This window comes from Dermochelys coriacea, chromosome 2 (genome assembly GCF_009764565.3).
Source record: "Dermochelys coriacea isolate rDerCor1 chromosome 2, rDerCor1.pri.v4, whole genome shotgun sequence".
Classification (NCBI taxonomy): Eukaryota; Metazoa; Chordata; order Testudines; family Dermochelyidae; genus Dermochelys; species Dermochelys coriacea.
The window spans coordinates 151,797,895-151,869,983 of NC_050069.1; the positions used below are offsets into that span (position 1 = coordinate 151,797,895).

Here is a 72,089-nt window from a genome sequence, read left to right on the forward strand (position 1 = left end):
CTCTCTGAGCATAGCAGTTGTCAAGATATATTGTAATGAAGCTAACCTGAAATATAAAACTGAATAATGCAGGGTCCTGGGGAAAAAATATAAGGTGATCATGTAATTAAAGACTGTGGATATGTGTACACAGCAGTTAGGAATGTGCTTCCTAGCATGGGTAGACATACATGCTAGCTTTGCTCTAACTAGTATGCTAAAAATAGCAGTGTGGCCATGGCAGCACAGGCAGTGGCTCAGGCTTACCACCCGAGTACAATCTCACCTGACTCCGGGTACGTGCTAGGGAGGCTAGCTCCATGCCCATGCCACTGCAGCCACACTGCAGAGCTGGCACCTATCTCTTTACCCACACTGGGAAGCACCTCACAGATGCTGGGTAGACATACTCTGTATCATAATACATACCCACATGGCGACTGAATTAAAATTGCATTGACTATCTTAATTCTAGCATTTCTTAACTTTACAGTAATTGACTTTGCATCTTTAATATTCTTTAACATAGTTTTGTGTGATACGTAGTATAAATAAAAACAGGTGAGTCCTCTGTTGAGCACAGTGCTGCAGTCACATACTTTGTTCTGCTGCCAGTTATATTATGATATCAGAACAACTTGTGAGCGAATTGCTGCCTTTAGTCATGCTGGGACCATCTACTATCTTATATAGATCACCTGTTAAATAAAATTTAATTAGGACAGTTTAGGCACAATTTTTGGTTTGGGATATAAAATATACAATTTTCTGTTTATTGCATCAGATATCTTACATCCTTATGATCTTTCATTGCGCTTTAATATCTGAAATAATGTACAGTAACAGTCCTGTATAACAAGAACACGTGCATAAACATGGTGTATTAAATGCTATAGTGTATGTTTTTCTTTAGCTTTAGAATAAGTTTATGCTATCATGACCAATTTCTTAGGTAATGTATTGTACAGTCATCTTATTGTGTCAAAGTCATGTCTTGGACCCCATGGAAAGTGTCAGTTTAAACTGCCCAAGAGATATATAGCAGTGGGAAAAAATCTAAAAGCAGCATGAGATTTGACATGGACTGGGATTATCTTTTGTAGAAATAAAACATGTACAAATAAATATGACACCGTTTCCCTCTTCCTTTTCATATTAGCCAAACCCTCGTTCATAATAAACATTGCCTTTATAACATGCACTATGCAAATTCCCATGCTCCCTCAGAACTATCTATTAGAAAGGATGCTGTGCCTTGTCTTTCTTTCCATATGGTGATTATCAGGCTTTATGTCCTGTGACATTTGCCTTTCATTCTTTCTAGGTTCTCTGCAGTAGAGAATTCTCTAACAGGATTTTCAGCTGCTAGCAGGGAATCCTGATGTATTTTGTGTGATTAAGAAGTGAACTACAAAAAGGTCTCTCACAAAGCTTGCGAAAGAAAAAAAAAGACTAATCGCTGAAGAAAAAATAAAAGGAGTACTTGTGGCACCTTAGAGACTAACAAATTTATTGTTAGTCTCTAAGGTGCCACAAGTACTCCTTTTCTTTTTGCGAATACAGACTAACACGGCTGCTACTCTGAAACCTGAAGAAAAAATATTGCTTTTGATTTTGAGAACAGAAAATTCAGTTTCTGTGAAGAACATGTATTATTTTGTACTGTTGTTATTTTACCCCATCATTTAAATCCAGCAAGTACTGGACATAGAGCAACAAGTAGCATGAGAAAATATCCACATGCTCTTTCTAAGTAGGGCTTATTTCCCCCTCCAGTTTAGAACTTGGTGCCCAGAAAACAAGGGTGCCAGGAATGTTTTTCTTAAAAATCTCCCACTTAGTGAAAGAATTGTCAAAAATGATAGAGAAATTAGAGGTAAATCCCAGTTTTCTGATGGTCATGTTGGGTGGAATGGAGAAGATGCCTGAAACATTTATAAAATTTGGGATTTGAAAATATAGATTTAACTTTCTTACATAATTTTGGATAAAGGAACAGATACAAATTTCAGATAATCCAGAATGTGGATGTCTGAGGTCTCTAGTGCAATATAAACCTGATTTAAAATTAGAAATATTAAAGTACAATATAACTTGAAGTAGACATCTAGAGAGAATATGTCTATGAGCTCAATAGAAATAAAAATGACTTTTTTTCTGCTTGGGCTTCTGATCTGAGACCTCAGGGTTTTTCTGCCAACAGAAGCTTATTTTATTTAGGCAAAACAAGAGGCTTATTCTAATTTTAGTCACACTGACGTAAATCCAGATTAACTCCAATGGTGTGATTCTGAATTAACACTGGTGTAACAAAACCGAATTTTTCATGTATGGCAAACGCAGATATGATAATATTCTCCTCAAAGAAACAAAGTTACTTTTTCTGAAAATCATCTGTCGAGAAGGATCACAATCTAATATTGGAGACTCACTGTGACACCAAGTGGTACTTGTTCAAATCTGAGAGTCTTCAACAAACCTGGAAGAATGCAGTCCTGGTGCTCTGCAGAGGGGTCATTTCACTGTTTGTGAATTATTATTTTCAAGAATACTAATGGAAAGCAAATGCTTAATAAATACCTCTGGAAATGAGCTATGCAAGTACTAACTTGCTATATAACTGCTAAATACTATTAGCATAAATACTTGTGACAGTATAGGCATCTAAACAAGTGACATTTAATAGTACTCATCAGGTAATAAAATGTTATCAATTAAATCAGAATAGGAACTTCACTCTTCCAAAGTCAGTCCCTTCCATTTTCATATTAATGGAACTAATTAAACAATTCAGCTCATATCCAGGATTTGAATTAATTTCATCCAACCAGAAGGTTTACTTTGTAGAGGACTTTAATACAGCATGTCTTCATAATTCCCCTTTCAGACTTCTTCTGATTGGATGAAATATCTTGGAATTAAAGTTTCTTCTAAAGTTTCTCATCCCTCCTGGGATGAGATATTTACCCCTGAAACTCTTCTGCCAGCAACAAGGTATGTGTTCAATGTCTAGGGGTTTCTTTTAACAACACAAAATAGAACCGGTTTAAACTGTAACCCAGTAATCTGGGAAAACTAAACACCACCCATAGTGCCTCTCAGAGACAATACTTCCCCTCTTGCAAGCACTGAGTCTATGTAAAACAAAATAAAACTTTTATTAAAAGGAAAAGGGGGACCAAGCATTACTTTGGGGAAATCCCACAACCATAATTCAAAAGCATATGATCATAGGCAAACACCCACCCCACAGTTCATTGGGCAGTGTCCTTAGTCTCAGTTTCTCACCTTGCAGTGTGAAAATCCAACAAATGACTGTCCCTTAACATACCACGCCCCTCTCCCTCCACTGCACACCACTCACAGTTGGTAGTCCTTGGCTAACAAAGACATAAGAACATAAGAATGGCTTTACTGGGTCAGACCAAAGGTCCATCTAGCCCAGTATCCTGTCTTCCGACAGTGGCGAGTGCCAGGATCCCCAGAGGGAATGAACAGAACAGGTAATCATCAAGTGATTCATTGCTTTATCCCAGCTCCTGGCAAACAGAGGGACACCATTCCTGCCCATCCTGGCTAATAGCTATTAATGGACCTATCCTCCATGAATTTATCTAGTTCTTTTTTGAACCCTGTTATGGTCTTGGCCTTCACAACATCCTCTGGCAAGGAGTTCCGCAGGTTGACTGTGTGTTGTGTGAAGAAATACTTCCTTTTATTTGTTTTAAACCTGCTGCTTATTAAGTTCATTTGGTGACCCCTAGTTCTTGTGAGAAGTAGTAAACAACACTTCCTTATCTACTTTCTGTACACCAGTCATGATTTTATAGACCTCAATCATATCTCGCCTTAGCCATCTCTTTTCCAAGCTGAAAAGTCCAAGTCTTATTAATCTCTCCTCATACGGAAGACGTTCCCTACCCCTAAAAATTTTTGTTGCCATTTTCTAAACCTTTTCCAATTCCAATATATCTTTTTTGAGATGGGACAACCACATCTGCACACAGTATTCAAGATGAGAGCGTACCATGGATTTATATAGAGGCAACATGCTATTTTCTGTCCTATTATCTATTCCTTTCTTAATTATTCCCAGCATTCTGTTAGCTTTTTTGACTGCTGCTGCACATTGAGTGGATGTTTTCAGAGAACTATCCACAATGACTCCAAGATCTCTTTCTTGAGTGGTAATTGCTAATTTAGACCCCATCCTTTTATATGTATATTTGGGATTATGTTTTCCAATGTGCATTACTTTGTATTTATCAACATTACATTTCATCTGTCATTTTGTTGCCCAGCCACCCAGTTTTGAGAGAGCCTTTTGTAGCTCTTCACCGTCTGCCTGGGTCTGAACTATCTTTCGTAATTTTGTATCTTCTGCACATTTTTCCACCTCATCCAGACTCAGAGTTGAGAGGTACATTCACAGGAGGTTCACCTCCCATCCCAGGGAAGGGGGGAGAAGGCATCGAGCAATGCCTCAGCTAGTGTAGTAGCTGCTGTAATTTGTTGTCACTGTTCACTCGGCCACTGGCTGTTCCACCATCGTTTACTCTGCCATCACTGCTGGCTCTGCCTCTCTACTGCAGTATCAGATTCTGAGCTCCCTCCACTTCACCCGGTGCTCAGTTGGTGGTGGCATATCTCACTGCAGGCAGTGCAGTCTCTTTCACTGCAGCTCTGCCCATGCCGGGATTAAGGCTCATTACCTGGTTATCAGTGATTTCAGCTGTAGTGATCACTGAACAAAATAATAACTCCCAATAGAGTATAATCAGTTCTGTCTTTAAATAGTTGGGAGGGGAGAGTCAAATTTGCAGTGTCTAGGACTCCTTAGGAAGAGTCCACACCATGAGGCATGAACACTTGTCCCCATCTTCTCTCTTCTTCACTGGGTGTTGGCATCCCTATCACCTGCTTAGTGAGTGAGGTTCAGTTCAGGGTGACCCCCTCAATCAGGGCTGGCTAGATACAGTTCTGCTTCTCTTTATTCAGACAAGAAGGATAACAATATTTAATTACCTCTGTGACTTGTAACCCAAGATCAGCCCAAAGTGATCATTTTGGCAAATCACTCCATCATGCTGCACACTTAGTCAAAATAGGCATAACTATGCAAACATGGTCTGTTCCTGAAGTCTTTTACATCAGACCATCATTAGATGTCTGGGAGATCTCATTCAAACCCTGCTTACTCCGCTGCTCTAACAATTATGGGAAGAATCACCTGAATAAATATGAATAATTCTTCCATAATTTTTAAACCAAGCAGAAAGGTTCCCAAATATAACCCATATTTCTTATTCAATAAAATAAAATGCTAAGTCATTTCTTATGACAAGAGGAAATCCAGGCTAATTATCAAAATTAAGCGCTAGATAGCAAGCTATATCCGAGCTTTGCTAATCACAACTCAGGAGGAGTAGGAAAGGTGGCTTTAAGACCCCTTTACAACAACTGGCCTTGCAACCTAGGACTTGCTGGCCACCATTCTAGTCTCCAGAATAAAGAGGAGCATGCTGAGAATTGCTTTACTTTACATCAGCTGCCAGTGACCCCCAAGTATTTTTAAGGCATAGGGATGCCTACACACTGAGTACTGGGAGAGAATGGCATAGGATTCACAATGTGGGGTCTAGTTACCTGGAGATGCTTTAAGAAGTGAAAAAAAAATACATCTAGAACCTTTGCATCAATGTTGTTCTTTCATAATGTACATGTTTCTCCCTTTACTTCTGGAAAACATGCTTGTTATTAGAGATGAACAAGGTATGCAGAATGAACAACTCATTCACTAACTTTGCCCTGATTCTTGTTCCCAAACCATACCCAAACTAACAATTTTCCCAAACTAAGCCACATGGATATTCATTATTCGCAAAGTGTTATGTGTGATCAGTCACTTAAATCACATGGGTTATATTTCTGTCCTGATTGGATGGCTGATTTTTTTTTGAGAAGGAGAATTAATGCTGAATAGCAAACAGTGAATAACAAATATAATGTCCTAGAGATAGCCGTTAGACCTACAGTGTGGCTAAAGACCAGACAACTCTTCTTTTTTGAAAAATGTCATTATTCATTTTTCTCCAATCTTTGGTACCCCCAGTTATCCAAAAAATAACTGTCAGTGGTATAGTAAGTTTCTGCCAGTCTATAGCCTAGCTGCATGGCTGCATAGAGGGCCCTATACCCGACATTGTCTCCGTGGATCTTGAGCTGCTACTCTTCCACCCTAGGGAGATGGGTGAGGTGTTAGTGGCTTTGACTCTTCCCCTGGGCTCCTTTCCCCATGTGTCGGTAAGGACAGCAGCTGATTATTAACCCCCGGAGGAACTGGGGTGCAGAGAAGTATTTGTGTGTCTCTAAGACAAAATGAATGTCCGGTAATGCTCCTGAGACAGGACAGTTGTGCATTGTCCATTCATAGGGCAAACAGTTAACCAAGGACTAGATCATGCTTTTAAAATTTCCTTTAGATCAAGTTTGTCCCTAATGAAGATTGTGCCTAGTGATTTTAGTCACTAGGTTCAGTGGCCTCATTTTTTGAGTGCCCAACTTGAGATACCTTAAAGGGGCCTGGTTTTAGCAGGCTGGCTGCTGAGCACTGTCTAAAAACAAGTCCCTTTAAGCTGTATCAAGATGGGCACCCAAAAATGAGGCACCCAGAATCACTAGTTACTTTTAACCAAATAAATTGCTTTAATTCTCTAGGATTTATCTGATCCAAATTGGCTATGTCATTCATATGATCCAATTTTTCATGTATTCCCTTTTTCTTTGTCCATAAGTAGTTCTACAGGTCTCTCTTTATTACCTTATGCCCAGTCTAAGTCACAGTGGAAGTCTTTCCATTGACTTCAAATGGGAGTTAAACCAAATCCTCATCATTTCAAATTGTGGAGTAACTGTAGGATTTTTTGTTCAAATACTCCAATTACAAACTAACCAATCCCCCACAGCAGACAGCCAACAGAATGCCTGCACATATCTCAGAATGCTTGAGGGACAGCAAAAGTTAAATAGATTTTTGGTTTATCATTTTACAGCACAGGATTACCTGCAATTGGACTGATTCAGATTTTTCTTCCAAACATCCTGATTCACTTTGAGTTTTAATATGCTCATCAGAATCATTGAAGCTTAATCTGCTTGATTGCTGCAGTAGCAGCTCTTGGCTTGAAGTCTGCTTGGTTTCACACTTAGTATTCAACAGGCTGTCTTGTTGCCCTAGCATCATGACTCGCATAGAATACAAGACAAATGCCAAGGTGCTGCCAGTCTCGGGAAACTGATAGAAATGGAAGTGAAGTATTTTGAGGTTTCTTTTTCTGACCACAGGGTGCTGATGGAAAGAAACAAGGCAGGACAATCATGCTGCTTTCACATTTTGCTTAAGTGCCAAGAGGCAGTTCTTTCTCAGTCACCACAATTGTTCCTGTTTAACATGGAAGCCTGAAGCCAGACATAATTAGACTTTTTCTTGACAAATCTTGACTTGTGCAAAGTCTTGACAGGTTGGAAACTGAAATGGTTGTGCTGCATTCTTTAGAGTCTGAAACAGACAGGATTACAGTAAAATGAAAGCACGTCCTGTGAAAGCTATAACTTACAGAAATATATGTCTACTATGAGTACAAAGTCCATGTCATGTTTGATCAAAACAATTAGACAGAATATTGTTTCTTTTTTTGCTGATTTTATACTATACTATATTAGTAATATATAAAGTGTATTTTCAGTAACTAAATCCCGCACCAATTTAGAAGCAGCACAATATAACAAACATGAAAAAGAGAAAAATAATGAACAAAATAATATTCACACATTTTATATTAGTATTTAGAAGTGTGATTGTATATGTGCTACAATTTTAGTTCATTTAACAATCGTAATTTCTTGTCAATGGGATGATCCATTGAGGTGCGGTAACTAAAAGCAAACAATTTAACTTCATGTACCGTAGCTGCTGTTTGTGACTTTATCACATCTGACCTGTTTTTAACTTTCGCTCTTGAAATACATCAAGACCAAAGTTATTTCTGCAGCTGATACAAGACTTATGCTAAATGCATAACCCATAAATCATTATTTCCCTTGGATACATTTAAAACCGATGTACTAAATCGAACTAATTCCTGATAAAGTTATTTTCTCTCCAACCTAACAAATAATATAACCCCATAAAAATGCAACTATATAATGTTCTTACATCACTGGAGATAATTTGCTGCAGCTATGTCATTCACATACCTCCTTCCAAATCTACTACCTCCAGGAATAACATCACAAAATGCTTGTTTAGCAGAGCCCTGATGAAAATTTATAGGTATCCATGATTAGCGATATTTGCCAAATGATTCAATGATTATACAGTAAAAATATAGAGGAAGTTTGCAAATTTTCACTGTTAACCTGCAAGCTCTGTGTGGGGTAGGGTCTTTTTGTCTGTATTTGAACAGTGCCTAACAGAATGGGGTCCTGGTCCAGGAATGGGACTCTGAAGCACTATGATAATACAAATAAATAATAACAATAAATATATCTGATGATTTTCATTCAAATAGGCAGCCTCAGCAAGGATTTAACAGCAGAATGCTATAGTGAAGACTCGTCTTGCCACTTTTATAAAATATGCTATACTAGTACATTATGAAGTTTTCTAAGTAAAATTAAACTAAACTTGTCAAAATAAATATGCCAAGATTGTTGTGTGATGCAGTATACTTGATTATTTAATCTTGGGGTTTTTTTGCATGTTAATTCACGAAATACAGTGACCTGTGATGAATCTTCTGGGAAGCAGAAGCATTGTATATAACATAAGGTCTCTTCCGTTGAGCTTATTTTGGGGCATTTAACAAGAAACCTGCATAACATAAATGCTAGAAAAACATACCCCAGAATCACAGCTGGTTTTTCTGCTTTTCTAAGGATGAGCAAAATTCCCTTTAGAGGCTATTGAATTTTACAGTAAAGTTCTGTACTGTGCAACAAGGATGGAGGAGAGCACACCATTTGTAGTGAAGAAATAGTAATAATAATAATAATTAATAATAGATCAATTTTTAGAGTTTGGCATAATCTTTGCACCTCTATAATATATACACATCTGTTGTGCCTACAAAAGCATGAACAAAACGATATTTGCACATGCAAACTTGGTATGTACCTGATCAAATGCAATTTGTATGTACAAATGGTTTGTGCACAAAAAAAGATTTTTGCACACTTTTTCTTGCAGATGTAAAACTGCACACAGAAATTCCCAACTTCCAGCAATATTCATGTTCTCTGTTCTGTGCATTGTAGTTAGCAAGTATGGAATGGGAGAAGGGTGATATGATTAGTTGGCATGTGTCACTAGATTACATGTCTCTGATCCTTGATGGCTATCCATAGTGCACAATGGTTATTACTTCAAACATCAGTTTAAGTAACTTCTCAGGATTGCTGGATGTCACATTTGGTGCAGTACAGAAAAGGGAATAACTTCTCTGTGTCCTGACTCATCCCTATGCCTTTCCTAACATATCCACTTTTCTAAACAGCCTGCAGTGGACTAGGTATTTAAGGAACTACACAAACCAGTACCTCTGTAAACTTTTTTTCACAGAATAAGCTCTTTGCATGTTGGAAGTACAGTACATTTAACTTGCTCTTAGGGATCTGCGCTACTTAAACGCATGCCAAATTGGTTCCCAAAAGATCAAAGTTAAAAGAAACGTAGTTAGCAACCCAGGCAAATATAGCTACATTGTTTTTATGATTCAAAACCCACAAATATGATCAAAGTTTCACGGGCCAAATCCTAGTCCTGCCTAAAGCAATGGGAGTACAGTATTATTATCCGCAATGGTACCAGGAATTGATATGTACATTTCTGTTTCATTTTACAGTTTGGTGCACTGGAAATATATTTTTATTAGTGTGGGTACTTCAGCAAGAATGCATTTAAAAGATTAAGACCATTTTTCTATATAGTTTTTTTAATAGCCAGAAAATGTATTCTAATATGTTTATTTCTCTCACAGGTGTGTGCGTTTGTTATGCAGTAAAAGGAAATAAACCATAAGTCTGTGTGACATATATTGTAGATTTACTTAGAAACCTGCATTAGTTAGAATAATCTCTGTTTTATTATTATTGTTTTTTTTAATTCCTTTGATTATATGTATTAACATTTCATCTTCAGCTGAGTTCTTATTATTGCATAACAAATCCCTGTGAATACCCTCCTGTGTTTCTGTTCTGAGTACCTTTCTCTCTCGGCTGAAGTACGTCTGTAGTTCAGTCCCATAGAGTTTCACTTCCCACTCATCTTTCTAATGTTTGTTAGCATGACTGTTTTTAAACATATTGAATTATGGAAACAATGAAAGCAAGGGAGCCTATAGGCAGCTCAGTCATGTGTGTCCATGTGAAAGTTGCCAGCACACCGCCTGGGGGGAAGCAACTTCTCTGCCTTGAGACACCAAGATACGCTGTCAGCATTTTCTAGGAGAAAATGTGTTTCTGTTTTAAGTGTAAGAATGGAAAGAATAAAACAAAAATACTGAGCCCTGAGACTAGCATAGGTGTGTATTTATAAGCAAAGCCTCTGGTAAGTCATTAGATCTCTATCCTTTGAGCCTATGACAAATACTGTTGCTTTAAAATAGCTGAAATATTTTGCCATCTAATGACTGACAATATGCCTCAGAGCACAGGACTAAGTGGGGCAAGGGTAAAGGTTGTGAGAATGTTTCTTGAAATGAACAATCAGAATAAAACCAAAATGAATTTGGCTGGGGTGGAATTCATGGACAAGTATGTATGTCAAAGGGCAATAGCAAAACAGCACTGAAAAAATAAGAGTAGAGTGAATCCTACATTGAAAGATGTAAATCCTGTTGGCAGATTTTAATAGCTATAATTTTCTTTACCAATGTAGTAGCAACTGAAAACAAACTGCTGTGATTTAGTACAAAAAATCAGTGACAAAGCTACAGTATCTCTGTAACTCTCAAAAGGTTTTTAACCAAAGTCCACTACATCTCAGAGACTGACAGTCATGGTTCAAAACACCAAAACAAACAAACAAACAAACAAAAAAACCCACACATCTGATAGTGATCACTGCTGGAGACAAAGTACTGGACCACTCTCATGTTCATGCCATGGCAACACCAACTGCCTCTGCTTCCTGCTGCTGAAGTTTGCACACCTGTGGATACCTTCCTTAGCAAAACAGTGCACAGGTATAGGCTGAACCCCAGTGCATGTGGCTCTCCATCCACTTCATGTGACACATCAAATTTATCACAAAGCTGGTTTGCTACTGACCTGCTGGCCACTTTCTGCAGCCACCACAGCATGTAAAGGTAACTTTCATGCCCTAGAAATGTCTTTGCTGACTCATTATGTGGTGTTGTTCCACCTTCTACCATAACCCACCCTGGGTGGCTAGAATTTCCATTATAACTGAGCTGAGGAAAAATTGGCACTCTTAGTGTTATTTATTCATTTATTTTACTTTATAGTGCCAAAAAGGTATGCTAGGGGCTAGAGTCAGATTGGTTTGGGGTGGAGTTATACCATTATATACCAGCTGGCATCTGGCCTTGGTTCAGATAAGTAAGGATGAATGAATCTATACAGAGGACTTTGAAGAGAAGTAGTTTACTTTGATAATGTAGTAGAGAAGCAGGAGCCAGCAAACAGTTTTTAAAAGGGGATCACCTGGGCAAGTCAATGTACTAAAAAAGATTGCTCCTTTATCTTATACAAAATACAGCCATTAAAGTTATGTGGCACCAGGAGGACAGAATGGCAGTAATCAAGCAGGGCATAGGACACAGGTAAGTATTTTAGCTGCCAGGAATGAGGAAGGGCACATGAAATGGAAAGGAATGGAATGAAGTAATTGTAATAATTTGTATAAATATTTTTCATTAACAAAATGCATGTAGTTATTAAAAAGTATACGTAGAAAATTTGAAAGAAAAAACGTAGTTCCTCAACCTTAAAATAATAACAAAAAAAACAGATCTTCCATGGAAGTGAAAACATGAAAACAAGTTACAGACAATCAAAATGCCTTTCAGCCCCACCCCTTTTCATATAAGGGACTGAGAGAACAAATGGGACTTGCACTATACTCTAAAGGTCTATAGACTTTAGCATAAGGAGAAGCAAATTCCAAGGCTGAGGTCCCCTCATTGAGAACACTGTGCTACTAGCACCAGACCTTCAAACACAGGGTCTATCATTGCGAGTGCCTCAACTGTGCATGATACATAGGGAGGAGAGGTAGAGAGAGTAGAGCTTAGTCCATCAAGTTCCTAGGACCCCATCCGGAAAAGGCTTTACAGATCTAAATCAACACTGTGAATTGTACCTGGAATCAAATAAACCTATGCAATTTTTGTAGAACTGTGATAATATGTTCATGTTTCTTGTAGCTAACACCATTCCACAGGCAGGCAGCCACATACTGCACCAGCTGTTACTTCTGATTGGTCCTGAGTATAGAGCATATTTCAGTAATTCAATCTAGAAGTTACAAAGGCATGAATGAACCTGGCAAGATCTAGATTGCAGAAGCACAGGAATTGCCATGGATCAGACCATGGGACCACCTAGTCCAGTATCCTGTCTATCACAATAGTCAGTGCCAAATATTTCAGAGGAAGGTGTAGGAGCCCCACAATGGATAACTGTGAAATAAAATGAACATAAGAGAAGTTTCTTCCTATTCTTGCCAAAAGGTGAGTGGCTTATGTTCAAAAACATAAAGGTTTATATGCTTTATATATTTTTAATCCCACCTAATAAAGTTCTGGATGATATCCATTTAACTGTGCAATCCTCATTTGAAATCTATTAAACTCGTAGTCTGAATGATAGTGGCAGTGATTTGCACAGGTTAATTATATGCTGTATAAAAAGTATGTGTTTTTATTAATTTTCATTTTAAGATGTAGGAGGCGATGGCCTCCTAGCCAGACAGATTTTGGCCACCAATGCCATATGAGATTCCTGGAGAAATCAGGGTTCCAAAAGCTCCCCTGCTTGTGAACACCTTGAGCAAAGGATGGTAAATCCCCCTCAACAGTGGTTATAGGAAAAAATCACTGCTATATATCCCTGTACTGTCATTTTATCTGGATAAGCTCCTAGAATCATATAATCATAGAAGATTAGGGTTGGAAGATATCTCAGGAGGTCATCTAGTCCAATCCCCTGCTCAAAGCAGGACCATCCCCAACTAAATCAGCCCAGCCAGGGCTTTGGGAAGCCGGGCCTTAAAAACCTCAAAGGATAGAGATTCCACCACCTCCCTATGTAAAACAGCCTAGCTCTTAGCCAGGCTGTTCTCATCCAAGTCCCAAACCTAGCAAGACACAAGGAACGTAAAGACCGTACACTATATGATCTAATTGAAACGATATAGAATTGTGCATCGTTTATATACTGAATATGCCTTATCACCGTCTCCTCCAATGGCTTACATACCTGTTGTACTGGAGGATTGCAGAATACCACATGAGATATCTCGTGAGACTGAAGAGTGATTGCCAAAAGTCACTCTCTAAAATCTCTTGGGGAAAAAAGAACTATTCAAAAGTATTATCACCTACCCAAAGTAGAGTCTGCAGGTAGGTCAACAAAATATTGTGGGTAAAAGAAAGGCTGGTGATGGATCTAAAAGAATTAGTATGGACAACCTATCATTATTCATTGGTAGCTGATCAAACAGCAACAAAATCAATGCAATCTCCATGCCATTCTCAGGCTTAAAAACAAGACTGGAAAGGATCCGCAACTCATACAAGAAATCAGGATTTTGCTCTGAATTAATACCTGTGGAGTAACATAAATATATTTGTTAGACAGTTTTATTTAAGGTCAGCATTTATGCATATCTGTTAGTCTGACTAATAATGATGCAAGGAATCACCAATCCACTAGTGAATGGGTTTCATTAAAACCTCTGGGTATTCTTGCATAATCAGCTTGATTAGTCTTTGATGAGAAGCTTTAGCTCTCCAGTATGCTAGTCAATGACTTATACATCCTATAGACTGTCTCCTATAAACACTTCAACCTGAAACAATTTCAGGAAAAATATTATTCCCAGGGTACCATCTAAGCTTGCATTGCTTCTACCAAACAGTTCTCTGAAACATCTCCCCTGAGTTTAAGCCAGTCTGCTTGCAACATTTCAATTGTTTTATTTCTCCTTTTTTCCTTCTTTGTTGTTCCTCTAAATTAAACTCTACTGGAGACTGAAGCATTTCATATTATAACCATGCCTGTCAGGATTTCTTTACTATGCATGATAAAATGTAAACTCTTTAATTAACTTTTTTGTAACAAACACTGGAAACTACTTTAGCATCTTAATCAATACACAGTTTCAAAGTTATGTTCCCTTTTATTTGCCTCTGCTACTCTTTTCTGCTTCCTTGGCTCTATTACCATGTCAAAGCCTATCATTTAGAGTAAGCCCTATTATTAATGAGCATTTGTTCCATTGTTATTTTTAGCTGAAACAGTGACAAACCAAATACATTTAAATTTTTTCTTAACATCATATCTGAAGCACTTTGAAGCAAACTATTGTAAGGTGATGTAGCTGGATACAAGTCCTTTTAGCTTCTTTAATCTATTAGTGGCAGACTGATGTAATAGAATACCTTTAAATGGATTTCAAAGAGGTATTTCAAAATTATGTTTAAAAACAGTGTTCTACCCTGACAGATTGATAGTATCGTGCATGGTTCTCTTGCACACAGTTTATCTTAAACTGGTCTAGTTTTAAAGGGAACAAAATTTGTAGCATATCTACATTAGTCTCCCAGGCTAAACAGCCCAACATGAGGAAGGTGCTTCCTGAGAAGCCATAGGTGTAATTATAAAGAGGGTTTGGGGAAGATCTCCCAACTTTGAGCCTGGGAAGGACAATAGCGTTTTTGCTGGGACTTTTTTTTTCTCCAGGAGAGGAAAGAAAGACAGATGGAAATAAGAGGCTACTTGGGCTCAGTGAGCAGACTGTCTCCCTCTGCTGATCAATTGTTAGCTTCTCAGCTCTCAGTCACAGCTGAAGCCTTTCAACTCTAGGGGTTCCTATGCCCCGCTGTTAAGCAAACAGGAAACTATAACTATGATTCCCACCTGTTGTTTCTGAGAGCTAGATCCATAAAGGAACAGAGGCATTACAATCCCTAAATTTTAGGTGCCTTGCAACCTAGGGGAATTCACAGCCCCAAGTTAGGCATGCAGGCTACAATGCATATGGAGTGTTAGTCACCTAAGAATTGGATTCACAAAAGCCAGCAAGCTGAGTGAGAAGCTGTCTAAGGTAGCCAATAGGAAATGCAGAGGAGATGGGTTTAACCTAAGCCCCACCCCTCAAAGGGATTTAGGCACCAGCTGGGAGGCAGATGCCTAGACATCTGCTTGGGATTTACAGCCATGAACTTCTCCTGGAGTTCGTCCTCTAAGTTTCTTTTTTGGCATAAAAGTAGGAGGTGGGGATTAGAGCACTCACCCAGGACGTGGGAGACCCAGGCTCAATTCCTTCCCCTTCCTGCTGTAAAGAAGGAAGGTGAACTTGTGTCTCCCTCTCTCAGGAAAGTGCCCTAAATACTGGGCTATAGCTCTCTCAGTCTTCCCTATTGAAGTTGTTCCACTCTGGGTACATAAGTAAATATTCATAGGGGCAAGGGGACTGCATAATGGGTCTCCCACTTCTTACATGGGTATCTTAACTCCAGGGCTATAGAATCATTCTCTCGCTCTCTCTCTGGACCAATTAATATTTAAGTATTTATACGGTAAGACAAATATTAGCATAACATCCAAACTCACTTTTAAAGACAGTGTTTTACAATGTTCCTAAAAGTTATTTCAGGGTATGTTTATACATCTTACGTGCAAAAAATGTTCTTAAAAGAACATTAGTAAGGCTGCAAAGTCAAGAAATCAAAAATTAGGAAATGCCAGAATTAATGACGCCTGTGGAAGCTTAATTCAGCCTCCTTTTTTTGATCTGAGGGACTTTTTAACCCTTTACAGGTAAAGCAAGTAGAGAACAGCTACCAAGAAGGATTTTACAGCTAACAGGCTGGCTGGGTGTCCATGAGAGAAGGCTACGACTCACTTAATTTTATCACATGGTGTACACTGAGATTTTTCAAAGTCTTATTTTTCAAATTTGCATTGATTTTTGGAGGAACATTAAAAGGTTCATTGCTGACACTAATGTCACATTTCAAGACCCTTCTCCAAAGCATGGGGCCACTGGAATTTTTTAACATGGTCAAAACAACATATTTTCTCAGTCTCATTTTTGGAAATGGATGAATTGCTTGATTGAAACTTAAAAAAAAAATCTGAAGAGACATCCAGCATAGACAATTTCAGTGCATGTAGTTAGAGTTTGACAAAGTTACAAGGGAGACAGTCATATATCCTTAATAATAGGCGGTGCTATCTGTCATTCTTCTAATGTTTTTAACTCCTCACAGCTCATCTGCAGGATTTGAAACCTTCAGATTCACAGCACCTCTTCCACATCAGTAATGTGTGGAGAAACATTCTATTATTCTCTGTGTGAACCAGCCTATACGCTGACACACAACACAGACATTGCCAGTGGGTTACGTTTGCGAGGCAGCAATGGAATGCTGAGCATCAGGGTTATTTCTTCCCTTCACCTGCCTCCCCGATTGTGCAGATTGTGGTCTTGTGGTTCCAGCAAGCATAACCAGCTATAACAATGTTCCTGTTTCTGACATTGGGTGGGGGGACTGAACCTGGGATCTCTGGTTTTATAGCTTTAGCCATCACTCTTTAAGATAAAAAGCCAGCTATCTTAATGAAGAAGTAGTAGCACAGTCATAAAACTCTACCTGTGGTCTAGCTGCCGGAGGGTGACACAAAGTCACATTATGTTAGTGTGTGGGGTATGCAGCACCTAGCATGACACCCTCTGTTTGAAAGACTGTAAGGCAAAGTGATCGAGCTGTGTCTCTGTTATATTAAAGACCAGGGTTCTATTCCCAGCTCAGCTTTCAGCCATCTTATGAGTGACAGCTAGTTACACCCTTCTTCACTCAGGTATCAAACCTACACTAATTACCAGACTTATGAAATATATCAGAGAAAGACCTGGAAATAAAACTCATCCTCTCCAGTCCTGCAGTTCAATACAACTTGCAGTAGGCCATAGGGAACTATATGGACCCTTCAAAAATCATGTGGAAACTGTACCTTTTCATGTAATTGAGGGACTGCCTTCATCTAAGGCCAGATTTTCAATTAGGCACTGTAAGCACATGCCTACAGTCGCCTAAAAGTTAAAAGTGAGTTAAAAAGTTAATACATACAGCTGCCCTGTGGGTGGCTGGGCTCCTGGCATGGGTTGGTGGCTGCTTAGTGTGTGGAGCTGGAGCAGGGTGAGTGTCTGAGTCAGCCCGCCTGGGGATGCTGTGAACTGTGGTCGGCTGCTGAAGGTCCTGGGAGCGTCCCAGCCTCTTCCGAATTTCAGCCACCCCGCTGCCTCTACCCCATGCAGGGGAGAGAGACGGAGGGGCATGGTTGGTGTCCTATTCATTTGCACGAGGACAGCCAGAGCGCATCTGCCATGCTGGGCTAGGGGAGGGATGGAAGATACCCGAGGACTGCTCACCAGGAGGAGAGGTACAGTATCCCCCTTGTGCCTTGCCTGGGGTGGGTGGGCTGAGCCCCAGCTCAGACTGGGAGCACTGTGCATGGCAGAGGGTCTCATGCCTTTCTGGGGAGGCTGTGTTTACATTTCTTTTTGTTTAATTTTTTATGGAAAACACAAAGGTCAGCTGTAGGAGGGGGGGCACTGAAGATGCTGTGCCTAGGGGCACATAAGGTATAAATCTGGCCCTGCCTGCAACTAGGGCCACAATTAGATAACCTGTGATGAATTAATGAGGGTTGGCAACACTGCTTTCCACTTCTCCCATTCGTGTGTGTGTGTGATACAAAGTACAGGAAGGGGCCAAAATAAGTGCTTTGGGGGTCTTTTTTAAATGGGGTAAAGTGGTTGTTGTCAAGACTGGATGGTCTTGCAACAGTGAAGGGGACTGTCTCTGTCCCCACCTCCCAGCGTTGGGGCCAAAACTATCTTAGTGTGAGTGGCTACTTCTAAATTAGGAAGTAAAAGAAAATGGTATAAATTCTCCATAAATCTTCACCTGCACTGAACTATCACACAGTTATTGATATACACAAGTATAAGTGGATATAACTGGTCTATCACATATAAGTAAGTGTAACTGTTCTTATTTGAAAGTGTGGCTGTTTGGGGGAAACCTGCCCACAATGCAATGCAAGTCCATATATGCAGCTTCAGGAATAAAGGGCTAGTTTTGTACCCTAAGTAGTCAGGGCTGGATTGCAGCATTGCCAACCTCAAGTGTTAGAAAATGATGAGTCAGAACTCAGGTACCCAAAAAAATATGATAGCAGTTTAAAAATCATGAGATTTTATTTTATATATATGTACTTGAGTCATGCAGTCAAGCTTTTCTCAGCACAATAAGGATTAGAATCTTACTTTTTACAAAATAAAAACTGACATTTTCATGTAATCACAAGTTTCTATGAGATGGGGCTTAAAATAATCACAAAATATCAAGAGAATTTGCAATACTGTGATAGTGTAGATGGGGAGAGAGATATAAGCAGCAGGGCCCAGCACAAAGGCCAGGGCAGAGAACAAGCCTCTGTGCAGGGTTATGCACAGTTTAGTGTCTGTGCCTCTGGATGTAGAAGAGTGCAGAGACTGCTGCCTGGTAGCATCCCAAGGGTATAAACAATCTAACAAGAGCAAGCTGAAGAGAGGCGAGCATTCGGTGCTATCATAAGTATAACTGGGCAACTAGATGAGGATGAAGTGAGCTGTAGCTCACGAAAGCTTATGCTCTAATAAATTTGTTAGTCTCTAAGGTGCCACCGGTACTCCTTTTCTTTTAGATGAGGGATGATTATTGCTGGTGCATCATGGTCTCGCCCTGAGGCCCAGCACAACTCAGTATAGCACAACTCAGGCACAGGCCTGAATTGGGAGGAGGAAGGGGTGATCAGGTCATTAATAAATTCAGCACTTTATAATAATAACAACTGGAAAATGTATGCCCCACTAATCCCATTTGACCTGGTATCTGGAAGGGCAGAGTGGTTGTTTTATCATAGCTATAGGGTTTAAACTATCTTAGATTTAACACACTTTTGAGAATAGTTATACCTTATACTTGTTATCATAATATTGATACTACAATACAATCAATTGTATGTATTTCCCTCTAGCATCTGTGTATATGCAAATATGTACACACTAGGGCTGTCAATTAATCACAGTTAACTCATGAGATTACCTCAAAAAAATTTACTGTGATTAAAAAACTTAATTGTGATTAATTGCACTGTGAAACAAAATTTGTTAGTCTCTAAGGTGCCACAAGTACTCCTTTTCTTTGTGAAACAATAGAATACCAATTGAAATTTATTAAACATTTTTGGATGTTTTTCTACATTTTCAAATATATTGATTTCTATTTCAATACAGAATACAAAGTTGTACAGTGCTCACTTTATATTATTTTTATTACAAATATTTGCACTGTAAAAATGATAAACAAAAGAAATAGTATTTTTCAATTCACTTCATACAAGTACTGTAGTGGAATCTCTTTATCATGAAAGTGCATCTTACAAATGCAGATTTTTTTTTGTTACATAACTGTACTCTAAACCAAAACAATGTAGAACTTTAGTGCCTACAAGCCCACTCAGTCCTACTTCTTGTTCAGCCACTTGTGACGCAAACAAGTTTGTTTACATTTATGGGAGATAATGCTGTCTGCTACTTATTTACAATGTCACCTGAAAGTGAGAACAGGCATTCACATGGGACTTTTGTAGCCGGCACTGCAAGGTATGTACATGCCAGATATGCTAAACATTCGTATGACCTTCATGCTTCAGCCACCATTCAGGAGGACATGCTTTCATGTCAATGATGTTCATTAAAAAAATAGTGAGTGAATTAAATTTGTGACTGAACTCCTTGGGGGAGAATTGTATGTCCCCTGCTCTGTTTTACCCACATTCTGCCATATATTTCATTTTACAGCAGTCTCGGATGATGACCCAGTACCTGTTGTTTGATTTACTAACACTGTCACCACAGATTTGACAAAATGCAAAGTAGGTACCCATATGAGATTTCTAAAAATAGCTACAGCACTTGACCCCACATTTAAGAATCTGAAGTGCTGTCCAAAATCTGAGAGGGATGAGGTGTGGAGCATGCTTTCAGAAGTCGTAAAAGAGCAACACTCAGATGCGGAAACTACAGAACCCGAAAAAAAGGAAAATCAGCCTTCTGCTGGTGGCACCTGACTCAGATGATGAAAATGAACATGCATCAGTCCATTCTGCTTTGGATCATTATCGAGCAGAACCCATCATCAGAATGGATGCATATCCGCTGGAATGGTAGGTGAAGCATGAAGGGACATATGAATCTTTAGCGCATCTGGCACATAAATATCTTGCGACGCGGTTACAACAGTGCCATGCAAACACCTGTTCTCAGTTTCAGGTGACATTCCAAACAAGAAGTGGGCAGCATTATCTCCTGCAAATGTAACCAAACTTGTTTGTCTGAGTGATTGGCTGAAGTAGGACTGAGTGGACTTGTAGGCTCTAAAGTTTTACATTGTTTTATTTTTGAATGCAGTTTTTTTTGTACATAATTCAACATTTGTAAGTTCAACTTTCATGATAAAAAGCTTGCACTACAGTACTTATATTAGGTGAATTGAAAATACTATTTCTTTTGTTTTTTACAGTGCAAATATTTGTAATAAAAATAAATATAAAGAGAGCACTGTACACTTTGTATTCTGTATTGTAATTGAAATGAATATATTTGAAAATGTAAAAAACATTCAAAATATTTAAATAAATGGTATTCTATTATTGTTTAACAGTGCAATTAATCACGATTAATTTTTTTAAATAATCATTAATTTTTTAATTGCTTGACAGTACACACATATATGTATAAAACAATGCCTTCTATATATCAAAAGCTTCAAATTCATAATACAGGCAGAGGGAGATTGTGTATTATACAGTCATTTAGTATGACATATTCCATTTATATCACTTTTGAAAAGGAAAACAAAAAAGAGAAACAACAGTATTATTGTACTGTAACGTCAACAAGGGACTCTGTACTTGGCTACAGTTTGTTGGCATTTCTTCTTTGTGCAGGCATAGCTACAGGCATACTTGAAGCTATAAATATAGCTTTTGGTTATTCATATTATTTCAAAGATAAAACATATATGCATAGAGCCAACACTTAGGATAATTTTTATAGTTGTAACAGAAGAGAAAGCCCATAAGCCTAAATTCTCTAAAGCTCATTATTAATTATTACTATGAAATATGGACACACCACCAACCTAAATCCCCTAAAAGTTCATGAAAAATGCAAGCTCCCATGATAAGTATGCACAACACTTTTCTTTCCTCCTTTAAAGAATAATCAAAAATTTGTGTTTGGAATGTGATCAAGAATATTACAATTAAAACAAACAAACAAACAAAACCCCCAAGTATTATTCCTGGAAAGAATGTTTCATTTTCTTGCTTCCTTCTGGCGGTTTCCTAGGCTGCTGCAGATTGAAGAAAATAGGAATAAGCATCTTTCGACCACAAACAGATGTGCTTGATAAAGAAAATGTCAGCAAAAATACTAAAGCAATGTGTCACAGCAGCTTTCTGACAGATAGAGGGAAAAGGTAAAAAATGTTCTATCATGTCCGACAAGGTGTTCTTTTTGAGATTTAAAGATCACTGTGCAACTTTAAACATGTTTGTCACTTTGGCTCTGACTGGAGCTATCTGGAGCTTCACAAGAACTTTATCAGCTCAGCATAGGGGGAAAAAAAGAAGCCCATTCCCATTTATCTCAGCCAGGTTCCCTTCAAAGCCAACAAATAAATTACAGTGTACATTTGATACAAATTGATTTCTTAACTCAAATAACAATGTTGTCCTCCCAGTCAGGCCATGTGTCACTCATTCGCAAGCCTGAGTGAAAGGCTCAATCCGTCTGTGTGACAGAAATAGGCCTGACACATCTCACCAAGGAATGCTAATAATCCAGGCCTGGCCTAGGCCTTTGTGGGCAAGCCATGATAAGGAAAATCAGCCCATCCTGTCAAACAGTGTGAAGGCCTGATCAGTGTTTGTTCCAACAAGCTATATAGACCTTGCAGTTGCCATCCTATTTCATGTAGTAAATGAGAGGAAAATAAGATCCGGCCACTATGGTTAAGATGCTAGTGACTATGATGAAGCTGAAGTGAAAGGAAACCCCATTGAATATCTTGAACTGATCTTATCAGCTGCTGGAGAAATGAAATATTGGCAGGGGCTGTTGAGTTTCTCACAGCTGAGCAGGTTAATAAGGTTGGGAGGCAGGCCACAGGCTAATTGGATTTGCCTTGGCTTGATAAACAGTGGCAGGCCTATTGCCAGAAAAACATATACAATGTGGCTTTTTTTCTTTGTTTCTCTTTAAGCCATAGGGGGAAAAAATACTGCTGCCTTTTTGAAGCTAAAGGTGTCTTCCTGAATTCCCAGATGAAGAGACCAACAAAGTCAAACAGTGAAACAGTAGTTGTTGGGTGATCTGATTTTAATCAAACAGCATTTAACCTGCCTGACCTCTTAAAATCAGTTCACATCAAAACAGCACAACTATAAGAAGCAGAAGAAAATAAGAGCCAGCTGAAACTTCAGAAGCCATAGAATATTCCAGGGTAACCAATTTAATAGCTCTGCCCTGCAGTCTTTACTCATTTATTGTCACATTGACTTTTGTGGGATCAGTAACATCTCTGATTTTACTGAATCAGGCCCCAGCTTTGCAAGGTTGAGAAATATTTTAGCTTTTATGTCTTGTAAAATCTCCTATTTCAGGCAATATGTACTGTATTCCTGTTACATATATGTTTCCTCTGCAATATATATTGTTTAAAGAACGCTTCATTCTGCACTGTAGAAATAAACTGATTCTGCACGCCAAGGTGCTAGGACTCTTGGTTTGCATGGAATTGTAAGGCTTTGAAAACTTTAAAAATCACTTTCATTGTACTACCTCTAAAAAATTGTCTCACTAAATATTCTCCCATATAGGTAATGTTGGCCTTACTCCAGATGTTCTGCATTTCAGCATTTGACACAATGAACTATATAATTCATTATAATTTGTTAGCTCCATAACAAATAAAGGTCTTAGGTATAATGCAGTCCCTCATAAACAGCTACTATTGTCTTGTTCTCAGCTCTATTGAAATCCAGTTGTATAACTTATTTTATGTATTATTTTATAATAACAGTACTTTATCCTATACATGCCTTGCATCAAAATATCTCCGAGCACCTTGTCAAAATGATCTAAAACTGCATAAGACCCTGCTTGTGAAGTAGGTGAGAGTCACTTTATGCTTTAGAGAAGGTGAGGCAAAAAGGTGTTCAGTGACTTGATCAAAGTGACACAGTGAGTCAGTATCAGAGCTAGAAATAGAGCACAAGGATCCTGGCTCTCAGTTGCCTGTTCCAATCACTAGACCATACTGCCTCCCACTCATTAGACATTCCTAATTTATAATTTGCTATATAAAAGATCGAATGCTTGGCTTCCTTATAAAGACGGAGTACTATATGTCAACAGAAAAAGCCTCTTTTTCAGTCACCAAATAGCCTACTAAGGATGGTATAAATGTGGTCTCTTTGGTCTTAATCCTGGAAGGTGCTGAGCATTCTGAGCCCAATCCAGAAAAGCAATTAAGTATATGCTTCACTTCAAGCATATGAGTAGTCCCTGTCAAGTTGATGGGGCTAGGCATGTGTTTTAAGTAAACTGTGTGCTTATGCGTTTTGCCGAATCAGGGCCAGCATGCTCATCACCTTCCAGGATATAGCCCTTTGTACACATGCTTTTTCCAAACTGCCATTGGTGATGGTTACCGAGTTTTCAAAATACGAGACTAGAGTGAAAATGATAAAAGTATGAACAAATTAGTGCTTTTTGTTAGAGAATTCTTCAAAAAAGCAACCAAGATATTCAGATTAAAGTTTTGGTTTAGAACTAGAAATATTTAAATGACATTTTGCCTTTTGGAGTAAGAAAGAAGCCTGTAAATGGCATTGTTACTATAAAAGAGTTCTGCAGCACAACGGTGGTGAAACCATACAGGAAAAATAAAGAAAAGAAAATAAATTTCAACTAAACATTGCTTAAATTAAGATTCAGGTTTGTTTTTAGAGAAAGAAATCTCTTTCCTCACTTTGAGTATGTTTCTGGATACCATCCTACAATACAAAATTGGCTTTGTACTTACAATGACTTATGTATAATAGTTTCTTCCTTTCACATTTTGAATGTTTTATTATTGTTGGGTGCACATCAAGACAGCATGTGGCACATACACAAAGCAGACTCGGATTATGGAAGTACATTTTCTGTAATACAATTACTGACTAAAGGTAAGCTGACTAGCACCTCCTTTTGAACTATTCTCCAGGTGCAAAGCAAGAACCTGATTCTGATTCCAATGAAGTTATATCAGGATCAGACATCAGTTTTGTAGGAATTTCTCAGAACATTTCCTGTATAGTTTAAAAAAGTACTAAACATTTTCCACTATCTTAATCCTTGATTTGGTATGATTTGCATTTGATAGAATTAATTGATCTGACTCTATAATATTTCAAAACAGCAGTAAACATCCATATCTGCCATAGTACCATCCTAAAAATATGGGCTTTTCTATGTAGAGAATTAGTGCATGGCATGTGAATCTACAGTGCACTTGCCTGCCGTGTACTAACTAGATGTGTGACTGCTACTACAATGCATTACAAGATCCATAGAATGCTTTTACCTACTGCTGTTTTAGTGTACAGTAAGAGGGTTCACTCAGTGACCGAGTGCATGGCTGACTGGAATGCTGTAGATTTACTTCCCCACTTGCTGCCCACTAACTTGTGGGACTGAACAACTTATTTAGTTTTAAGAGCGAGTTGGACAAATTTATGAGCGTAATTGTATGACAGAGTTGCTTGTGATGCAGAGGGCACAGCTCAACAGCCCTAAGCCTCCCCTGTTTATGCCTTATGTTCCTAAAAGCTTCAGGGTTTCTTGCTCACATGCCACCTCCAAGCATAAGAAAGGGATTTTCCACCCAATGTATTTTCGGAGGTTTTTTATCACCTTCTTTTGAAGCTTTAGGGATGGTCCTGGCTGGAGATGGGCCTTACAATTCTGAGAATCCACTGAGCATTCTCTTTCTCACGTGTTTGGCTACCTGGCTCTTAATCATATGCTCAGGGTCTAAGTGATCACCATATATGGGATCAGGAAGGAATTTTCCCCATGTTACATTAGCAGTGACCATGATGGGTATTTGACTTCCTTTGCAACATGTTGGTGTGGGTCACTAGCCAGGATTATCTGGATAAATCTCATTTAATCATTTCCCTACTATTGCTGGGGCTTCAGGCACTGATGCACCTCGGTCCATCCTATTTTCTGCCTATGGCATAAAATAATATAGTCTCTTGCGTGCTGTGATACTTTGACCTAATTTTAGTTCTTGGCTTTAGTGTGTGGATACAAGGAGGTCGGACTAAATGATCTGGTGGTCACTTCTGGCCTTAAAAATCTATGACACTATAACTCTTTGTGTAGCCAATCTGTATGAAAAACATAAAACAGAGAAAGTGTGATTTAGTGAAATCTATTGCCAGTCGTTTCATAAGTATACCAAAATACAAAATAGATACTTAACTAGTAGAGCTGTTTGGAGAAACTTCAATGGAACATATTCCATTGGAAATATATGGTCCCTGTGAAACTGATAATAGTAATAAAAAGATTAAATAAGATTGGTCCCAAAACTGATCCTTGAGGAACTCCATTGGTAACCTCCCTCCAGCCTGACACTTCACCTTTCAGTAGGACCCATTGTAGTCTCCCCTTTAACCAATTCCTTATCCACCTTTCAATTTTCATATTGATCCCCATCTTTTCCAATTTAACTAATAATTCCCCATGTGGCACGGTATCAAACACCTTAATGAAATCTACGTAAATTAGATCCACTGCGTTTCCTTTGTCTAAAAAATATGTTACTTTCTGAAAGAAGGAGATCAGGTTGGTTTGGCATGATCTACCTTTTGTAAAACCATGTTGTATTTTGTCCCATTTACCATTGACTTCAATGTCCTTAACTACTTTCTCCTTCAAAATTTTTCCAAGACCTTGCATACTATCGATGTCAAACTAACAGGCCTGTAGTTACCCGGATCACATTTTTTCCCTTTCTTAAAAATGGGAACTAGGTTAGCAATTCTCCAATCATACGGTACAATCCCTGATTTTACAGATTCATTAAAAATTCTTGCTAATGGGCTTGCAATTTCAGGTTCCAATTCCTTTAATATTCTTGGATGAAGATTATCTGGGCCCCCCGATTTAGTCCCATTAAGCTGTTTGAGTTTTGCTTCTACCTCAAATATGGTAATATCTACTTCCATATCCTCATTCCCATTTGTCATGCTACCATTATCCCTAAGATCCTCTTTAGCCTTATTAAAGACTGAGGCAAAGTATTTGTTTAGATATTGGGCCATGCCTAGATTATCCTTGACCTCCACTCCATCCTCAGTGTTTAGCGCTCCCACTTCATCTTTCTTTGTTTTCTTCTTATTTATATGGCTATAGAACCTTTTACTATTGGTTTTAATTCGCTTTGCAAGGTCCAACTCTACTTGACTTTTAGCCTTTCTCACTTTATCCCTACATATTCTGACCTCAATAAGGTAGCTTTCCTTGCTGATCCCTCCCATCTTCCACTCCCTGTATGCTTTCTGCTTTTTCTTAATCACCTCTCTGAGATGCTTGCTCATCCAGCTTGGTCTACAACTCCTGCCTATGATTTTTTTCCCCTTTCTTGGGTTGCAAACTTTTGATAGTTTCTGCAACTTTGACTTGAAGTAATCCCAGGCCTCCTCTGCCTTTAGATCCATAAATTCTTCAATCCAATCCACTTCCCTAACTAATTTCCTTAATTTTTGAAAGTCAGCCCTTTTGAAATCAAAAACCCTAGTTGCAGATTTATTTTTGTTTATCCTTCCATTCAGTTTGAACTGAATTAACTCATGATCACTTGAACCAAGATTGTCCCATACAACTATTTCTTCTATGAGGTCCTCACTACTCACCAAAACCAAATCTAAAATGACATCCCCTCTATTCGGTTCAGCAACTACTTAATGAAGGAATCCGTCAGCTATCTCATCGAGGAAAATCTGAGCCCTATTATTATTACTAGCATTCGTCCTCCAGTCTATATCTGGGAAGTTAAAGTCTCCCATGATCACGCAGTTTCCATTAGTATTTACTTTATTAAAAACATTAAAAAGGGCTCTATCCATATCCAAATTAGATCCCGGAGGTCTATAGCACACCCCACGTACTATCCCAGGGGAGGCTCTAATAGTTTTCTTCCCCAATGTAATTTTTGCCCACATGGACTCTGTCTTATCCATTGCATCACTTCTTATTTCTTTACATTCTACCTCATCATTGATATACAATGCTACTCCACCACCTTTACCTTTATTTCTGTCTTTCCTAAACAGCACATACCCTTCAATACCTGTAGTCCAGTCATGACTACTATTCCACCATGTTTCTGTTATCCTTATAATATCTGGTTTCACTTCCTGCATCAGTAGCTCTAGTTCCTCCATTTTGTTACCTAGACTCCTCGCATTGGTGTACAAACATCTTAATTTTTGCTGTTTGGCCTCGCTCACATTCTGTACCCTATTAGGCACGGTCATTCTACAGCCAGTATAACTTATTAGACTGGTATCCACACTGTCCTTCCTCCTTATATACATTCTCCTACCCACGGTTGTATTCTTTCTTACTTCGTTTTCTTCCCTCTCAATGCTAAAATCCGGCATGGAGATTACCTGGACATCTCCCAACCATCTCCCCCAAATTCCTAGTTTAAAGCTCTCCTAATCAGTTGTGCCAGCCTCCATCCTAGAAGTCTATTTCCTTCCCTACTCAGATGAAGTCCATCCCGAGAGAATCTAGCCATATAATTTGTTCCCACATGAAGGATAATTAGGGGATTCTTTCCCGCTCCCTTTAGGATCCTTTTTAACCTCACGTCTACATCACATATCTTAGCACCTGGAAGACAGCATACCCTTCTATTCTCTTGATCAGCTCTGGTTAAAGTCTTGTCTATTCTTCTCAGTAAAGAGTCCCCGATCACATAGAGCTTCCTTTTCCTGGTGACAATGCTATTCTCCAGTCTATCCCTTGTTCCCTCTGGCTGCAAGTTCTTTCCATTCCTATTCTCCCTTGTAATCCTCTTCAACCCATCCTGTATCCTCCGGGGATCATATTTGGTGTAGTCTCCATTGACTCTTCCCCTTTTCCTATAGGACTAGCTGCTCTTCTCTTCTTCCTTGCTCTTCCACCTTCAGTGACTATCTGCTGAGCCCCTTCTTCATTTTCCAACTCTGCAAACCTGTTCTCGAGCTCTATTTCTCCTTCACTAGCCCATCCTTTCCTCTACCTGGTTCTTTTAGTCACATGCTTCCACTGACCACTTTCCTCACCCAGTCTCCCCTCAGAATTCCTCAGTCCTGCTTCCATCTGCAAGTCTGAGCTTTTCCCTTCAGATACCTCATGTCTTTTCTCCATAATCTGCTCGAACCCCTTCCTAAACTCAACCAGACTTTCCACCTGCATCTCCAAACCTCGGATCTTTTCCTCCATCAGCTCTATCAGATGGCATTTCATGCAGACAAAACTCTTACCGGGTACCCCCTCCAGGATCATGTACATACTGCAGCTTCCACATCCAGTCATCTTCATTGTGTCTTCCACTATATGAGTCACTCCCATTGCTGCCTCTGTATCTGTCATAGCCGTCCCACATACATCCTGTTAATCTGGGAAACACAAACCACACCAAAAGACCACCCCCCACAGCAAAAGCAAACCCCAAACAAGCACCACAATACAAACTCCTCCAACAGAATTCCCACTCAAACTCCCCTGTTTACAACTCTATTTGCTGGCTCCTGTGCTGCTGCAAAGACAAAGAGAGGAAGTCAGAGCAGTTCAATACCTACTTTGCTTCAATCTTATGACAAAAAATAACATGTAACCAGATGACTAGCAAAGTTACCATACACAATAAAGGGGAAGGGATGCAGATCAAAATAAGGAAAGAACACATCAGCGATCTTCTGACTAATTTGAATGAATTCAAGTTAGCAGGGCCTGATGCTATTCATATCAGTGTACTGAAGGAATTCACTGAAGAAATCACAGCCACTGACAATAATATTTGCAAACTCATGGATGACAAGAGAGGTCCTGGAAGACTGGAGAAGGGCTAACATAGTACCCATCTTTGAAAAGGAGAAAAAGGAGGAGTGGGAGAACTATAGACCAGCCAGCCTAACCTTGATACCTAAGAAGCTACTAGAGCAATGTACAAAACATTCAGTTTGTTTACAAATACCTGCAGGATGAAGGGGTAATCGCTAGCAGCCATCATGGATTTACTAAGAACACATCATGCCAAACCAGCTTGATTTCCTTCTTTGACAGAGTAACTGGATGGGGGAATGCGGTAGACATAATATACCTGGACTTGAGCAAGGCTTTTGACACAATTATTAAAATGTCATTTGAGACTATGTGGAGAAATGTGGACCCAGTAGAATTACCATTAAGGTAGAATTACCATTAAGTGGATTCATGATTGGTTAAACAGCCTCAAACAAAATAACTATTAATGGAATTATGGCAGATTGGAGGGAGGTTTCAAGTGGGGTTCCACAGGGATCTCTTCTGGGTACAGTGTTGTTTAATATCTTTATTAATTACTTTGATGTAGTAATAAAGAGCATACGGATCAAGTCTGCAGATGGCACAAAACTGGTGGGGGTTGCCAACACTTTGAAGGACAGAGGTAAAATTCGAAGGCACTTTGATAAATTGGAGAACTGAATAACAAATCAAATGAAATTCAACAAAGGGAAATGTAAGGAGCTACATTTAGGGAAGGAAAAACAAATGCACAAATACAGAATGGGGGGAAACTGCTGAGAAAGATCTGGCAACTGTGATGGATCTCAACGCAATATCAATCAGTGTTGCGATGCTGTTGCAAATGCAATTTTAGGTTGCATTAACAGAGGCATGGCATGCAAGTCATGGGAGGTGATGTTACCACTCTACTCAAACTGGTTAGGCCTCAGGTGGAGTACTCTGTCCAATTTTGGTCACCAATGTGTAGAAAGACTGTAGAGAAACTTGCCTTTGAGGACAGAACAAGAAGAAATGTATTGAAACTGCAGCATAGCAGATTTAGATTAAATCCCAGAAGCTAACTGTAAGAACAGTAAGACAATGGAACAGAGTGTCTAGGGAAATTGTGGAATCCTTCTCTGGACATTTTCAAAAGGATGCTGGATAGCCATCTTTCTTGGATGGTTCAGACTCAACAAATCCTGCATCTTGGCAGGGGTTAGACTAGATCAGAGATTCTCAAACTGGGGGATGCACCTTCCTGGGAGAGTGCAGAATGTATTCAGGGGGACCATGAGAAGCTGATCTGCCTTCAAAGCTGGGTGACTGGAGAGCAGCAGCTGCTGGCCTTACTTACTACTCATCCTTACTTCTCCAGGGTTGCTGGCAGTGGCACTCTTCAGACTGGGCCTCTGGCCAGCAGCCGTCGCTGTATACTCTGACTTCAGGGCTGGGCAGCTGTATATGTACTTGTGTAGTCAGAGCAGTTGGAGGGGAGGTGTATAGGACTACATACACAAAGAAGGGTGGCATGATCATGTAAGTTTGAGACCACTGGACTAGATGACCCTTGCAGATCTTTTTAACCCTATGGTTCTATCATTCTAACCGTTAGCTGTGTCACTCCTGGAGGAGGATGAGAAAGAACAGTTCTTCCCTTACTCCAGGGGGAGTTATTTGCTGAAGCTTTTTACTAAGCATCTTTCCTGGAGGGTGCCAATGTGGGGAGAACAGAAGCTGCACAGAACATGCTTTCCCCACCCCCCATATCTGGACCCAATGTCTGGGAAAGGCCACAAGGGAGTAGGAGGGGGGGTTCTTATTCCCCTTTGCATCTCCATGTGGCTACATAAAGGGGCAACCACAATCTTGTCCTTTGAGATTTCTATAGTTTGGGGCCAAAATCCCATGAGAACAAGTCACAAGTTTTTATTGCTGTGGAATCCAAATCTAAACTTAAATCCTGATTCAGTGTCAAACAAACCCCAAATCCTAGCCTTCCACTAATTTTCATCAGAATCTAAACACCACTTTCTGATCCCATCCCTGATATTTATACTTTTGCTACCTTTGAGAAAGCCTGGCAAATAGTAAAGGTTTAAAACAAAAGTTCACACAACTTAACCTTTTTTTTTGAATGACTACAGCTAAATAGAGAAAGGGAGGATCTAGCATCATGATATTGTGTCTCAGTTTATCCAGATGTCCATATATTGTATGAGGAAGGATAGAAAATCATATATAATAAGGCATTAAGATATAATTTGACACTCTCACTACTTTTTCCATCTATTTTGATAGATATCAGATGAGAGAATTGATAAATTCCAATCCCTTGATTCCAACAGATGCAGAGCTGCTATTCCTAAAGAATTCTATAATGATTCATGTACGTTTAATTTTTTAAAAGATATGAATTTCATATGTTTTTATTATTATGTCAAAGGAATATATGATCATGTCTGAAAACCAGACACGTCTCAGGATGGTGTTTTATCCTGCTAAAAATATATTTCCTAATACAAATAAATGTAATGATACATTTTAAATTTAAAGACAACACTGAGCAACATTTCAAAAGAACTGATTTTGAGTGCCCAACTTGAGATACCATAAAATGGCCTGATTTTTAGAAAGTGTAAAACACTGAGCCTTTGTAAATCAAACTTTTTAAAAATAATCTCCAGCTGGATACTAAAAAATGCAGACACCCATTATCACTTCTCACTTTTGAAAATCTTGGCCTTTAGAATTGAAGGTCAATATATATTTATTTAGGAACTACACCAGTGGCCTGGTTTTTAGAGGTAATGTTCATCCACAGCCCCTAGTTCAGTCTCTGCTTCTCATTCTTCACTCATTCTCTTGTTTAATTCTGTAAAATATTATGATATTTGGAAAAGTTGTTGTATAAAAGTCCTTCACAACCAGAAATTTAGCTAATTAGTTTTTTACAATTAGCCACTCTACATATTAAGCAATGGGCTTAAGTTGCAGCAAGGATGGTTTAGGCTGGATATTAGGAAAAACTTTCTAACTGTCAGGGTGATTAAGCACTGGAATAAATTGCCCAGGGAGGTTGTGGAATCTCCATCATTGGGGATTTTTAAGAGCAGGCTGGACAAAAATCTGTCAGGGATGGTCTAGATAATACTTTGTCCTGGAGTGCAGGGGACTGGATTAGATAACCTCTCAAGGTCCCGTCCAGTCCTATGATACTGAGTGATATTTACATTATTGTTCAGTTCTTTATTGTCCTTTACTGTCAGTTGTGTTTGCAACAATAGTAGCTGAGAGTCAGGAGGAGTGTATGATAATACCTAAATTTAATAATAGCTTTATTGATCTGCATGTGATTGAAGGCATGTTTGGGGATACAACAGAGCTCCACCACCAAAACTATCCAGCAGGATATCAAGTGACTGAACAATCAAGCAATGAAACACCAAGGTATAACATTACATCAAAAACACAAACTCTCATTGGATGATCCTACCATGAGGGAATGACACTATTTCCAGAAACTTCTGAGAGCTGCCTTTTCCCTATTGACACTAATTAATTAACATTAATGGATGGGATCAGTGCATTCACGTTGGTTTGAAAATATATTCACCCACATGTGTCACTGGAAACCAATGAAAACAAAATCAACTAAACCTGCTGTATAACACACTTATTCACTGTAAAAATAAAGCAAACATCATATAAATATAGAAATAATACTTCTGAAAATTAGTTTAATTTTAAATAAACAGAAACAAAATTGATTAAAACAACAGTGTCTGTCTCATAACCTGGAACCAACATTTCTACAATGACAAAGTGGGTGAGATAATATCCTCTATTGGACCAACCACTATTGGTGGAAGGACATGCTTTTGAACTTCACAATGCTCTTCCTCAGTCCTGGAGAAGGTAACCAGATTGTTCATGCTAAATATAAGATGGGGAAAATTGTTAAGCATAAGGGGGTCACACATGTTGTAGAAAACGACTTACAATGAAGTGGGCAATTAACACTGCTGCTTTCGTAGGACAAAGAAGGGTAGTAGGCAGCATGGTGTGTTACAAACAGTTGTAAAAAGCCATACAATCAGTTAAGTTTTTAGTGTCTAGTAGAGTTTTATGAATTTAAGTTCCCAGGCTCATCTTTTGAACATGTTATGTAAGTCTCCTTTCAGGATGAGGACTGAGAGGTCACATTTGATGTGATCACTCTGTGAAAACTGTTCACCCACAGGTGACAAGGTGTTTTTGTCTTTTATCATTTTTCTGTGGGAGTGCTTGTCTGGTTTCATCACATAGTTATTATTAGAGCATTTGATACATTCGATGAGATACACCACATCTGACTGGACACCCTCCAGAGGACAAAACAACACACTTGATAATTACATTGATTGCTTCAAGAAAAAATCGACTCTGAAATCCTTAATAAACATTACATCTACCATAATCTTTCCACCAGTGAGAGGATAAGTATACAATCCCTGAAATCTAGCCACCAGATAGTGATCAGACCAGCAGACAAACGTAATGATTATGTCACAAGGCCAGCTGACAGTTCTCTGACAACACCTACTGTAAAGATCTCAGAGAAAACCCCACACCACAATTCACACAACAATTTAAAGATATAATGAAATCTTTACCCCAAACAACTCCTAGAGAAATGCTACAACCTCATCCTCCATGAACCCACCTCAGGGACCTTCTATATGCTTAGCCAGATACACAAACAAGGGAACCCAGTCAGACCCATCATCACTGGCCACAGCAATTTTACTGGAGGATCATAGGGATTCATAAAAGACATCTTCAAACTACTCCGCACATAAAGGGCCAACTTCCTTTAGGACAGTGGTTCTCAAAGCTGGTCCACCGCTTGTTCAGGGAAAGCCCCTGGTGGGCCGGACTGGTTTGTTTACCTGCCACGTCCGCAGGTTCGGCTGATCGCGGCTCTCATTGGCTGTGGTTCGCTGGTCCAGGCCAAAGGGGACTGCGGGAAGGGTGTCCAGAATATCCCTTGGCCTTTGCTGCTTCCCGCAGCCCCATTGGCCTGGAGCAGTGAATGGCGGCCAGTGGGAGCCACGATCGGCCAAACCTGCGGATGCGGCAGGTAAACAAACCAGTCCAATCCACCAGGGCTTTCCCTGAACAAGCGGCAGACCACTTTGAGAACCACTGCTCTAGGACACAACCATCTTCCAGAAACTTGGCAACATTAACAACCTCCATCAGAACACCATCCTTTCCATTGGGGATGTCAACTCCCTATATTCCAACATCCCTCATGGCAGCATCACTGCCTGCCTCAAATATTTACAAGACAATGGACAACAGTCAGAAATCCACCCAAACACATTGCCAGACTCATTCATTTCATTCTTGCCAATATCTACTTTACATTTAAGAACAAACACTTTGTCCAAGCCATGGGTACTGGGATGGCTCCCCAATATGCCAACCTCTTCATGGGCCAATTTGAAGAATTATTTCTTAAAAAATGCACCACAAAACAAGTGATATACATGAAATACATCAATTATATTTTTATTCTCTTGACAGACAATCTAAACTCCCTCAGATTTCCACCATAATGTCAAAAACCACCATCCATCCTTTAAATTCTTTCTTGAACTCTCTTATACCAGAATCAACTTCCAGAACACCACAATCTGCTTCAGGAATGGAACCCCATAGACAACTATATAAAAGATCTCCACACCTACCTTCACAAATCCAGTAACCACTCCAAACACCCCAAGAAATCTGTTATCTATAGCCAGACACTAAGATAACACAGAATATGCTCTGAGGAGAAAGTCCAGGATACACACCTTACCAGACTTAAAACCACCTTCACCAAACAAGGACACTCCATTAGAGAAGTAGTTCACATCATGGAATGGGTCACCAATATACCCTGAAAGAATCTGCTTCAATACAGAAAAAAAAAACACTGTGCGCACAGCCCTAGTTGTCACCTACCACCTCACACTGGAATCCATGCATGGTATCATTAAACAGACACAGATCATACTTGATAAGGGACACATCCTGAAAGAAATCTTTCCTGAACCCCCTCTTCTGGCCTTCAAACAAATCCACAATCTTGCCAAACTCATCTTCAGAAGCAAACTCCTCCTCAGGCCAGCACACATCAACTCAAATTGGCACCTGACCCTACCAGAACAACAGTTTCAAAACCTGCAGTCATATCTCCACTGCTACAGTGATTAGCACCCCCCAAAACTCACCTTTCCAGATTTATGGATCTTACACATGCCTATCACAACATGTAATATATCTCATCCAGTGCAGCAATATCCCAAAAACAAATATGTGGGTGAAACCAGACAAGCACTATACTCTTGAATGAACTCACACAGAAAAATTTTAAAAGACAAAAATACCTTGTTACTCATGGATAAACATTTTTTACAAAGCAATAATTCCATGTTACCTTTTAGTTCTCCTCCTCAAAGGACACCTTCACAACACATTCAAAAGACAAGCCTGGCAACTTAAATTCATAACTCTGCAGGACACTGAAAACCATGGTCTTAACAGAGACACTGGTTTTATGGCTCATTACAACAATTTGAAATACACCACACTGCCTACTACCTTCCTTTGTTTTATTACAGTAGTGGTGGTAATTGTCCACTTCATTTTAAGTGGCCTCCTAGAACATGTGTGATCCTCCCCCCCACCACTTATGCTTAACAATCTATCTCATCTTATATTTAGCTTAAACACTCTGGTTACTTTCCCAGACCCGAGGAAAATCTCAATGAAGCTTGAAAGCTTATCCCTTTCACCAAACAAAGTTGGTCCAATAAAAGATATTACCTCACCCACCTTATCTCTAAAATAGCCATAGATTTTTTGAGTCTGTCGTTTCTTCCACTGCTTTTATCACTCTCAATTATGCTTGGTGTGGAAGAGGGACACCAGTTTATTAAAGGTTTCAGAGTAGCAGCCATGTTAGTCTGTATTCGCAAAAAGAAAAGGAGTACTTGTGGCACCTTAGAGACTAACAAATTTATTTGAGCATAAGCTTTCGTGAGCTACAGCTCACTTCATCGGATGAAACATCCCCAACTTGAAATAGTGGGCCCCAAGCTCTTGTTCCCTTCTACAACCTTTGGAGAGCCAGGAATTTCCCCCAAAATAAGTGCATTTGAATATAATACCAATGACTTTATCTGGGCAGTAATAAAAGGTTCAGGGACCATTAAAGGGCCCCTACAACTGGTCACACATATAATGGCAGCAGATATACAGTACATTGAGTCTCCAATCTTTCAATAACAGAGTAATATATTTTACACAAGGAACAGCCCAAATTGCACTCCAGCCTCAGACCCTTAGTTCAAAATAGGATACTTTCTTCTCTGTGCAGTACTCGCTAATACTTGTGTATTAGCACAGAGTGGTGAATGCTGCTCTTTGCTTTGTTGCCAGGTTTCTGTTCACATGGTTAGGGCTCCTCTGCTGGGTCTGGACCACTCTTCCAGCCTGACTGTGGCTGCATAGAATCATAAAAGATTAGGGTTGGAAGAGACCTTAGGAGGTCATCTAATCCAACCCCTTGCTCAAAGCAAGACCAATCCCAACTAAATCATCCCAGCCAGGACTTTGTCAAGCCAGGCCTTAAAAACCTCTAAGGATGGAGATCCCACCACCACCCTAGGTAACCCATTTCAGTTCTTCACCACCCTCCTAGTGAAAAAGTTTTTCCTAATATCCAACCTAGACCTCCCCCACTGCAACATTAGACATTGCTCCTTGTTCTGTCATCTGCCACCACTGAGAACAACTGAGCTCCATCCTCTTTGGAACCCTCCTTCAGGTAGTTGAAGGTTGCTATCAAATCCCACCTGGGGCACTCCACTTGATACCAGCTACCAACTAGACCTCTAGCCGTTGATCACTACCTGCTGAGCCAGATGATCTAGCCAGCTTTCTATCCACCTTATAGTCCATTCATCCAGTCCATACTTCTTTAACTTGCTGGCAAGCTACTGTGGAAGACCGTGTCAAAAGCTTTGCTAAAGTCAAGGAACAACACGTCCACTGCTTTTCCCTCATCCACAGAGCCAGTTATTTTGTCATAGAAGGCAATTAGTTTAGTCAGGCATGACTTGACCTTGGTGAATCCATGTTGACTGTTCCTGATCATCTTCCTCTCCTCCAAGTGCTTCAAAATGAATTCCTTGAGGACGTGCTCCGCAATTTTTATCTGGACTGCTCCATGTGTTAATCTCTCAGTCCTGTGTTCAGGTTCTGTTTGGGCCTATTCTCTCCAGCAGCAGCAGCAATATGTGGCCAAGCTGTGGGGGTTCTCTCAACACTGGCTCTATTTTGAAACCACACAAAGCTAAAGTGAACTGAAGAACAGTTAGTGAACACCTGCAATGTTTACACAGACCAATTAATGTGCAAAACTTTAGTGTGCTTTAGAAATCACACCTTGATACAGTGAATTGTAAACAAGCTCTTAGTCTGGTTTATCATCAGTTCAGTCATTCAGTAACAGATCTGACAAACTCTATTCAAAATTACATAGTTACAAATAAAGGGCAATATCTTCAGCTGACATAAAGAAGCTGAATATAGCTCTGTTGAAATCAGTGTAGCTACACTGATTTACAGAACCTGGGAACCTCACCCCAGATCTATAATTTAACAAAACAAGAGAGAAGGAAGATTCCTTAAAAACAAGAGAAGAAACAACAGAAGAAAATATAATCCAGTGACAAACTAAAGAAGAAAGTATGATAGGGGTTCTTATAAAGGGTAATAGATTATCTCATAAAAAATGGCAATTTTATAAAATCTTTCCAAAGCAGAACAATGTTAGAATCCTTTGATTTCCTGAGTCCAAAGATACAACAAATTTAGGCATCTTTATTTCTTCATTTTTAAATTTTATACTTTTTTCAGGTAAATTTGTCTATTAAAATTTGTCAGATATTTATGGATTTCTAACAAAATTAGGTTCTCTCACTCTCTGACTTGATTTGTTGTTGTAATCTTTTGAGAATTCTTTACTTTGGGCAAGACCGATGTCAGTAGTTGATAAATGATGGTAAACAAACCCATATTTACAAATCTTTGTCTTATTGGGTAACCACATCGTCTCAATGTTCTTATGCTTGCCCTTCTTGCCCCCCTTTTGTGTCTGTGCCTTTACTTGGTTTTTAGGACACTTCAGTCAGTTTGGGGTATTTGATAAACAATGAATAATAATAATTACCCTGTCATAACTAGACCCAGGCAGGCTAGAAATAAAAGAAAAACCTATGTTGAGAGAGGTTTCAGAGTAGCAGCCGTGTTAGTCTGTATTCGCAAAAAGAAAAGGAGTACTTGTGGCACCTTAGAGACTAACAAATTTATTAGAGCATAAGCTTTGGTGAGCTACAGCTCACTTCAAAATGCATCCGATGAAGTGAGCTGTAGCTCACGAAAGCTTATGCTCTAATAAATTTGTTAGTCTCTAAGGTGCCACAAGTACTCCTTTTCTATGTTGAGAGAAGAATTTTTGCTACTAGGGTTTAATGGCTGTTTCTGTTCTTTTTTTCAGAACTAATCTTCAACTTACTAAATGCTAAAGATTACTACTAAAGAGTACTAAAACTGATCTTTTTAATGGCTATGATGAAGTGAAATTCACGAATAGTTATATTAAGCAAAAAAAAGATGGAAAAATAATCTGTTGATGTAAAGTTGAATGATTCAAATGAGGGTCAGTTACTTGATTCATTAGCACAAGTAGTTTTGAAGTTTGCTTATTTACTGGTTATAACATTGTGATATAGAAAAGTTCCCAGATATTTAGACTTATATTCACCTTATTGCCCAATAGAAACTAAGGAATGGGGCTTATGAAATGAAAGAAAATGGAATAGGACCCTGACAGAGATTTTCCCTGATTAGTCCATTAGTTGGAAGTGCAAGGTTTGTTCACCTATAGAATGAGTTGAGAGAACAAAATATTAAATTGTGACATCCTCAGGGACTGCATGGACCTGAAGGGCCATCCACATTGAGGCCTTCTGCCTCTGCACCAGACTGTGACCCTCCTCCTCCCCTTCCCCTTCTGTGAAAAATGTTTTGGCTTAGCTGTCTCTTCCCTCACAACAACTCTTGGCTTTTCCTAGGCAGCTGGGCTCTCTTCTTCTGAAACCTCTCACTGCTCCCTTATGGAGAAGGGAGTAAGAGAGAGTAGCCAGGGTCCAAAAATTATGGAGAAGAATCTATCCCTCTTCCCCAGCCATCTGGCAGATGTTGCTCCCTGTCTCAGAACATTGCCTGAGCCAGTACAGTGTGACAGGGATCCTGGATCTGCTGCATCACAGTACATATTGCACAATGCAATACATTTGATAGCATTGCCTCTCAGACCCTCTTCCAGGAGAGTACAACCACAAAGTGTATTACTTTTCTAAAAGAGTATCTCCTTGTTGCAGCAGGGAAGGATTGCCCCCTGTTGTGGCTTAGTTATAGATTATGAGTTGAATTTTTATACTGAAATTAAAAATCTTAGTACTTATTCTTTCTTATAGATAACTGAAGACTCAGAGAAGTGCTTATTTTTATTTCAGTGTGCATTATTGCTTCATCAATGTATGGAATGTGTTTGTAAACATGTTGCCACCTTACCTATCTTGGAAATGAATCTTTCAGCACTGACTACTCATGAACTGGAAACTTTGTTAATCAAATCCCATCAGAATGAGGCTCATCAGCCTAGTCACGCACTATGACAGACTGCAGCCCTGGCCCACCTAGCAATAATGGCATTAGCCATAGCCAAATTCATTGGATAAAATTGGAAATGCTGACCTTATCAAAGTGCTTTCTATCAGTTAGAGCTGGTCAGGAATTTTTCATGAAACCTTTTTTGCTGGAAAATGTTGATTAATCAGAATTGAAACTTTTTGGCAGAAATATATCAGTTTCACTGAAACTTTCATCAGGAAGATTTGTGAGGTTCACCCCTGGTGCAGGAGGCAGTTGGAAGGAGAGTGACACAGAGAAATACCAAGTGAGATGGATGTGTATCCATCACAGAATAGCCAATAGCCTATTGGTTAAGGCACGTGAGTGCTATAGAATCATAAAATATCAGGGTTGGAAGGGACCTCAGGAGGTCATCTAGTCCAATCCCCTGCTCAAAGCAGGACCAATCCCCAACTAAATCAATGTAAGTCCTTGCTCTGGATGAGGCAGAGCAGTGACAACCTCATTCCTTTTTCAGGATAAATGTTAAAAAAAATTCAGATGTAAAATGAAAACAAATGCCAAAACCTCAAAATTTTTCAAAAACTGAAATTTATGTTTCCCAGTTGTCCTATTATCAGTGTTATTTATTTCCTTGAATGTGAAATGGAAAATAAAGATGATTTATTCAGGGATCAAACTAACTACAGGGTTCCCATGATATAATTAACAATGATATAATCAACTCTCCAGTACCTAAAGAAAAGTCTTAGAAGATGGAACCTGCTGAAGTCAAATCTTTGAGAAGAATTTGATACTATCCTAATGATCAGAACCATATAGTACGATTATTTTATTCAAATGACACATTCCAAAATACATATTTCAAATATTAATATACACAAGAGTCTATGCAAATACACTGCAGGATAAAAGTTACTAAACTGAAGACTCCAATCCTGCAAGTCCTTATGCACGTGCTTAGCTATAGGCATGTGTGTAGTCCCATCTAAGTCTGTTCCTTAAAACTCATGTAACCCATCTGTTTCACATGTGTTAAGATTATAAAGCATTATCTGTTTACTTTAAGTAGAATTATACACCTGTCTCTTTAAATGCTACCAGTTGCTCACAGAGCAAATGCAGGTGTGTGTAACTCAGTCGAGCTCAGAGGGACAGCAAACAGGAACTCTTTCCTCCTAAACTGTTGCTGTTCAAGGGGAGGAAAAAAGAGTTGATGATGAACTGTCATAGAAGGCTGACCAGCCACCAGGAGATCATTTTCACTGCACTCAACTCTACAAAGAAGCTTTGCACAGAACTGAGGGACAAGGAGTTAAAGCAGATAGTTATTCATATCACACAATTCTGCTTTTCCTAATATTTCATGAAAGCCAGCTTTCTTAAAGATAAAGGACATTGGTTTTGTTCTAAATATATGAAACTAAAACAATTACGATTTAATTTGTGAATTATTTTAAGAGATAAGAGATTTGAAGAGAGATTACCAGCAATATTGCCAGGAGTCAGTCTCATAAAATTTGGAAACATAACAAACGTTGCATATTTAGTTTGATCTGAAATAATGTGAGATGATCCTGAAAGGGATATAGTGCAGTGAGTTGGAGACATCTTTTATCTTGTGTAGGATTAGCATGGCTTCTCAAAAAGAAAACATTTTGTTTTATTGAGATTACTAGTGGATGAACCTGAGAAAGTTTTGGATTTTCATTTCAGTTACACATCCAACATTGCAGTGGCTTATCTGAAGCTTATCCAATTTTTCTGAGGCCCCTCTTGGCAGTCTCTCCGTTACTGCCTCACAACCCCCTGGCTGTGTAACTTCAGTGACCCCCATCATAACCAAATACTTCCTTGTAACCAATCTTCATATCTGGAAATCTCCCTTTTCCAGCGATCTAAAGATCTAGGGCTAGACTCACAAAGAAATTTAGGCATGGTGTCATTGGATCAGGGAGACTGGATGCAGCGTCTCCCACCTCCTCCATGAGGGCTCCAACCCCAAGGCTACAGAGTCATCCTCATGCTTGTTTGCTCTTTCTCTCTCTGACCCAGTGATTGTTTCATTATTTATCCACAAGGGAACAGCTTCACCAGAAGAGACTGAGACAGCTTGACATCAGAATATCCCAGTGCCCAGTAGCTAGGACACTCACCTGAGAGGTTGCAGATCCCTGTTCAAATCCCTTCTCCCCTTCAGGTGTGGTGGGGGATTGGGACTTGAACTGGAAGTCTCATATATTCCAGGTGAGTACTGTGACCACTGCTCCAAAAGTTTTGAGGGAGCATTTCTTCCTCACAACACCAGTGTATTGTGTAAGTTTCTCTATAAGTACCCAGTACCATAAGTGATGTCTGAGCTCACTCACCAGACTGGGCCCAACAGATAAGACAGGCAGAATAACATCTATCTTTCTCTGGTTCATGCATTGCTCTGGAGCTTAGGTATCCATATATCTGGTATGGTGCTGAATTGCCCATATTGAGCATACTGAGGCTGAAACATAGGCATTTAGGGAACTTATATTGAAAAAAATGTAGGCGCAAGAAAAGTTAGGCACCTACAGAGTTCGGGGACAGTTAAGCAGGAGCTTTTTGAATCCCAATGGGGCCTGATTCTGGGATTTAGGGAGCTAAAGTAATAGTTAGGTGCCTAAGTCCTTTTGTGAATCTAGCTCTTAACACTGACAGGTCACATAGTATCAGCACTTAAACCTGTTACTGATCCAGGACTGAAATGCATCTCCCTGCACCTCACTCCAATGTAATAATGGGGGGAAAGAAGGAAACATTTGGAGCACAATGATTATTTTAAATGACAGATGCTTGGAATGTTATAAGTAGTTCCAGTGGAGATGTATTCATGGGCAAAGTTCAAGTCAGGTAGTCAAAGGTACATGATAAATATAATTTATCAAATGGCTTTCATGGCTAAGCTATATCAATTATTTAAAGCCTGCCATTTTCCTAGAACGGATAATAGTTTTGTTGACTCTCAGTCTCACTTTTAGGTGAACAGCCAGAGGCTCTTAGGCATCTTGACACATCATAGGCTTGAGGTTCATGGATTGCACCATCATCCCAAAAGAGGAGACAAAGTGCATACATAGCAGGTTTTAGAATTTCTCATGGTTTGGGGAGTTTACAGGGTCAGACAATTCATAGCAAATTCCAGAGATCCACAGAAATTTTTTTGAGAGATGGAGGAGCAGGGACTTTCCCATTCAGTCAGTTTCCTATTTAGAAATAGTATCCTTTTTCTTCCATGAACCTTTAATCCAGACCCATGTGGAAGCTCTGCCAAAGATGTGTTATGGGTTCCTCTCTCTTCTAGGCTGTTGGAATTCTTACAACCTTTGGGGAGCCAGGAATTCACCCAGGAATCACTCAAATGGACAGATAAATCCCAGAGTCTTTAGTAGCAGGGACAACATTGAAAAGAACAGTCAGTGGAAATACAACATCAATTCAATATGCTTAACATGAGCTCTTCCTCCATCATAGAATCATAGAATCATAGAATATCAGGGTTGGAAGGGACCCCAGAAGGTCATCTAGTCCAACCCCCTGCTCAAAGCAGGACCAAGTCCCAGTTAAATCATCCCAGCTAGGGCTTTGTCAAGCCTGACCTTAAAAACCTCTAAGGAAGGAGATTCTACCACCTCCCTAGGTAACGCATTCCAGTGTTTCACCACCCTCTTAGTGAAAAAGTTTTTCCTAATATCCAATCTAAACCTCCCCCATTGCAACTTGAGACCATTACTCCTCGTTCTGTCATCTGCTACCATTGAGAACAGTCTAGAGCCATCCTCTTTGAAACCCCCTTTCAGGTAGTTGAAAGCAGCTATCAAATCCCCCCTCATTCTTCTCTTCTGCAGACTAAACAATCCCAGCTCCCTCAGCCTCTCCTCATAAGTCATGTGCTCTAGACCCCTAATCATTTTCGTTGCCCTTCGTTGTACTCTTTCCAATTTATCCACATCCTTCCTGTAGTGTGGGGCCCAAAACTGGACACAGTACTCCAGATGAGGCCTCACCAGTGTCGAATAGAGGGGAACGATCACGTCCCTCGATCTGCTCGCTATGCCCCTACTTATACAACCCAAAATGCCATTGGCCTTCTTGGCAACAAGGGCACACTGCTGACTCATATCCAGCTTCTCGTCCACTGTCACCCCTAGGTCCTTTTCCGCAGAACTGCTGCCGAGCCATTCGGTTCCTAGTCTGTAGCGGTGCATTGGATTCTTCCATCCTAAGTGCAGGACCCTGCATTTATCCTTATTGAACCTCATTAGATTTCTTTTGGCCCAATCCTCCAATTTGTCTAGGTCCTTCTGTATCCTATCCCTCCCCTCCAGCGTATCTACCACTCCTCCCAGTTTAGTATCATCCGCAAATTTGCTGAGAGTGCAATCCACACCATCCTCCAGATCATTTATGAAGATATTGAACAAAACGGGCCCCAGGACCGACCCCTGGGGCACTCCACTTGACACCGGCTGCCAACTAGACATGGAGCCATTGATCACTACCCGTTGAGCCCGACAATCTAGCCAGCTTTCTACCCACCTTATAGTGCATTCATCCAGCCCATACTTCCTTAACTTGCTGACAAGAATGCTGTGGGAGACCATGTCAAAAGCTTTGCTAAAGTCAAGAAACAATACATCCACTGCTTTCCCTTCATCCACAGAACCAGTAATCTCATCATAAAAGGCGATTAGATTAGTCAGGCATGACCTTCCCTTGGTGAATCCATGCTGACTGTTCCTGATCACTTTCCTCTCCTCTAAGTGCTTCAGGATTGATTCTTTGAGGACCTGCTCCATGATTTTTCCAGGGACTGAGGTGAGGCTGACCGGCCTGTAGTTCCCAGGATCCTCCTTCTTCCCTTTTTAAAGATGGGCACTACATTAGCCTTTTTCCAGTCATCCGGGACTTCCCCCGTTCGCCACGAGTTTTCAAAGATAATGGCCAAGGGCTCTGCAATCACAGCCGCCAATTCCTTCAGCACTCTCGGATGCAATTCGTCCGGCCCCATGGACTTGTGCACGTCCAGCTTTTCTAAATAGTCCCTAACCACCTCTATCTCTACAGAGGGCTGGCCATCTCTTCCCCATTTTGTGTTGCCCAGCACAGCAGTCTGGGAGCTGACCTTGTTAGTGAAAACAGAGGCAAAAAAAGCATTGAGTACATTAGCTTTTTCCACATCCTCTGTCACTAGCTTGCCTCCCTCATTCAGTAAGGGGCCCACACTTTCCTTGGCTTTCTTCTTGTTGCCAACATACCTGAAGAAACCCTTCTTGTTACTCTTGACATCTCTTGCTAGCTGCAGCTCCAGGTGCGATTTGGCCCTCCTGATATCTTTCCTACATGCCCGAGCAATATTTTTATACTCTTCCCTGGTCATATGTCCAAGCTTCCACTTCTTGTAAGCTTCTTTTTTATGTTTAAGATCCGCTAGGATTTCACCATTAAGCCAAGCTGGTCGCCTGCCATATTTACTATTCTTTCGACTCATCGGGATGGTTTGTCCCTGTAACCTCAACAGGGATTCCTTGAAATACAGCCAGCTCTCCTGGACTCCCTTCCCTTTCATGTTAGTCCCCCAGGGGATCCTGGCCATCTGTTCCCTGAGGGAGTCAAAGTCTGCTTTCCTGAAGTCCAGGGTCCGTATCCTGCTGCTTACCTTTCATCAGTCACAAAACATCTTCACCCCTCCAGCCTCAGCAGCTTAGTTTTGAATTAAGGTACTACTTTCCCTTTAGGCAGTGACCAATTCTTACATGCAGTAAAGGATCAAAGGGACTACACATTCAGGTTACTCCCTGGGCCTATGTCCAAACCCAGAACTCAGACTCTCAGCCTGCTGTGTCTCTGCAGCAGCAGGATGTGCCCTCTCCTGAAGCCCTCACACACAGTCTTTTCTCAAATATCATACCCATCCTCCAATGGTAGGCAGGCTTGCAGAATGAAGTAAGGGTGGGATTTCCTGCTCGTTTTCTTGCCAACCAGGGCTCTGCATGGAGGCGGATGATATCTATTGAGAGGCCAGCTTTTCTGGTCTTCCCATACCCAGCCAGTCAGGGCTTCAGAGGCAGGGCCAACCTCCACAGCACTGTTCAAGTACTGATGATCTGTGCAATGCGGACTCAGTACATGACAGAGGGACTGATCAGATCTCACACCCCAGCACAGGATTCATTACATGAGACTCATGAAAGCTCTGAGTCAGCAGACCTGTGACTCTGATATCAGTGGCAGTCATGGCATTTGCCACAGAATCACTGGGAACTATTATTTCATTTTAATACAACTATGGCATATCCATTCAGCTAGTGTAAACCAGTGTCAGTCCATCATCTGACTATTTGATCCTCTTTCTACCTTTTGTGATTGGGAAAAAAACCTTGAAGATGAGCACAGAGTGTAACTGATGCAATGATATCTTCTGGGTCTGCACACAGCCCAGAACCATAGTTCTGAGGATCTGCCCCATTCATCAGACCTGTTTAAATCTAAAACCTAAAGATGACAATTTAAATGTCCACACTGGATAATTATTTCATAAAAATTAAGTAGAGCTTGCTGTGGAATGCATTTTACACCTTGTCTATGACCTTATACTTCAGAACTTCTCCTGGGATAAGTCTGGTGGGTCACCCACAAACAGATCACTCATTCCCTAGTTACATAAGTGTATTACTTGGGAAATGAAAAACTTCACCGATGAAAGCATTCCTGGATTAGCCTGCTGTGGTGAGAATTTGAGGTCACTTCATGACAACATTGGGGAGAAGAGATAAAGACATGCCACTCCACAAATTCACCTTGCAAAGACACTTCGACCACAGGCATTACCTCCAATAACTTGTCTTAATAAAATTCCAGACGGTTTTTTCACTAAAGCAGTATGGGTGAGTCCATTTGGTGTTGATTGCACATTGTGAATGTGAAAAAGTAGCCATTTTAGGAAAAAACAAAACAGGTTTAAATTGCTCAACATGTTGATTCTTCATGTCTTTGAAGCTCTTCTAGAGAAATCTGGCATGGCATAGCATTTCTTTTGCTTGAAAACCTTGGGATGTGGAGTAAAAGAAAAAAAATCCAAACTGTTGTCTATTAATGTGTGCAGGGACATCCTGAGCATACACCATAATAAATAACTAATTTCTCTCATTTTTTCAGGTTTCTTCTGTCACTTGGGTATTTAACAAATTGTTCTTTAATATATTAATGTGAGCTTTACGGATAATCAGTTATCCAGTTCAGCTGTCTGTGACCCAAGACAGTAACCTGCAGAAAACATTCATTAACAGTTTACACATTCATTAGCCATTATCAATCAGTACAGTTTTACTTTTAGCTGGATGTATGAAAAATGCATGAAGCTAGAAGTGAACTCTGGTTTCTGGTATTTGTTGTGAAGCCCAGAAGCAGTAGCAGCAGCCCGCAATCTATCATGCATAAAAGCAGAAATAACATTTATGAGCCCACTCATGTAAAGCTTGAGTAGGCAGATTCATGAAATTTCACTGAGATTTGGATTAAATTTAAACCATTCTATATAGCTCCACTTTTGATGAGAGCTGTGTGCGCAGTGAAAAACTCACATTTGAATGGAACTTAGGTTTTTAAGAAATTTGTACGTGCTGAAATCAAAATTGAGCTCTTAACTTGATCTGAAAATGTACAGTGGGTTAATTTACATTCAGTATTAAAGGGGGACAAAAGAGATAGCATTGCATTCTTTTCAGAATTTTAGCTATGGATCAGAGTTTATTAATATAAGGATCACAACACAACTGTCTCTTTCTATCTCCACTTCTTAAATTATGAGTTTTAAAGTGCCAAAATGGATGACCCTACCTAGACAATAGAAAATCCCAGGAAGGTGAACTCTTAAAAAAAAAAACCCAACTACAACAGCTTATTGCTTATAGTATACTGGATTTCAAATATTATTCCAGGAGTTTACCCCCTTTATTTATTTTTTTTAATTTACAACATAAAATATATTTAATCACTAATTTTGGGGAAAAAGTATTTATTGATCAAATTTGCTACTTTAACTTCTTGTGTTTTAAATTTTGTGTGTATGAGTTCTATATATGTGTCAGCCACTGTGACTTTCACATGATTTTCAGCGGATACAGAAAAAATCACTGAGGCTTAGAGCTATTTTAATATCTAAATAAATTCTCACCTCATCATTCAGATGATTTGTGGACTGCAAATAAAGTCATAAAATGCATGAAAATGAAGAGATTGAATCTTACATCTACTCCATTGCAAAAATGTTTTTTCTTCAAATAGAGATTGACCAAAAATGGAATCCAAGAATTCAAACCTTCAGATTTTTATCTAGGGTTCCGATTCAAACCTCTGGATCCAAATCTACCTGTTCTCTTTGGCTGTGATTCAGACCTGAAACCAGAAGAGCTGATTTTCTTTTCTCACAATCTGATATGACTGAAATCTTTGATTTGTGGGGAAGTAACAAATAAACATACACATTTTCATAAATTTATCCCTAGAAGGCTGATATAACAAGATTCTATCATTTGGAACCAAAATCTCACACGGCAACTAGCAAGATTTTGATACCATGCAATCCAAACTTAAAGTCCAAATTTAAAGTCCACGGGACTACTTGTGTGCCTTAAATTAAACATATATGTATTTGCAGGATTATCCCTTAGCAGGAATTATACTATATGGAGCCATTAAAATCTACAAGAAACTGCAACTATCTAAATATCATACAATACAAGAATAAAATAGTATTAATTAACCTTAATTTCAAAAGTTAAGATTTCTCTTACAACAATAATTTGGTCACTTTACACTTTTTGTATCTGTTATGTTAAGGAGTCTATGATTTAATGCTATACATGACAGTCATGAATGCACTATCATTAACATCAATTTTATGCAAAAATAGATGCCAATTTGAGAAAAGTACTTAAAATTACTAATATATGTGTTCAAAACAAAATATTTCACAGTACCTGCTTAATTCTTGTTATATGTTTATGATTAATCATATATCTAGAGTGAATGAATGACTGTATGACCCAGGGGAATGCAAGGCTTCTGTCACTTAAAAAAAAAAAGTTAACAGGTTCCTCTCTCTCTCTCTCTCTCTCTCTCTCTCTTTCTCTCTCGTTACCTTTTGGAGTTGAGCACGAACAGCAAAAAATGTATTCACAAATATTTTAAAGTACAAGCTTAACACATTTACTTTGCTGCTATTTGCAATCTTTTTCTTCTGCTTATTGTAAACATTCAGGAGAGTAATCTTTTATTTTCACCAAGAATACAAGCTTGATGGGACCCAATCCTGCCATGCCCTGAAATCATTAGGAGTTGAGAGTACTCTGCACTTTACAAACTCAGTTCCATAGTCATTTTGAAAAGCTCTTTTTTCTTGTGGATACAATAGTTTTCCCAAATAAAAGGAAAAGGAAAAGGGACTTCTCTTAATGGAAGTTAGGTCATCCAAAAAGGATCAGAAAAAATACTATAGGACTTAGGTGCCCAATCATCATTGTAGAGGGACTAATGTTGAAGGAAAAGGAGTACTTGTGGCACCTTAGAGACTAACAAATTGATTTGAGCATAAGCTTTCGTGAGCTAAAGCAGTGTATTTTCCACTGAATGCTTCTGATGAAGTGAGCTGTAGCTCACGAAAGCTTATGCTCAAATCAATTTGTTAGTCTCTAAGGCGCTACAAGTACTCCTTTTCTTTTTGCGAATACAGACTAACACAGCTGCTACTCTGAAACCTGTCATAATGTGGAAGGGGTTAAATCAAAATGCAGATACTTGTTTTATTCAACTTGGAACACAAAGTGTTTTGGATAACATCAGGAAATGTGATATACTAAAGTTTAATACATTTGCTAAAGCAAAGAAAAATTGTTGTTAAAATTGTACACTAACAGATTGGGAAGGGAGGAAAGCTATTGGACACCAGAGTTTGTACTGAGTGGACTCCTCAAAAGTGGGTGTTCTTGTCCTGGCTTGTTGTTCCAAAGCTCTGTAATAAACTCATTTTACTAGAAGGGTATATGTGGCATACATTGAACAATAAGACTAAAGTGCTGTATACTGGGCAATGTATATATGTTCATTTTTGGAAAAAGGTGTGTGAGGACAGATTGAAAGGTTCCTTTGTAGGTTAAAAAAATTCAAGAAGGGGAGAAGAAAAAAGAACAGAGAATGAGTTAATTCAAAGCTGTAGCTGGCAGATTCGGTCCAAAGATAAGATACTGGACCACCCAAGGACATTGCTCACAGCTAGGATTTGGCTAACAGCCAAGAAAGAGGGGGGCTTGAATGTGCCCAAGCAGCTGTGAGATCTGTAAAACACTGCCAGACATTGATGAAATGTGTTAGGTATCTGTATTTACAGGTGAAAGAAGTCCTGCTCCAAGGATCCTGAGCAAACCTGGCATTTGTTAAAACCAGGTGACTGGGTCTACATAAAGGTCCATCAATGAAAGACTACTCTGGCCCCATGCTGGAAAGGCCCTTATTAAGTTCTGCTAACTACCAACACCGCTGTGAAGTGCCAAGGACTGACTGTCTGGACCCATACTTCTTCCTGCAAAAAGACCTCTCCACCTCGAGATGACTTCACTTCAACTACTGATCAGCCTGTCCCTCCTGGGTTTTTTTCTTTCCTCCTTTTGGGCAGCAGGGGAAAAGGACAAGGTGAAGTGCTAGTAACCTCTCCCATGTCCACTGACAGAGCTAACCTGCATTCAGTATTTGCTAAAGAAACCAAAGCACTACAGGGTGATGTGCTGGTAACCTCTCCCCTGTATGATGCTGAGCCACGATTGCTTCAGGAAAGAAGAAGAAATACTCTCTCCACTGAAATTGCCAAAGTCCAGGAATTTCTGATTAAAAAAGACATTAAGAACTGACCCTGGTGAAGAAACAAAGAATTATACACTGGTCGGAAGGAACTTGTGGGACCCAGGCTTGGGAATGTGGTAAAGATTGGGTTTGGGGGTTTATTCCACAGGCTGTGCCCTGTGTTTTTGGATAAGTATCTTCAGCATGTATTGCCCTTCCTAACTGGCTTTCAGATGACAAATACCAATGGTGCCTTGCTGCCACTGCCCCCAACATCTCCTACACTATACTACTACCCCTATAATACATCCAAATACAGATAATGCCATATATTCTGATGAAACCCAGTGGCCAAGGCCTTTATATATTTTAGTGATTAAGTATTTAAATTTTGTTTGAAAAATTTATTTTTGAGGTTCAGGATTTAGTTACTCAATTAGTAAATAATCAGACTCATACTCAGAGAGTGTGTTCTGCCCCTGGAAATTTTATTTGTATTAAGATGGTCCCAGTAATTAATAATCTAACCTGTACCATATTAAAATATACCCCTCCTATGCTATTAATGTTAATGTCTCTTGAAAGTACCTGAAAATAGTTAAATAACAGATGTGGTATAATACTGTACCAAAAAAGATGTATTAGAATATCAATGGACTGTGATTAATGCTACATTAGGGACTATAAAATTCACACTGCCCTCGTCCAGTTTTCAGATCACCTCTACATATCCAAATTGCTCAAGAGGGGCTGCCATTAGGTTAGCACTGCAAAAAGGGCATGGATCTCCCCTAGGAAGAAAAGAGATTTAGATGGACATTTATGGGATGGTGCCAATAACATAGCAGCAATTTGGAATATTCTTAAGGGCCAACAACATGATGGAAAATTAGGGCATCTAGAAAAAGCCACTGGTCTTATTACTAGAGCACAGCTGACCCAGGTGCAAGCTGGAGTTGGTGTATTACATTTTATCTCCGCCCTTAGTTCAATGACCCAGAAGCTGTTAACAGAGATGGTACTGAATATTGAGGCTGGAAGGCATTGCAGTGGGATCTGGCTTGCTCAGAAATCCAGGATTTCCTGAATGACCAGCTGATAGCCATTCGGAGTGATCTAGAGCATCAGGCTTGGCCCACTGCCCTTACTAGAACTTTAGGAGTACCATCTGATTTGTGGCCAGGGAAACATGCTTGGAGATTTTCAGGATGGATGTGCAAGTACTTGCAGTGCTACTTCCAAGCATATGGGCTGGTAGGAGGGGTATGGATTCCCACATACCGAATCCTGCTGGGTCCATGGGGAAGATGCCTGTGGGATTCCTTCTGGTAGACATCTGGGAGATTACACCACCTGGTATGCCTAGATGATTTGTTGTTAGTGCTCCTGGAATAACACTTGATATTTGAATTGCAATAGGGAATCAGTGGATATTATGGCCCTTAGAACCCCCGCAGCTTCAGTGCATAAGGAAATTGAAGCAAGGGGAAGTTGTCACAATATTTGACAAAGTTTGTTGGGAAGGTATGGGACAAGGAACTACTCTAACAGGATAGTTGCTGTTCCAAGCTAATGATAGTTGTGTATATGTTAAGGCCACCACTTTGCAAGACTTACATTTTAATCTCACTACGGCCGCAAGAAATCACATTATTTCTTGATCTGCAGACAAACCCCTACAATTGGATCTTGGGTATCAGATTTCTTTTAATTAAACCACTTTGATACCTGACCGGTTTCAAAATTTATGTTCACTCCTACCAGAGGTTCAGAAAATTTCTCAATTACAAGAGCAAATTCATATGCTTCAAAATATATATCAAGTTGAAAAGTATGCCTTTCATACTGCTTACAGAGTGTCTACTTTATGTACTAAGTTTGATGTATTGTGTTTTGTGACAAAACTGTGCAATAACCCCATTATATTATTATTGTGGGTATGTTATTGTTTATATTGATGTTATTTGGTTTAGGGTTATGTTATTGTTGTTGTAAAGGACGTAATAGTAATAATACTTTTCATGTCCATACTAACCATGTATTATCATTGTATCCAATTAAAACCCTCTAAGGTTGACGTATTTGATGCAGCATTTGAGATACAAAATTTAATGAAAATGGAAGTTTAAAATTGATAGTTGTGCTGGAAGCACAAAAGGGGGGAGTGTGGAAGTAGATAAAGGGAATTTGGATGCAGGCCTCTGAAATGAGCAGGAGTCAGGCTAACTCTAGCTTTAGTAAGGCGAGATTTGTAGAAGCGGGGATAGTACGAAGCGAGTAGGAAAAGAACTGTGAAAGAGACTGTTGTGACCTTGTATTAGATAAGAATAGAATGTAGACTATAAGAGAAATTGGTGAGAAAAATAAGATATCATGAAGGAATATGTATAAACAATATGCAGCTGTTGCTTATTATTGTCTGTAATAAAGGTATAAATGCTTGCTCTAATTGTTTATCTTTTGAGAGACCTGCCTAGATGGGGGAAACCCTGTATCCTATTGCACTCTCTTCCTCTGTGCAATTGCTTCAGATAATAAAGTGTATCTGACTTGCTGCACCCAACCTGAGAGTGAGAACTGTATTTTTCTCCTACACTAACAAACCAGTTTACTTTCAGAGTCCTGGCTTTCTAAGATTATCTTAGTTTTTTAGGGATGTCCAAATTACTACACTATTCCTTTGCTAACATAAAAGGTTTGCTGCTTGACTGCCTGACCCTATCTTGCATATGAGCTATTTACTGCCAGGACATTTCAGTTGTGCCTTCCATGCATCTCTGTGTAATTTTGAAAGTTTGTCTTTCTCACCAACAGAAGTTGGTCCAATAAATATTTTACCTCACCCACCTTGTCTCTTTATACATCTCACAATACATTTAAAATACATTACTAGCAGGAGGAGAAATGGGGAAGATAGAGAGGACATCTAAAAAGACAGACAGACACACACTTACACTTGCACATTTTAGAAATCTCATGATTGTTAAGCCATTCTTAGAATCTGGGGGGCCTCATGATTTTTGAACTCATGCAGCTTGCAATACCATTCCCCCTATTTTTATTTTTCCAGGTCTGAAGCTGTGGGAAGAAGTCTATTTCTCTCTATTGGGATTATGGGAAGCTCTGCTGATTCCATTCCTGAATGTCTGGCATCAGTGAGGAGAGAGACAGGGGAATTCACAGCCAGTGTCTCAAAACTCTAGACTTAAGATTGTGATCTCAGTTACCTCACTGAAATCTTTTAAAGCATTTTGGTGTCCAGTGGCTCCTTAGGGCAGCCCTTATGATAGGCCATCTTCTACAACGTTTGCTCATGCTGAATAATACTTTCTCACATGAGTAATCCCATTGAAGTCAATGGAGCCATGCACATGAGTAATATAGGATAAATTTATATTTGGAAAGAAAGTCTGAGTTAAATTTATTCCTCTTGCTTTCATTTTGCCGTCACATTTACTGCAGTCCTCCCACATGTGGAATTCCCACTGAAGAGTTCTGACTGGAAGGGAATGCAAGATCAGGTATATATTACCTCTGAACTAGATTGGGCCATTAAGTCATAGCCTTACACTGGGATAATTCAGTTTATACTCCAACCACGTGTCCAGCTAGCTCTGAGGGTGGTGCACTGGAAGTGAAGTCATGGTCCTCCCTCCTTCCAGCCCCACTTTGCCCCTTTTGGGGAGGGTTGGAGCAGTCTTATGTTCCTCAGTTGTTGAATATGCCTGGCCCTTATGTGAGTCATTTCAGAGGGAGGTACAGATCCTTACAACCACCCTCCAGTATGCTCCTTCACAAGGATGAGGCAAAATCTCCTCCACTGAAAGAGAAATATATGCTGATAATGTTCTCTGGGCTAAAGGGTTAATTAGCCTTGTATCTCTCTCCTGCCCACCCCAATCTATCACTTAGGCACAGTTTTGCCCCTCAAATTTACTCTGAGGTGATACAGTTAGTAATCCAGTGATCAGAGTGCTGGTACAGCTGCTGTTGCCCAGCAGTCTGTCACAGTCCTGAATACCACAAAGCCTATAAGGCAAAATACATATCCCCCTGGATCTAACCAAAGCCTTCCCTCTTCCCCCTGAGCCTACTTTCTCCACTGCTGTGCATTCTGGGACTGGAGAACCTTCTGTGTGGGTCTAGGAAATGGTATAAATCTGGAGACTGTTGCCTCCTATCTCCAAGTGGAAGGGGAGATCAGTGCATGGACAGTTCCCTCCTCACATGGATTTAGAGGGTAGAAACAGCCCCAGAAATAATATACTAAAATAATACTAAAGGTGCACAATTCCTATTTCTATATATAAAAAAGAATAGGTATTGTTATGTCTCCTGATACTTGCTATGTATCGTTTGAGTTCTGTTCATTCTGTACTACAAAGTGTTCTGACTATATAATATTATGGAATGGCATAATCTCAAACAACTAGAATATGTACAAATGCAGAACCAACCAGAAGATATACAATGATACCTATATCAGCTCCTGTGGGCCTTCCACAACTTCATTGTGACTATATCATTTGTGAGTAAGGGCCTATTGCTTTTATTAAACTTAAAAGAGTATTCTGTAGGTCTAATTAGTGTGTGTTAATTGGTTAAAAATATTTGACTCATATAATTATTATTCTAAACCAGGCATTGGCAACTTTTGGCATGCGGCCTGTCAGGGAAATCAGCTGGCGGGCCGGGACCGTTTGTTTACCTGCAGAGTCCACAGGTTCGGCCAATCGCAGCTCCCACTGGCTGCGGTTCACCATTCCAGTCCAATGGGGGCTGTGGGAAGCGGCGGCCAGCACATCCCTTGGCCCACACCACTTCCCAGAGCCCCCGTTGGCCTGGGATGGTGAACAACAGCCAGTGGGAGCTGCAATTGGCCGAACTTGCGGACTCTGCAGGTAGACAAACCATCCTGGCCTGCCAGCGGCTTTCCTGATGTGCCAAGTGCCAAAAGTTGCCAATCCTTGTTCTAAACTAATCCCTAAAAAAAGACAATTCACTAAAAAGCCTTAACTGTCTGAAATAACAGAATAATCTTTTTCTTTCTTTCTTAGTATTTAAGGGCTGAACACATAGATAATTTAGATTTACAATGGAACCTAAATAATTAATAATTCAAGAGGAATTCACTATTTTGACATTTATTTAGATGTTTAAAATATCAAAACAACCCCACAGTTAACCTGTAAAGAAAAAGAGTATTGATAGTAACCATTTATACTGCAATAACACCCAAAGACTCCAGTTGGGATTGGGCCCTTGTTGTGCTGGGCATTATACAAATGTAACTAAGAGAAAATCCCTGTGTGTGTGTTGGGGAAGGGTGAGGTTACAATCTAAAAGACACAAATAGACAAAGGGTAGGGGATGGTGATCCAACATACAAGCAAATGAATATGGTGAAGAACTGGCTTACCTGTGTTCATTTCATGTATTGATGGTGGGTTTTGCCAGTTTTTGTTGTATTTTTTATATTTTACATTTTTAAACTGAAATTGGTGGGACTACTCTTAGAGCAAGGTACTATCCATTGTATGTAAAGGTCCCAGAATCTGACTCTTTGTGAATTAATGACAGTGTGTTTTTTAGTCTAGTTTAGGTATTTATCACTATTGTATCTAAGCACAAACCATGTAACAAAAGTGACAGTTAAAAAAGGGACATCTTTTATTCTGTCCTCTCTGTAAATTTATTAAAGAAAAATCTTTTAAATATATATTTATGTATATACATTAGTATTTTCCTTTTTTTTTTCTCCAGATGGAAGATATAGTTACCCAGGAAAGAATTTTCTGTAGTATCTGGCTGGTGAATCTTGCCCATATGCTCAGGGTTTAGCTGATGGCCACATTTGGGGTCGGGAAGGAATTTTCCTCCAGGGCAGATTGGAGAGGCCCTGGAGGTTTTTTGCCTTTCTCTGTAGCATAGGGCATGGGTCACTTGAGGGAGGCTTCTCTGCTCCTTGAAGTCTTTAAACCACAATTTGAGGACTTCAATAGCTCAGACATAGGTGAGGTTTTTCGTAGGAGTGTGTGGGTGAGATTCTGTGGCCTGCGCTGTGCAGGAGGTCGGACTAGATGATCAGAATGGTCCCTTCTGACCTTAGTATCTATGAATCGATATCGGTAGCAGTCAGTGAACAAACAGCTCACCACCTCCAAGTAATAGACCCGCATCTCAGAAATAAAAAGTTATCCCCAGATGATTTAAAAGAAAATAAAACGTGTTCAAAATGCCCATACAAACAGGAGGAAACAACTCTTATCATTAAAAAACTACTGTAAGTAAAAACTGAAATAAGTTTCTTCTTTACCTCAGTTACTTCCTGCCTAGGAGCTTCATGAAAAATGTTGTTACGGCATCTTCTAGTCTTCCCGCAATAAACCAGATTCTGCATTCCTTGTGAACCTAAAATTCTTATTTATTCACTTTATACTCTTACTTCATTGCAGGATCTGGCCCAAATAATCCATGGGTAATCAAAGAAGTATAAATAAATATAGCCATAGAGGACAGCTGAAAGCAGCCTTAAAGTATCTGAATAATCACAATACCAGTTATGTTTTAAAAATAATGTTTTGGTTTGGGTTTTAGACCCCAGTCCAACAATGTGTTTAGCATATGATATCTGTGACGTTGCACTTCATATATTTATGGAAATGAGTTTATGAGTGGGAATATGATGTAACTGGAATATGCTTTATGCAAAAAGTCTCTTGTAAGGTATCATTACAAAGCTTATAATCTACTGAGTGTGTTCAACCTATTTGTATGAAGAAAAGGAGAACTTGTGGCACTTTAGAAGCTAACAAATTTATTTGAGCATAAGCTTTCGTGAGCTACAGCTCACTTCATTGGATGCATTTGTATGAATGTATCATTCTTGTATCTGAAGCTAGAAATATGAAGTCCTGTTGTAATTATGCAAAGTGTGGGACATTAATGATGGCTTGGAATGTGCACCATTAATGGTGGCTTAGAATCTTGACTCTCCCATTGACTAGGACAATTGGTTATGAATGGCTCTGTTTAGTTGTAAACCTTCCTGGGAACTTGCAGGCCAGCCCTGGAAGAATGATACTGGAATCCATCTTAAACCTGATGCTTTTCCATTTAGAAGGAGGGGTGGGGACCCAGAGAGAGTCAAAATATTCCCGCCTTGCACCAAAGATATAAAAGGGGGCTTCCAGTTATGAGAAAACCCCTAGTTTCCACCTGAGCTGGAACTAACAAGGACTATACCAGGGGAAAGGAGTCTAGTCTGTGGAAGAAGCATATTGGAACATCTCTGAGGGTGAGATTTACCTATATACAGTTTCTTAATGTATTAGGCTTTGACTTGTGTGTTTTGTTTTATTTTGTTTGGTAACTTACTTTGTTCTGTCTGTCATTACTTGAAACCACTTAAATCCTACTTTTTATTCTTAATAAAATCACTTTTGTTTATTATTAAGCTCCGAGTAAGTCGTTAATTCCTGGGGGAGCAAACAGCTCTGCATATCTCTCTATCAGTGTTGCAGGGGGCGAAAAATTTATGAATTTACCCTGTATAAACTTTAGACAGAATAAAATGGATTTATTTGGAGTTTGGATCCCATTGGAGCTCGGAGTCTGGGTACTGGAGATAGGAAACCTGCTGAGCAGTTTTTGGTTAAAGTCTGAAGCTCTGGGGGTGTGGACCAGATCTGGTTCTGTGTTGCAGCAGGCTAGCATGTCTGGCTCAACAAGGCAGGGATCTGGAGTCCCAAGCTGGCAAAGGAAATGGGCTCAGAGGTAATTCCAGCATGTCAGTGACAGTCCCAAGAGGGTCTCTGTGACCAAACCCATCACAATATCAATGGGACTACTCGAATGATTTAAATTAAGCAGGTCTAAAATGCATTGCAGAATGAGACATTAGTTAGCAACGTAGTGCTTGATCCTGTACCATTGAAGTTAATGGGAAAGATGCTATTGACTTCAACTGGAGTAAGATCAATCCCATAATAGTAAACTCACACGAAATGCTAATCTTTATTTAAACAGTGGAAGCAATGCTTGAAATAAACCAAATGCCTTAAACATTAACAGAAGGAGTTCTATCAAGCTACATTTAAATGAAGTGTTTGGCAGACTGGACTAGAGACAATGCCATTAGTCATATATTCTTCTCCTATACTTGCAAAGTGAAATTTGTAGTTGGTGCCTCTCAAAATATGTGGTAAAAAAAACAGAGCTCCTAAATTCAAGTGCCATATTTCCTGTCTCTTGAAAAGTAAAAATAGAATTAACCTGCAGATGTCAATACATTCTGTCTAGGCTTTTTTTATCTACTGTACTTGGCTTCCAAAACTCCAGCTCTGCTTTGGAGAAAAAAGCAACCACATGCTGTTAAGATTCCTTCCCCACTCTGAACTCTAGGGTACAAATGTGGGGACCTGCATAAAAGACCCCCTAAGCTTATTCTTACTAGCTTAGGTTAAAAATTTAACAGGAGTTGTAAGGCTGCATTCCTCATCTGTTCCCAGCAAAAGCATCACACAGACAGATCCTTTGTCCCCTGCCCCCTCTAGATTTGAAAGTATCTTGTCCCTCATTGGTCATTTTGGGTCAGGTGCCAGCGAGGTTACCTTAGCTTCTTAGCCCTTTACAGGTGAAAGGTTTTGCCTCTGGCCAGGAGGGATTTTATAGCACTGTATACAGAATGGTGGTTACTCTTCCCTTTATATTTATGACACATGCCCTGGGCAAAGCACTTACTACAATGTAGTAATGATGTTTGGGGAGTTTCTGAACTAGTTTCCTTACAATATTTGTAATATATCTATAGACTATGTGTTCCCCCTTTGAAGCTAAGATCAGTTCATTATCATCAAACATTTGGATTATTCCCAGAACTCAAGAACAGATCCCAGGCAGCAAACATTCCCCCATGCCCGTCACTCTCTTCCCATTCTCTATTTTCCTTCCTTTAAAAAAAACACATACATTTTTGAAGTTAACTCACCATGTGTCCTTGTCTTTGAATTATGTAATTCAGAATCTCAGAAAACATTATACCTGTCATTTTCTTTTTTCACTCTTTCTGGCTTTCTTCTTTCCTTTGCAAATGCTAAGAATTCATGTAAACAGTGGTTTTATTGTTGAAAAAGGACAATGAGAAAACAAAGTAAAGCTAAAAAGGTTATTTCCCTGTAATCTAGCAGTCCTTTTTGGTATTTACAGACATACAGAAGAAGGCTGCATTCTATCACAGCCTGAATTTATAAACCTAACTTGTTCGTCTTCTGAAGAATTTATGAATCGTGGTTAAAAATCAGCTTTAGGCATCTCTGAGGGAAGAATCACATTCTGAAGCTACAAAGGTCCACTAAATAGCCCATGGGAAATGACCTTGCATCCCATTAAATATAAAAACTCACTACTGTAGGACTTTATGTCAGAGGTAAAACATTTCAGTCTCTACTCCCTTCAAGTGTCAGAGAGCTCTCTGCCTAAATGCTTTATTAAGATTGAAGAAGCATACCAGATTTCTGCTTCTCAGGGAAAACGGTTTTCTTCTTTTTGAAAAAACTTTTTTCCTTTTTCTTTGAAAAAAACCTTCTTTTTCTTCATTCCCTTATATTCATTATTGTTCACTTTTTTAAAGCTTTTATCTTTCTTTTATCTATTTCATATGCCTGTGGCAAACACCATAGTTGTCTTCTCTCTATTCCAGGAATCAGCTAAGGCATATGCTTTATCTTAGTTGTGCCAGGTTGCTATTTTCCTATTTAAATGGCAGATATGGATTGAAAGTCAGATCTGAAGGTCAGGGAAATTATTTTTATTTTATTGTGATTTAGGTCAGCCCTGGCACATTCTGCTTGATGAAAAGTGAAAAGCCCTTATATACAGTTGAGAAACACTCTGGAATTCACGTTTGACTTAATTATCTACATACTCTTCAGAGATGTGATTGGTCCCACATTTATTTTGCTTAGTCTTTCTTTTAGTTATAGTGATTTCTAAAATTTTATCATAAATGGAAATCTACAATCACTTACTTATGAATGGCCCCATTGGCTTTAAGAAGTCTACACGTGTAATGACTGCTATTGTGAATAATGACTAATAGAATAGAGCCTTGAATTCTTGATTTGTTATACAATTCATAATGCACCAATAAGGTTTTCATTATCTCAGGAATGCTAGAAATAACATATTTTGAATCTGAACTTCAAAAAAAAACCAGGTTCTTTGCTGGTGTAACTTTGATGCAACCCCCCTGAGTGCATTGGCTTCATTGTGGAGCATGTCAATGACAGTGTTATTAACAAATTGAAGGAAGTTCAGAGATGAGAAAAAAACAACAACAACGTGATGAGGGACCAAGAATAAATGACCAATTAGGAAAGGTGAAAAACGCAGTAAAATAGTTACAGCTTGACTAAGAGAAAATTAAGGGTCTCATTCCAGCCTAGGTGGGCATAACGTGTTGGAAGCAGAGAAAACTCCATTGTCTGAGGAATTCCTCTCCAAGTCCACACCACAAAGGTCAGTGATTCTGCTACAACAAGCTGTGTTTCCTTGAGAACCATACACATCTTGGGAAATCTGCACAATGCAATGGGAATCTAGGGTGACCAGATGTCCCGATTTTTAGGTCTTTTTCTTATATAGGCTCCTATTACCCCCACCCCCGTCCCAGTTTTTCACATTTGCTGTCTGGTCACCCTAGGGCAGTGTTTCCCAAACTTTGGATGCCGTTTGTTCAGGGAAAGCCCCTGGCAGGCTGGGCCAGTTTGTTTACCTGCTGTGTCCGAAGGTACAACCGATGGCAGCTCTCACTGGCCGCGGTTTGCCGCTGCAGTCCAATGTGGGCTGCGGGAAGCGGCATGGGCCAGGGGACATACTGGCCGCCACTTCCCGCAGCCCCCATTGGCCTGCAGCGGCAAACCGCGGCCATTGGGAGCTGCAATCGGCTGAACCTGCGGACGCGGCAGGTAAACAAACTGGCCCGGCCCACCAGGGGCTTTTTCTGAACAAGCAGCATCCCAAGTTTGGGAGACACTGCCCTAGGGGAATCCCCACCTCACATAACCAGGGAATAACTCCCTACTTGCCCATCTCTCCTACATTTTATTTTCCAGACACAAAAATAAAAATTAATTTTCAGACTTAATTAGGTTAGATCAATAGTGATTAGCTATTCTGGCCTGAGGACCAAACATAATATTTTTAAAAGGCCAGGGGCCACAATCCATGCTTTGGGGCAGATGCTCTGGTCTGCTCCACTCTAATTCTCTCTCTTGGGCAGTACAAAGAGAGCAGAAACAACCCAGAAGTCTCCTACTGTGGATTCCCTTAGTGTAAGAGAGTCTCCAGTAATCAAACAGAGTCCCAGGTAATGAAGCCATCCTATGAAACCTTTCCCTCATCTCCTGGTGCAGGGGACATGGCAGGGTGTGGAGAAGCATGCTGAGGGCAGCAGGAATAGTGGCAGCTAGAATGCAGTGTGCACCTATCTCCTGCTGGTGTATGATCTCTTTGGGACCATTTTTAATTGGCACAAGTTAGAGCAAGCAGCTAGCACACAAATCTGAATCAAACTCACAAAGAAATAGTCATGTATTTCCATTGTCTTAAGCTTAGATCCTGCATTTAGCCTCCGCCCTGGCTAAGGAGCCAATGTGGAGATGCATTGCCCTAGAAGCTGCTTGCGAATGACTGTGTCTTCTCATAGTACGGGAGCTACAGTTACCTATTAGTCTGTTGTGGTGTACACCAAGAGAGGGAATCTCCTTGTATACACACATGTACCTCACATGACTAGCCCCTGCACCTGCAGGAGGGCCAGGGACTGTGAGTTTAGACTGGTCTTTGGATTGTAAACTCAACATGGCCATGGGAAAGATTTTATTATTAATGCAGTAGGGAGCAGGGGCTGGCCTTGTATTTGTAAGACAGTATATATCATTAGTAAAAAAGAAAAGGACTAATTGTGGCACCTTAGAGACTAACAAATTTATTTGAGCATAAGCTTTAGCTCACGAAAGCTTATGCTCAAATAAATTTGTTAGTCTCTAAGGTGCCACAAGTACTCCTTTTCTTTTTTGTGAATACAGACTAACACAGCTGCTACTCTGAAACCTATATCATTAGTATTCTTGTTTGTTTAATTAGGGGCCAGATAGTGCAACTGGATACACAGGTGGACTCCTGTATCCATTCAGATCCATTTGCAAATCTGCCTCTAAATCTGAATGCAGAGCAGTGCAGGAGAGCAGTTGCAGTGCTGCTGGTAAGGACTATGCATGCTCTTACACTGTTTAGATTGTGGATTTTATTTCCTCCTCTTTGGAATCTTTTTTCTATGCTAAACATTTTGCTAAGGATATTCCAATATGTCTTGGGTGATACTTCAGCAACAAAAAGATAATGTCATCTTATGATCAATTATTACAAAAATTACATACTTAGTTCTTATACAGTGCTTTGCATCTGTAGCTCTCCTCTGGCTTTACAAAATACATTATTATTAGTCCCATTTTACAATTTGGGAAATTGAAGCACATAGAGTGAAATAACTTTCCCAAAGTTACACAACAGCTCATAAGCAGAGCCTCTAAGCTCTTTGGGGCAGAGACTGTTATGTGTTTGTACAGTGCCTGGGGCCCCAATTTGGCTGAGGTCTAGGCACTGCTGTAATAGAAATATTGAAAACAACCCATGTCACCTGACTTCTAGATAGTGATTTGTCCTACCCATTGGACCATGTTGCCTTCTGTTTGCCCCTGTTTCTTATTAAAATTGTCCATTTCAAGTATACTGAGCATAACAGGTTTAAGAAAGAAGAATGGAAAAGGAAGTGAATGACCAGCAAAGATTGCAAAATTTCCCATTAGTAGGAACTTATTTCAAGAAAGTGGGTGGGTGTGGGGGGTGTGAAGATGGGGGAGGAAAGAAATTCAATTTTTTCCACTTATCTCTAAATACAATTTTTCAGGATTAATCCAAAACCCAGTGAAGTAAATGGAAAGACCCTTAGAGTTTCCAATAGAGCAGATGGAGATTTTTGCCCTGACCTGTAAAAAAAAAATCCTTACTGATGTGCCTGTTGGTTGCTTGCTTGGAAATAAGCAGCTTTAAAAGCCTGGACACATTTCTAAGCAAAAAACAGAGTTATGAGGAAAATGTCTTTTTAACATAAAAATAATATTTATAGATCTCACTTGGGATTAACCAAGTGCCTCATTCACAAATTGATCAAACCAGAGAAGAATCAAAGGTAAATAAGATATGACATATTATGTAGAAAGGAGGAAGTCTAGCAGCTCATCTGCAGTCTACCCATGTAAGAGACTTAGAGAAATCTCTAAAGTCACTGACATAAAATACGCCTGTAAATGTGCAGCCCAGCAAGCAACCACATGTTGCTATTGAAAGTGTATCATATGTGTTCAGCATCTGGGCTCTGTAGCTAGCCTTCAATATGGAAAGAAGAAAGTTAGTATAATGTGGTGCAGTATAATCGGGACGTCCTAACCTTCTGTTTCAGCCCACCAGAACTCATTTTGCTTAATTCTTCTTTGACCTGCAGAGGCTTAATTTTTATTGAAGGCAAAAAATGTCAGTGCAAGTCACCATGGATATAAAAATCTTCCTGCAAAAATGGAAGCCTGATTTAAAAAACATATCAGAAAAGAAATGGAGGGGTCATAGAGATGAGTAATCAAAACAGTTGGAGGCGTGGAGGGAACTGTATCTGAGGGGGAAACTAAAACATTAGAGCTGCTTAATGTAATGCCCTTTCTATTAATTTAAATGGTCTTTGGATCAGACACTAAGAGAAGAGAAGAACAAGAGGAGACACAATAGAGGTCTAGAGAAGGTATTTTGGGCATTCCTATTTGCCTGTTCTCATAATACAAGAAGAAGGAAACAGCCAATGAAAGTGGAAGTCACCCAGTAATTAATTTATTAGAGCATAAACTTTCGTGAGCTACAGCTCACGAAAGCTTATGCTCTAATAAATTTGTTAGTCTCTAAGGTGCCACAAGTACTCCTTTTCTTTTTGCGAATACAGACTAACACGGCTGCTACTCTGAAACCAGTAATTAATGTTGTCTGGAGGGGTGTAGCTAATAATCCAGGACATCATGACTGCGTGCAAATGGTGATATTTTCTGCTTCTTAGTGGATTTGGTTATGCATTCAAAGGAGATACTTGTTAGGATGCGTGGATGGAATTTTGTGTTATAGTTCTGCTATTATTATCCATAATGCCTGTTATGTTCTGTTGTTTCAGAGGATTAAGTAATGCAACATTACACAATACAGTATGAAGCAATGTAAGCTTCATAGCACAATGCCAGCACTGAGATATAAACACTTTTTTTCAAAAAGTCAGGTTTCTAATCTGTGCCAAGATTTAGTCTAAAGTTGGCAGTCAGAAGGAGATAGAACAATGAGATAGCTCCAGTATTCAGGAAATGATAGAAAAAGTGATTCCATAAACACTATATTTGTATTATTTCCAATTAGTTTGGCATGTCTGGTCATACAACATGTTTGGTTAAGAGGATAGAAATAGAGCTAATTTTTCCCTTTATGTATTCCGGTGATGTTTAAACCTGTACACTGCTATTTCTTGAGTATGCTGTCTCAACCAGGATATGTTCTGGGATATGGAAGGGAATATGGCCAAGAGAGCATACTAAGCCAAAAGAATGTGCATTGTATTTTAAATTAATGAGCTTTATTTCCTCCTCCTCGTTTTTTATAAACGGAAATAAAAGGAAAGAATAAATGCTACCTCTTTGGCCACACTCCACCTAACTTTTAGGAGTTGGAAACTTTCTGTGTAGTAGTTTAGGAATTTTGTTAACGTGAAAAAGACAGAAATTGTGCTTTTAGCATGATTCATGCCAAAAATACTACATATATTACCTATTTTAGAGATTAAACTGTACATAAAATATTTATATGAGAACTTGGATGAATTTAGCACTTTGTGATGCTTTGGCTTCTACAGCAACAAAACAACTCATTTGGGAGGAAAGAAAAGCACAGTAATCTGACAAAGACCTTTTTCAGAGAAGTATTTAAAGATTGCAATTGCAGATTCTGCCATCCTTATTCATCTTGAGCAGTATCTTACTCTGTGAGTAGTCATATTGATGTCAGTGAATCAGATACTTACTATTCAGTAAAAACAACGAGGAGTCCTTCTGGCATCATAGAGACTAACAAATTTATTTGGGCATAAGCTTTTGTGGGCTAGAACCCACTTAATCGGATGCATGGAGTGAAAATACAGGAGCAGGTATAAATACATGAAAGGATGGGGGGTTGCCTTACCAAGTATGAGGTCAGTCTAACAAGTTAAATCAATTAACAGCAAGATACCAAGGGAAGAAAAATAACTTTATGAAGCGGGTTCTAGCCCACGAAAGCTTATGTCCAAATAAATTTGTTAGTCTCTACGGTGCAGACTAACACAGCTACCACTCTGAAACCTATTACTATTCAGTGTGAGTAAGGGTGGCAGCTGCTAATCCTATATTTGTGTATGTGTGTGTGTATACAGAGAAAGAGATGTCTGCATAGAGCTGGATCTAAATACACACACATGTGGGTTGGCCACTCTTTCTGTCAGAAAAAAAACTTGTGGGACTGTCCCCTGGGGGAAATAAATCATCATAGTTTCCCTTGTGGAGTTTTCCCCTGATCATTTTGATGTTTGGATAGGTGGGTGGAAAGGGCAGGACAGGGTTTGTCCCCTGAAAAATGAACAGTCTAAGTTACAAGAATCTGCAGATTCAGTAGACCTGTTTGGCTCCTGGGAGGAAGGCAGACAGGTAGGGCCATCCGTACAGCTGATATCTCCATATGGCTCTGGGGTTTTCTACCTCTCCCTCAGTTTGGCTTCTTGCTGGCAAGATTTCACTGAGGCTGTAATTCAGGGCTTCCCCTAACAACTGCTGATCCAGGACCAAATCTTAAGAGGGGATGGTTCACAGCATAAAAAGGTATCTTCAGTCTGCATTAACATTTCAGAGGATTTCCTGCAGGGATTGTGGGGTTCAATTCACTCCTCAAGATCTGTGTTGATTCTGCAGGGCTAAAAGGAGTAAAACTTCTAAAAATCGTATTCTTTTCATACTTTTGAAGTAAGCAGATATAATTCTGAACACAGGGCCTGATAATCCAAAGTCCATTAAGTCTCTTTACTGACTTCAGTGGGCTTTGGAGCATGTGTACAGGAAGCAGCCTTGTTCAGTAAGAAAGTGCCATGTTTATATAGCCACTTTATAGAGCAGAAGCCCAGTTTAACAAATATTGGTAATGAATAACCTTTCTTAAAAGAATGTAAGTACCACTGAATGTCATTTGCTACTTATTTTGGGTGCTCTCCTGAGCATTTCCATTGAAATTGAGGAACTTGAATATGATAGAACTGATGAGAAGGGCTGATCAAAATGTTTCCATCAACAAACTTTTTGGCAGAAAATTAGTTTTTTGACTAAACACAATTTTAGGCAAATAGTGTCCAATTTCAGCAGAAAATGTCATGTTTGCATCAAAATCTTTTCATCCAAAAAAGAAACACTTTTTTGAAGAAAACCCAAAATGTTTAGGTTTTGGCCAAATATTTGGGGTTTGGGCCAAAAAGCTTCAGTTTTTAATCTAATCTATCTATCTATCTATCTATCTATCTATCTATCTATCTATCTATCTATCTATAAAAATGCATTTTTTTTCATCTAAATCCCCCCATCCCTGACACCGGTTTTCTGACCAGCTCTACCGATAAGGAGCATCTATGAAAGGTGGGGATGGGAGGAGTCATGATTCAAGGAGCCCATACAAGGCATCTGCACCCACTACATGCCATAGAGCATAGCTCAAATCTTGTCACATGTAAAATATGTGTGTGAGCAAGGGGAAATGGCAGATTTTATGATCTATTGCTCCATTTTGGCTGTAACCCCTATGAAACTATGAAAGCTGGGTTTGGTGGCTCCATGACTATTATTGGCTATTTTCATTTGCAGAGGGGAATAGTGGCCTGAGAATGCAGTTGTGACTGCAGTGCTAATAGTTCACTAAATAGTTCTGCTTCCGTCACACAGCTCTCCTCAGTGCACAATTCAGTTACTTGGGCTAAGAAGTGAGAAAAAGGTTTATCCTCTTATGAATAAATAGAACGTCTAGAAAAAGTGACACAATATTCATAGAATCATAGAATATTAGGGTTGGAAGAGACCTCCGAAGGTCATCCAGTCCAAGCCCCTGCTCAAAGTAGGACCAATCTCAACTAAATCATCCCAGCCAGGGCATTCTCAAGCCGGGCCTTAAAAACCTCTATGGATGGAGATTCCACCACCTCCCTAGGTAACCCATTCCAGTGCTTCACCACCCTCCTAGTGAAATAGTTTTTCCTAATATTCAACATAGACCTCCCACACTGCAACTTGAGACCATTGCTCCTTGTTCTGTCGTCTGCCACCACTGAGAACAGCCTTGTTCCATCCTCTTTGGAACCCCACTTCAGGTAGTTGAAGGCTGCTATCAAATGCCCCCTCAACCTTCTCTTCTTCAGACTAAATAAGCCCAGGTCCCACAGCCTTGCCTCATAAATCATGTGTCCCAGGCCCCTAATCATTTTCATTTTATTATTAATAATAATTATTATTATTTCAAGTGCATAATGTTTAATTGGGCAATGGTATAATTGTACATCATGCAGACAAATAGTTTGACAAATACATATAAATAAATGCACTTATACATAAGGTGGATCTCAACAGAAGCTATGATATCATGTCAGTGTAGTTAAGGGAAATTATTGTAAGATTACTGGTCATATTAACAGTTGGTAGAAGCAGGTCTAATGCCATTCACTTTAGTAGAGTTTTGCCTGCTTACATCAGAAAGGAATTTGGCCCTTAGTATTTTTTCATGCAAATTCACCAATATTTATTTTTTACAAAGAAAAGGAAAAATACATAAATAAAAGATTTACTGTTATTAGCATAATATTACTAAGAACAACATGTAGGGGAACTGATCATAGTCTTTGTATTAGCACATATTTCAGAGATATCCCAAATTATCTTTTTGTTAGTTTCCTTATTAATTCAGCTAGAGAAGACACATCGTTACAAGATTAAAACAGCATTATTATTGCTGGGTGATATGAAGCTTACTGGAAACAATAGTTGTTGTGACAGCTATCTCTGAAAAAGAAAATTAAATATGTCTAAAACAGTAATGATAAGGCTGTAGTCAGAATTCTCTTTTTAATCTACATTAAAACGAGTAAGTGTTTTTTCTTTCATGTCCCTAAACCATACAAACATAAGACTAAATTGAACAAACTTATGTGCATTATTCCAGTGGTTCACTTACAGAAATGCAAGATAGAATATACTTAGGAAAATATGACATACTAGATTACTCTTGAAAATATTTGTTCTCATGTAGCACAAAAAAGAATAAAAAGGACAAAGTTGTTTTTATCAGAAGTGTTGTAGCCATATTAGTCCCAGGATATTAGAAGGATAAGGCGGGTGGAAGTAATAACTTCTTTGGACCAACTTCTGTTGGTGAAAAAGATAAGCATTCAAACTTACACAGAGCTCTTCTTCAGGTCTGAAGACCTCTGTAACTTGAAAGCTTGTCTCTTTCACCAGCAGAAGTTGACCCAATAAAAAATATTACTTCACCCACCTTTTCTATGTAAAGATATTTTTAGTTCAAATAACAAGCATGTAAAACTGTTTGTGTAACACTGACTGTAAGGCTGCAGAGTATGAGATATATTATATACAAGTGAATACTTTGAAATTGAATATAAAAATTATTGTATTATAGTGAAATTATGCATGTTCCAGTTAATAACATCATTGGTATATAAACATGTTTTCACTTATAAGATGATACTAGTGCAGTTTCTGTCATGGTCCTGAATTCTCACAGTTCATGCAGCACAACAGAACAGCAGTGAGAAGCTAGCAGGACTTTTCTTTCAAAGCTGGGCAGAATAGCCTGCCTGGATCCTGGGCCACTGGCATATGTTGCTGGTGAATTTGCAGAATTTTCTGGAGGCAAGGCCATGAGCTCTCATTGTATCCACTCCCTTATATTTTTTGGAATGTTTGCATGACAACTTTTTGAACAAACCTGACATTCTACATTAAGAAAAAATTCTTGAACCTTTGTTGGTTTGGTTTTAAACCGCTTTAATTCTGTAGCGGGGACAGGAAGTTAAAATTTCCCCTCAGTGAGCAGTCAGCTGCAGATCCCTTGCCTCAGTTTTCAGTTTTCGGTTTCTGGAATAAAGAAGATTTGTATGGACTTTTTCCTGCTTACATAATGCATATAGACAGTATTACAAGACATTAAATGTGTATTTTTTGTTTTGGATAAATATCTAAAATGTGTCTTTTGCTCTGTGTTTGTGCAGCACCGAATGGTCTCCTAGCACTATGACAATGCAAATAATAAATAAGAATAATATGTGTATCAATGTACACTATACACAAACACTCAACGAACATATCCCAAAAATTTAGAAAGAGTTGTGAGGATAAAAAATGGAATGTTGCAAAAGGATAATCTTTAGAGAAATAAATAATCTCAGTGCTTAATTAGGGTTTGGTTTTGGCATATATAGTCACACCCCTACATTGAGGATGTTACAGAGGTGTACCACCCCAATAGGAGGTCTGGAAGGTATTATGTCTGATGTGGGTGTAATGCCTTTCACAACTCTGAAGAGCACAGTCACTATGACATTTTTGGAGTGTATATAGAATCTGCTCCCCTCTCTGATTCAAGTTGATCAGAAAATGGTTTTATTTGCTGCAGGAAACTGATTTTTTTCAATTCCAAAATGCTGTTGTGGTGCCTTATGGTAGTAATAGTTTTGATGCCTCACACTCCTATTCTCTATAGATCAAGTTTCCTGGTCAGACTACAACTTCCATGATGCACCATGGTCTCTCCTCCTGATGTGGAAAGATGGTGCATCATGGAAGATGAGGTCAGGCTGGGCAACCCAGCCATAGAGGAGAATAGGGACACAAGGTGATAAAACTATTACTCTCATGTGGCATCAGTTCAAATACCAAAGCAGAGAGTTTATCTAAAAAAATGGATAGAACAGAGATAGCTGGCAATTATTCTGAATAATGTTTTGGAGTCTGGAGAGACAAATGGTATAAATATTTTGGCTGACACAGTAAAGACAGTTTGGAAAGATATTAAGGACCAGAAAGTTTGGAAAAATGTTAAGGACCAGAAAGGGAGTCAGATGATACTGGAAGGTTAATGTAAACCCCCAAAGCAGCTAGAGGAGGTTGATTAGAAAATTATTTTACACATGAAACAGAGGCCTGTAATAATACTAGGGACAGTGATAATAGGGGATTTTAATTATACAGTTATTGATTGTGATAACAGCTATGCAAAACAAAGGAGAGCATAATGTTCATGAAGGTAGAGATAGATTGGTTTCTACAAAGTTTGCTGAAGAGCCTTAAATGATCTGAGGCTATTTGGAGATAGTCTCAGGAAACCAGCTAAATAAAATATCATAGCTAGAGCTTGTAACCCTGCCTATTTAAGGATGCCCAACACTTCCCATAGATGACTCTGATTTCAGTTGTTTCTATCTTTTCCAAAATGTGTGTGTTTGGACAGAATTTTTCCATATCTGCTACATGCTGAGTTTATCTGGAAAATTTCAAACAAAAGGGTTCAGCCATTTCTGAAACTGAGGCTAGGGAAAAATAGGATGTTTTGCCCATGTTAAAAAATTCTGGCATCCTGTTATTTGAAAAGCTATATTGCTTTGGAGGAAGAATTTTAAACTTGGCAGTGGGGTGACCTTCACCTTAGTGATCTGCCTTTTGCATCCCTGTGAAAATCTGTACAAATTTGACCAAGTGATGTCTTTTTAAAAAAATCATAGTTTGCACATACTCAGTGCAGACTTCTCAGATTTTAGTAGCTAAATGCCCTGAAGATTCTGTCTTTACTGATCATACTTTATTCTGGG

The 72,089-nt window shown here is 39.3% G+C and overlaps 1 long non-coding RNA gene across 1 annotated transcript; it reads right to left on the reverse strand.

Annotated features, from left to right (window-relative positions):
• Positions 1–28,258: 28,258 nt before the first annotated feature.
• Positions 28,259–51,087, reverse strand: LOC122458519. Its single transcript, XR_006278560.1, has 3 exons — positions 50,909–51,087; positions 35,389–35,402; positions 28,259–28,269 (listed from the first exon to the last, which is right to left on the reverse strand). It is a non-coding gene; the product is annotated as an uncharacterized LOC122458519 (long non-coding RNA).
• Between the last annotated feature and the right edge of the window lie 21,002 nt (positions 51,088–72,089).